This window comes from Dermacentor variabilis, chromosome 8 (assembly GCF_050947875.1).
Source record: "Dermacentor variabilis isolate Ectoservices chromosome 8, ASM5094787v1, whole genome shotgun sequence".
Lineage (NCBI taxonomy): Eukaryota > Metazoa > Arthropoda > Arachnida > Ixodida > Ixodidae > Dermacentor > Dermacentor variabilis.
The window spans coordinates 31,492,721-31,564,168 of NC_134575.1; the positions used below are offsets into that span (position 1 = coordinate 31,492,721).

A 71,448-nucleotide genomic window follows, 5' to 3' on the forward strand; every position below is an offset into this window, starting at 1 on the left:
TGCTACGCTGCAAGACGGTGGTTTCACTTATACAGCTCATCTCATTCTTTTTAATATGGCAAGTTTGCTTTATCTCCTTGCAAGAATATACCCGCTGTTGCCCAGACTTCGAAAGCTAGATAGCATTGACTCACAGAAATAGGACCGGCAATGTGCTGGTAAATGCAATAAGGCATACTCTTGGCAGATCGCTGATGGAGCGCATATCAATTTCTCGGTTCTTGGACATATATCTATGCGCGTCTACCCGCGTACCTATAATTCATCTCTGTATCTAACTTTAGCAATTGACGAATGCTAAAATGACCTCAGAAGGATAGGTAGCAGGTGCTGTCATTGGCTATGATTTTTTTTATTTATTTTTTTTCGAGCTCGCGACGAGCCATTTGCCGAAACTGCCTCATGCGAAAGAGTACTTTTAGCAGAGCGAGATGTCTGATACGCCATCACCGTGGGTGCGCCAACAAGGCTCCATCTGCGCAGACGGCGATGTTACAGCGCACGCGCAGGCGTTGTCACAGGGCCGCGTATCGCCGTAATAGAAGGCGCAAAGGCAAGACGTTATGTCTTGCTCCTCCCGACGGGGTCGGCGTTCTGATGCAACACGTTTGCGAAAGAATTAACACAACAATATTTGCAAAGTATTTCATATAAGGGCACTCAAACTGAATGTTTCGAAAAGCTTAGTCGAAGTAATTTTTTTTTTTAATTTTAGGCAGAGAAAAAAACAAATGTGAGATTTCGTGCCTGCTTCGTTTTGGGCACGTTCTCTAGCAGCGTTTGTTCACTGCAATACGCGCCTATAGGCGAGGCAGGAAACTTGTGCACTGACCACGCTTTTCTCATTATGGCCTTGTAGAAAGTGCTTCAAAACGACATGCCTATAATCAGTTGGCCACGTCGAACTCCTGTGTCGATGACTAGAAATGAGAATTATGGGAGAAGTTCGTTCTTCCACAAGCGAAGACCGAGCATATACACTTGCGACAGCAGAAATGTTATAAAAAAAAAGCGGGAACAATCACGGACTACCGCAAGCAGGCAAGGACTATACGCGAACAGACTTATTAAACTGCGTTATGGCGTTTCAAGTTTCCCTTGTATATTCGTAATGGAGCCCTTGTTCTTGAACAACCGTTCTGGAATACCAATTGCACGTGGCGCTTCACTGTGGTTCAAAAAATATGTGCTTCTGTTAGCTTTTCCGTCTTATTCGTCTTTCGGTTCGTGCTGAGGGTACCTATTCTCTGTAACGGTTTCTTTTATTTTTGTTATCTTTATTACCCTGCTTATCGCTAACAAGTACAACGTCGCCGCATTGGAGGAGGTGTCTGCATCCAGTGCTAGCGAGAGAGAGGGAGAGAGAGAGGGTGTCACCGTCGACGAAGTGTTTCGCGATGGTGCGAAATCGCCTCACTATAACGTCGGAATATTGCGCGACTTCACGCGACTGACCGGCATCGTCGTTAAATAATCATCGTGCGTCACCTGCCGATGGCAGTAGCAAGCAAGCTGCCTGGCCTGAACAGCCACATGCTGGGGCGTGCCGAGCCTGCACCCGAGGTCCCGCCATCTGAAATGCTTTTCCCGTCGCCAAGCTGGAGAACTCCGCGGAAGTCAAATGGAAGCAGTCCAACTGTTCGTACGTCCTCCTTCAGCCAAACAGAGAGGTCTCGAGCTTTACCGCGCTTAAGTTTAGTTGCAATAAATTTGTTTTTCTCGGGTTCATTTTTTTTGTTAGAATGTTCGTACCCCACCAAAACAGCTGTCGACGTCTTTTTCGTGCACTTTTCGAGGCGCCTGTCGCAGCTGGCGTCGTATGCTACCTGCATTCGCTAGATCTTGACATGAGATGGAAAGTATTTCCACGGTAGATAGGAGACCTCTGTCATTGTCTGGGAACGAACGCTGCATTTACATTTACAAGGCTGCATTCGTGCAGCCTTGGGCAGTCTTACAATCAGTGTTGTGACAACTATGGCGCTACATAAGAAACAATCCAGGGTATCCTACTGAAACGTATGTTCAATGCAGCGACACTTTCTGAAAGTCAAATGAACAAAATTTGTCATGCACCGTTATAAAGCAACTAGCACATTACGTGCTAAGCCTGGCGGTCCTTTCCAGTCAGCCTCGTGCGTTAGTCTTCTTTGGTTACCTTCGAAATGTAGGCTATAGTTTGACACGCCCTTAGGAAATGCTTTAGTCTCACAAAACTATTCCAACTTTCCTTGTCCCTTGTTGTGTTTTTGCCTTGTTTGTCTCTTTCTCGCTTTCTCCCTGCTATGGGCTTATCACATCCGTTTCCCCATGCATAGTCACCTATATGATGTTGTGGGGGAAGGATCAGACATAAGGGAAAATATAACCACGCAAGCGTCGCGTCGGAGGGGATATCTATAGCAGAAGGAGAGTTGGGAGGGGGGAAGAAGTGTCCAGGATAATGGAAAAACGAGTCTGGCGCAAGAGCTGTTGACGCCGCATGCATGTTCTTTGCAATCTACTGTGCTTTATCGCGTGTCATGGCATTAAAAGCATCAGAGCTGTGTCCACACATTGTATTCGCAGTGAAGGGTAACACTGAAAGGAAGGTTACATAAGCCTAGGAAATACTTTTGCAGTGCAACGAACCTTTGCTGACTTGCTTCAGCTGGGTAATGACATTCGTGTAATGATTGTACGCGTGTACATGGGTGATCAGTAATGAACATGAGCCTGAACCTCAATGGCGTCAACGTGTGGTCGTATTTATGCCCACCTGAACTGGCGCCATAGAGTGACTGGCTTTGTCTTTTACTAAACAACGCAATGAAACGACAAGCGGCACCAAAATATTTTTTCCTCTCAACAAAATATCGGCCTTCGAAAGCATAACTGCTTTATTGAAGCGGAGTACACTTTGCCGACTACTCCGGGGTTTCGTGTAGCCACTCGGATCCGTTTCTCGCCGAGTCAGCTGACCCCTCAAGGAAGTTGCGTCACCCGCGGTTCACGGGCGAGATGGATGTATGGAGTGAGGTTAAGGCAGAGAATACAGAAGAAAGCCCACACTGTGGAAGAGCGTGACATTTGCACTGGTGTCGTGTACAGGGTAAAATAATTTACACCCTTTAAAATGAATAAGGGTGTAAATCGGTATATAACTCCCACTCTTACACCCTTTCGTGTGTAAGGGTGCGAATTGTAGAATATTAACCTAAGGACCTGCTAGAGCTAGCGAACAGGCCTATAGCTGTCAGTATAAGGCCACGGCTACCTGGAATGTGGCGGGCACCCACCTTCAGGCATTAACAGCCTGGTCTACGCAGTAAAGGTTGTTGTTGTTGTTGTTGTTGTTGTTGTTGTCGTCGTCGTCGTCGTCGTCATCGTCGTCGTCGTCGTCACGCGTGTGCCTCTAAAGTTTATTCACTCACTCAAGAAACCTTCGTTGTTGCTGCTGTTGTTGTATTCACGCGTGTGGCTCCTACCCACAAAGAGGGATTGCCCAAGAAATGGGTGGATTACTCCAAATTATTACGGAGCAAAAATTTCCGAATATCTATGTAATTTTACGGTGGATTACAACGAGTGGGTTGGACGTCTCCTTCCGTCACCCAATTATTTATGCCTTTCCCTCTAAGTGGGTACATGCCAGGGTTAATGGCCACTATCATTAGCATCAGTCAGAACTCTTCAAAAGCCGTTGGAGCACCGCGTTCGACAACAGCCTCCCTTACTCTCGCGTCGGGTTTCCGGACGCCCGACCATCGCCTGCGTGGAACCATGGCCCGATTTTTCGTCCTGCGGTCTCGTTCGCCCTCCGTGATATCGCTGAGGTGAGCGGCGCTTATTTCTTGCTCGCCGATTGCTGTACCGAAAGATTGTGGCTCAGTTGTTCCCAGTATTCGAGGCTCATTGCACTGAAGTGACTCGCGCCGGCCATGCTGATGACGTCATCAGCCTGCCCCTCGAGCGGTAATATACCAGTTAGAAGCGCTTGACATCGTTTCTTTTAGAGCTATCGGTACCGTTTCGAACCGTTGCCGGGGTATCGGGAAACGTTCGTTTTTTTCTTTTTCAACCAATTTAATGGGTTTTAGTTTGCTTCATGTCACTTCGCATCGATGTTACGCAAGCTCGTGGACCTGACTGCCGGACCAGAATCGTCGTCTGTTCCCGTGCCTCGAAACCTGCGACGCTGTAATGCTACTCTCTTACTTCACGTGCATTTCATCTCCTCGATATCTCGCTCTGTTACGTCACATGCAGGGAGCCGTCACTCTCACCTTTCGCTTCGTCGCTCGGGCAACATCAGTCTTTTCGTTACTTGAACAGCACCTCAAGCGTAAACCGTTTCTCTGTCCTTACTACTTCCGATGAAGTGCATAGGGATACGATAAGTATTTCCTATTCACCTCTTGTTATTGACTGATCTTTCATAAAAGCTTTCTCGTTTCTTTTTTCGAAAATTCAGCGGCGAGATGCGCCCGTTAGCCGATTTGCATTCGTGCTCCGACGAACTCATATCGTGCTGACCCAAATACGCAAGTGATGGCACAAAGTATTCGAAGGTTTGCGAATCTCACGCTTACCCCTCAATAATAACACGGCATTTAAATTTAAGGATGTAGTTTATTTATTTATTTATTTATTTATTTATTTATATAAATTTATTTATTTATGTGAACGACTGCGCACAAGCAGGAGGGTCATACAAAGCAATACACGCATACATATATACGATGACGCGTACAGTTGACACTAGCAACAAACAAGTACAACTATTTTCCAAGTTTCAAACAGTTAGAATTCACAATGAAGGGAATAATGTTACACGAACAGGCACAAAATCAGCGCGAACTACAAATTAAACAGCGGAATTGAGCGACCAAGAATTATAGGTTCAAAAAATTTCTATCGGCTATTCTTCAGCGGCAAAAAAAAGGTGCGTTTGTTTGTGCCAGACCAAACGCACATTTTTGCGGAGTCTGGTTGAGAAATCGCCAGTAATTTTTTAGACACAGAGATTGAATCAACTATTTCGGAGAAATTAGCTTTCTTTATTATCTTAATTGTGAATATGCCAATTTGGGAGCTGTAAACAATCATAGGAGAGGTGAAACAATTCTGTTTCCAGTAAAGTCCACATCCTGTGTTTGACGTTGTTTCTCTATTTTTTCATTTTTTTCCGTAGAAAAAAACTTATGCTCAGCATTGAAAAAAAAAATACCGCGTGACTTATGTAACCGCGCACGCCCGCACGATAGCAGCCCCATGAAACAGTCTCAGAAGGCAAGCAAGCTCCGAGATTTCAAGCGGGCATCTCGGAGGTCATCGTTTAACTCCGCTTTTCATCGTCACCGACTTTTTTTTGACGTCGGTACGCCGTAATCGCCTGGACATACTTGCGCTTCGTGGAAAAGAGACGCATGCTGTTATCGTCGTATTTCTTCCTGCTAATTAAGCTAGAAATCGCTTCCCCTCGACCCCCCCCCCCTTTGCGACCGTTTCCTCTAACATCCACACTGGTGCATTCCCGTCTAGTAGCGTTACACTCGTCATTTCTCGTTCCATCGCTCGTTGCGTGGTCCCTAGTTTCTTGTCAAGCTTCTTTATTAATCTCTCAGTGTCTTCGCCATTTGCAAGTACCTGTAGAATGCAATGGAACATAGTGTCTTGTATGGACCCAAATCTATGCGTGTCGCCACGCACGTACAGACACCCTCGCGCATTCCCGTGCAGATCACTCAATGACCCTATGTACCAGCGGTACCAGGTCAAAGCCCGCCGCCACTGGAAGGAGATCTTCGCCTCGTTCATCCTCCTCGCGTGCTTCCTCATGGTCCTGATGTTCATCGCGGGATGGAACAAGAACATGGTACGGAAGCCGTTAAGGCCCGAAGCTGGGCTAGCTGGAACTTAAGCATTTGGGACGCTTCCAGCGCTTAGGGTGCACATGGAACACACCGGAAGAAGAAAAGAAACTATCGGACAGAAATGACAGCGTCCTTACTGGCATGATGCATTTCCTTGTTCTTTTCCGGAATATTTCTGCCACGTAAGATAGAAGAGGAACGCATGACAAGAAAGACTGACAACAGGACAGCAAGGAAAGCGGCCTGCTGTCTTTTGTAGCATGTCTGAATTGTCCCCCTTTATTTGTAATATCTACAATTTGATTCAATGTAACAGTAATATCCCCCTATCCTTTCTCTTGCATCATTGTCTGTTTGCTTCATGTGCTCTTTCAAGACATGTGTAATTTCAAGCCATTTACAGCGCTTGAAGGTTCCCTGCAACCCTTGCTTTGAAACCACCGTATCTGCTCTAGATCTATTCTCAATATTTCAAAAAAGATCAAAGTACAAAAAGAATTATGATAATGTGCAGAAACCCAAGTTATCGGTCATGGAAATTTCAAATTAACAGCAAAAATAGAGTTCCCACAACTCAGACTTTTCGCGGCTTCGCATGTGCTGTAGCCCTGGCCACGAAGAGACCTACAGCGGCCGCTGTTACTTCTTCCACCCTCATACTTCTGTATGGTCTTGCCGATTGTTTATCAGCAAAGACGGACTACACGGTATATTACATTATGTAGAGCTTTCAAGCTTGCAAGTTTCGAGAACATTTGCGGTCACAAGAACGGCCTGAGTACGAGAGAATCATTCATTCATTCATTCTCTGATTTATTGGTAATCTTTGACGTCATGTGGACGTAGTCATATTTGGGACTCTTGGGGAAATATGACGGCACCCTCGACAAATCGCACTTGTGCCCACCGGGGCGATTTGTCGAGGATGTCATAAGAAGTGGAAGTACAGCCCTTCATTTTGCTTCCACCATAAATAACCCCTTTTCCGGGACAGGAACACACAGTTTTCATAGAATACTTCCCACGAAGTCCGAACTGTGTCAGCTTTGCTATGCAGTGTTGCTTAAAGCATGCACGCAATACAAGAGACATTAGAGACGTGTCGTTGGGCTAGTCGGTTTGTAGGCACTTTTCTTCAAGAGTGGTAAATAAATCATACTAACAAATGACACTGATGAATGATACAATGCAGTAGGGACGTATGCAATGTCCCTATAAACACCGCTCATGCATTCTTGCGGCTGCACCGTATCCTTGCCACCTAAACTGCTCATGACGACATGAATAACGGCCTTATAGGTCCATTGGCTGGATTTGTGAAGACGTCAAGAACAACCATTGCTTTATCGAAGGCAAGAAGAACAGCTTCAATGCTAACATTATTCATATTACTTCTGGTGCTTAAATATCACAAAATACCACTGCGTCCAAGGTCTAGACATAAAACGTAGACCAACGCAGCGCAAGGATTTTGTCAAGGCTTAGTTGTCCTCTACAAAAGTCCGCGTCTACGGGCTACAGCGCGTCCTTGTTTTGCGTTCACTTTGTTTATACCAAGATTCATCTGAACGCAAGCTGACCCATCGTCCATCTTCGTTCTGTGAATTTGGCCGTTCCAAGACACGCGTTTGCGCGTTCGCCGTTGTTCAAGTTGCGCAAAGCGTGCTTAGCAAGCCACGTTGGCCGCTAAAGAAAAACGAAACTGCAACGCCGCTATGCAGTTGTCGACTACAAAGGAGGCGACCGCGATGTAAAATGCACTGCATTTTTACAACAATACGCGCAGTTTGGGCTGCATCGGACTACTCGCCTCTCTCTCTCTCTCTGATGCGGCGAACTCCCTTTCATACACAGGAGGCAACGCTACGAAGGCTAGAATTACATAGAATTACTTCTAGAAGATTGATGCTTAGGCAGCTCTCCCAACTTTGCAAGCCACTAAAGAACACAATTAGGTAATCGCAGGTAATCTTGGAGGCTTTTAAAAGGCTCGCTTCCAGCTGATTCTGTTCTAGCCGAATGCCTATACACTAAGAACTTTGCATAAATTTCCGAGAGTTTTGTGTTTTCTTATCTTTTTTTCTTGCAGACATCCGATGTCAAATCGTTCCGGGGCCCTCGCCAAAGGGGCCCCTTCGGTCTTCCCAAGACGGCCTCTGCTGAGGACGAAGAACTGGCAAGTAGAACTTTGTCTAAGGGAGGAAAGAAATCCTTGCTGGTGTTACCCTATAGGAGGCATTCGCGCGAGGAAGCGCAATATGGCCTTTCTTCCTTTCCTTTCCTTTCCCTGGGCTGTAGCGCACGATCAGAGGTCGGGGGAGGGCTCCTCCACGAGAGACCAGTTGTTGTGCGGCACATTGCCCAACTTCTTTCTCCCGAAAACAAGAATATCCAACGAGCTTTTATTCTTGTGATTCGTGTTGTAACACACATATCTCGCTTGCGTACACTCGTAATCTAACTCCACAAATAAGCTCCACTGACTCGGCGGAACTATTTGAAGGATATTACGAATAGTTTCCACTTGGTAGAAGCTTCAGGAAAAATTCGCTGTTAGTAAAAGTAGCTGCAGGAAGTTCGACCACCGTGGAAACAGTCTATAGTCAGGGACGTTTGTTCCAGCCAGGTCGCACTTAGGTTCCAATTGGTAGGTTAGACCTACATGTGGAACGCAATTACGACTGTATCAGAGGAAACACTGACGCCATACTTGAGCACAACTTACTTTGACTACGCAGGCAAAGCTACGCAAACGAAGCGCACGAGTCAGAGCATAAATAGTTTGCTCTTTAAGAAGTGAGTACAGAGTAAGATTCACTATAACTGGTTTAAATACTGACGGAAAAAATTCTACGCTATATTAGCGTTTGCCTTCGTCTTCGCCGGACACGCAATGATGCCGAAATATCGTGCGCGTTGAAAAAAACGAGAGTCTCAGTAGGGAGACTGTAAACGAAGTACCGCCTTTAAGAGCGATTTAGTGTCTATAACTGACAGTTTTACACCCTTACGTCTGCAAAAGTGTGAGTTATGTGCCGACTTGCGCCCGTAACGGAGCACATCAGATTACAGTGTACGGCTGCGTTCGCCCCTACCGCCTTAAACCATGAATTGGGCGTCATTCTTTGTGGGCGAAACGCCTGCTGTAAAATATTGTGCCACTGACCTTACGTCTCTTCCATTCAGTGTCAACCGTCACGATTTTCTGTGTCACTAAGTACGGCTCGCCACCACGGAAACGTTCGTCACAAAAAGAGGCTCATCCCAAAGTACCAGCCTTGTTTATTACTATAATTTAATTTTTTGGTCTCAAAAGAAGCGACACCAAACCTGCAGCGGGTGATATATTACGTCTTGTCGTCTGCTGTTAAATTTGATCTTTTACGATACGAAACGAGGAAAGCTATCGCGAATCTTTTTTCCTAAAGGCGTTGCCTTGCGGCCACAATGCCTCCGTAGCCAGGAAAACCGAAAACGAGAGCGATATCAGTCATATCCTGAATACTTGACGTTTTGATAAGAGTGCAGAAGCTCCGTTATCGTAGATCTGCTTGCTCAGCCACTCAAAATCGTCCGCGAGTAGGTACAGCGACTACGTACTCGCCATAGACGTCATCTCCGTGACAAAAGCAAGACATTTTCTAAACATGCACAGTTCTTTGTACAAATGAACAAATGAATGACGGAGTAAATACGCTAACTCTAAGCAATGTTTCAGAGTATTCGAGGCCATAGTTTGGCAGGAAGAAATGATTTTAGATGCATCCCTTGTTTACGCAGCACTAAATAGAAAGAGTTTTGGGAGTAAACCTAGTATAATAATTGATAAGCTGAACATATGCGTCGCAGACAACAGAGGAAGTGGGCCAAAGGCCGCTGGCCCGGAGTGCCACGGAGGCGCCGCAAGACGACGTGCAGCCTAGAGTAAGGACACACGTGGGTATGATGACACCGGCTGTCGACGCTGTGACTGAGCCTGCACTGGGGACATCGGCTGAACAGGGGGATCAGCACCAGGAGCAAGGAGGTGAGGCAGACAGACACAGACATGCATAGACAGACAGAGACGCATGGATGATGACATTTATATAGGCAGATAAGACATTGAGACGGAAGATCTACACCGAGACAAAACAAAGGTACAGATGGATAGCCATAGATATACATATGCGCACAGGTGTATAAAGAGATGGACAATCCGACTCATAGATACCTAGGTAGTTAGCTCAGACGATCGGACTGACGGACAGACAGACGAATAGACATAGATAAGACAGACGGATAGGCATAGATAAGGCAGACGGATAGACATAGATAAGACAGACATACGGATAGACATAGACAAGACAGACAGACGGATAGACATAGATAAGACAGACGGATAGCCATAGACAAGACAGACGGATAGCCATAGACAAGACAGACAGGCGGATAGACATAGATAAGACAGACAGACGGATAGACATAGATAAGACAGACAGACGGATAGACATAGACAAGACAGACAGACGGATAGACATAGACAAGACAGACAGACGGATAGACATAGACAAGACAGACAGACGGATAGACATAGATAAGACAGACGGATAGCCATAGACAAGACAGACGGATAGCCATAGACAAGACAGACAGGCGGATAGACATAGACAAGACAGACAGACGGACAGACATAGACAAGACAGACAGACGGATAGACATAGACAAGACAGAGAGACAGACAGATATTACCCATTTATATCGGAGCTGGCCGGCGCGAAGAAACTGATGTCGCCTTGCTGCAAGAAGAAATTAATGTGTCCCAAATTTGACCTAAACATGTCCCATGAAGCCCACCCCAACCTGTTCCAGGCGGCCAAATGTACGCTGCGCCTCGTGCGGCGGTCACCGATGGGGGTGAAGCCGCGTGCAACACTTCCCTGTGCCGCCACATGAAGGACTGGTTCGACGCAACGGTCGGCAGCCAGGCGGACCCGTGCAAGGAGTGGAACACGTTCGTGTGCCAAGCGTCAGTCGCGTTCCCCAGCTTCGACTCCAGCCCAGCCAAGGTCTGTGGTGCGCGCCGTGCAGCGCAAGTCGGTGCCTTTCTGTGTTGTGACCATACGTACCACTCAGAAACTGTAGCTTATGCAACCATAATCTCTACCGGGAAGCGCTTGCGGCGAACGCTAGACGCGAAGGCGATCTTTCTGGTTCTTTTTATTCCTTTTCCCCGCACGGCCGCTGACGCCGCTGTCGCGGATGGGCGGAGGCGAGCGCCATCTGGTGGTGCTGCAAGGAACCCAACGGCCCGCGCCTTCCGCTATGATTGGTTGAATTGTCTGTCGACGGAGACGAAGAAATCCCGGGAGGCTAGTCATAGAGTTTCGCTGTAAAATGGCATATTGTGGAGACTGTCCTTCATAATGCGGTGGACTTAAAAAGGTTGTGGTGTTGATTGTGATGACGATAATGATGCTAGTGATGATCGTTAAGTAGAGGAAGAGACATCTATGCATCATTATCAGTTCATGTCTACAGACTTCGAAATCTATTATCGTAAGAGTAAATTGGTGTGCCCTATTCGCAGCATGTGGCAACCACCGAGGAAAACAGAACAGACGACCCTACCGTCGCACAGAAGCATGCAACCAGTGAAGCAGACGGCCAGGAACTCATGATGTCCTGCCTGAAATACGCGCGGAATCTGGCAGAGGGAGTGCAGGATGTGCTGTCTTTCTTGGAGCAGTTCAACCTGGACCTGCGCCGCATGGTTGACGATCCCACAGATGATCCCGTGCAGCGCATGATGCAACTTTCTCTTGAATATGGCGTCGACACACCGGTGTCCTTTTCGCGGAAGTACGACGTTACCGCAGAAGCATCAGCGCCTTTCACTGTTCAAGTAAGGTTTAGTTTTTTTTTAGTAGAAAGGATTCGCCGGCAATGTAAAATAATATTTCAAAAAATCAACACATCAAAATTACCCTTGGATGCCTTACTTGAATAACTGCAAACATAAATTCTATCTAGGACACTCCATTAGTCCGTGTGGAGGCTTTTCCGTTCATTTGCTGCTAAAGTGAAACAAATTTTTTATTCTATGTAAACTTTCACCACAGCCAAGCGCCATAGCCAGCCCAGTAATTAAACAGTTAGCTACTGAATCTTAGTTAATTAGCGAACGGGCTGCGATGACTATTCAATCATGTAGTGTCCGCCGTACTGAAAGAACGAAGAGTGAAGAAAACATAATAACATCCCTTAAATCCTTGTTTTATTTGTTTTTATTTTACTAGGTCACCCTGTACCTGACAAACTACACAACTTATTTTTAGCCTGTTGCAATAATACATTTAGAAGTGCTTTGTTAATATCAATGGCATAGTAAACAGTTTGAGGAAGTATGATCCAAACGTAAATAGTCGGTGAACAGAAGCGTTTTGGAACGAATTTTTTTAATGGGCTTCGAAGCATGTTTATGAGCATGTCTGGTCATTCGTGCATAATAGGTTCGAAATATAACATTCTGATGTTGGTGATAATCTTAATCAACATAGCGATTGGTCCTGCCACGTGTACCCGCCTCCACTGATGACCATCCTCAATGAGGCATAATCGTCATGCATACGGCAAGCGACTTCCTTTAAACTTTTCTCTCTCAATTATACTTGCAGAACTCATAATTGCTTGGCAAGACATAGTCTGCATGGAAGGAAACAAAGGTCAAGATTATTCTCAGAAATACGAGTCCCAGTAATCCATGACTATATAATTTGATGGCTCGCTGCCACAAATATACACTTCACCTCGCTCATATTTAGCGAATGTCCACGCGTCGCATCATGCCGAGGCAAGGCCGACGTGCGTACCTTGGGAGTTTCCGGCCTAATGCATATCGCTTGCATAGGAGGGGCCCATAAAAATTATCCCCTCGATTGTGTTCATACTTCACAGCGTTACGGTCACAATGAGGAGGTCCGCAGAACCATATTCTGACTCCAAGACCTTGATTTGTCTGGCGTGGGAAACGCCTTCGATATGCTGCCAAAAACTCGACTGAAGTTTTTTTCTTTATTTTTCTGTCTCTTATAATACAGACCCAGAGAATATAAATTATTGACTTCGGTAATAAGATAGCGTCAGAAAGCCTCAATCCGTTCGAAATACGAAAAAAAATGTAGAGCTAGTATAGTCTGTGGAGTTCTTACCCGTCCTGTTGGGGCAAAGGAACGACAACACAGTAGTGCAAACAATCACAAGGGCATTTCTTGCACCTTTCATAGACTAATGCCTGCTAGACGAGTTTCTATCCAGAAAACATGCCGATGGGCGCGCGACACATCACCAGACTCACCAGACCAGATAACGAGCGGATATGTTCGCCCCATGCTGGACACCAACGCCTGGTCGTTCGCGCGTACATTCACGCGAACGGTGGCGCGTTCGAATGATGTTCATTCCGAGGTAGGCCTCACGAGACGGTCTCGCATAAGCACGGATCGGCGCACGCGCAGAACGTCCGCGCCGCTTGCTGTACCCGAGCCAAAGAGGAAGAGCCTTCTCCTTTCTGCGCCCAAGTCACCCCGCCGTTAGGTGGCGTTAGCAGAGCCGCACTCGCGCCGTCTCTCGCAATGCGCTTCAACCAGGCCGACTGCCGCTGGCACCGAGCCACTCGGCGAAGCCGGATTGCAGGAGACGGGAGCTATGCGGGAAAACAACATATCAGGGGACGCGTGAGAGTCGCGCACCCCCACGGGTCCTGCACTCGAATACCGTCGCTTATTCGTCCTCACCAGATCACCTTGAACCCCGAAGTGAACGAATTCGTCAACGCGCTGCACTCGCTAGAAGAGGACGATGCCGACGACTTCTACCAGTTCCTCCTCGCGCACTACGCTCTGGTGGACGACGCGAACGTGACGGAGCAGCTCATGGATGCGGACGAAGAGAGTGAGTGTGCGCATCGCGTTTCTCAGTCTCCAGTGCTTATGGGCGGCGAGGTGGAAACACTACTTGCTCGCAACCGATATCCGCAATGAGATGAGGCATGCGTAATGCTGCAGCAAATGCCCGGAGACCACTCAGCACATATGACCCGCCATATGCGATTAAAAAGTTACCAACGAAACTGGTGCCGCAAAGGCAGCACAAGTTTTCCACATTTTCTAATATCGTACTAACGGGCAACGAGAATAGGCACCCAGCCGTTCATTGAATGTTGGTCGACAGTGCCCTGAAGTGTCACCGTACCTATGGCGTGTTATTTGAAGCGGCCAGAAGTCATGCTGCTACTTTAAATAAAAACTAAAGACTACATGCGCTCACAATGACGGAGAGATGGCTTAATGCATCAGTCAAGTTGTGCAATGCTTCTTGTGCAACAATGTCAGTGTTACAAGGAAACACTTCAGGTAGAGTCGAGTTAGAAAATCAGCTGTTCCCAGCGCGCGCCGTCTCTACCGTCAATGTGGGTGGTTACCGTTTTCGCATGTTATATGGGGGGGGGGGGCCTTCGACAGAGTTAATTGTGCGGTTTTACGGGCCAAACGCCACGATCTGATTATGAGGCACGCCGTAGTGGGGGACTGCGAATTAATTTTGACCAATTGGGGTCCTTTAACGTGCACCTAAATCTAAGTACACGAATGCTCTTGTACTTCGTCCCCGCCCCCCTCGAAATGCGGCCGCCGTGGCCAGGATTTGAACCGACGGCCTCGTGCTTAGCAGCGCAGCACCAAAGTCACTAAACAATCACTGCGGGTCTTCGACAGGGTCATAATGTTAGGGATACTTCTTTTTTTTTTTTTTTTGCGGAACTCGCCCACGGCTAAGTCTACTTTTTTCGAGGACACACCGTTCCTCTTACATCGCGTTTGCTGGGTCCCCGAGTGACCTTTAAACAGTATTTCGCACTTAATTAGCAAGAAAGAGGAAGAGTAACGCTGCATGCAGCGCAGCATCAAAATTACACTGCACAAGGCGGATCCAAAGAGCCTTCTCTCTGGAAGTAGTTGCTGCACCATACAATTTCACTGCTCATAATTTTTTTTTCAATCAGTAGCTTTATCGTCCACCGCTTCTTTCGTTTATTGTCTTTGGAGTTGTATGATGCAGGCTTATCTTTTTCCCATGTACTACTTCAGTGCAGTTCTGGGAGATATCATTAGTGAGCATTGTGGCAAATTCCGCGCTCGGTTAGCTTTCGCCCGTTGGTCGTTGACCATCATTCCGAACAGCGATGAGACGACGAGGGAAACCGAGCTTGCCCGGGAACCCTGTCGCCACCCAACAGCTTCGCCAGCGTAACTGGGATGTGCAAATGTCAGATTTACAGTGTTTGCATAACATGGCACTGTATAGCACACTTATTTGGCAGAACCATAAGTATGTGATAGCCAGAAGAATACTACTAATGCGGTCGCATGTCGGTTCGCGAACTCCGTGCCTGTTGAAGTGTTCGTCAATCGCTACTGCTTTCCTCTACGATTTGCCTACACAGTATTGCTCTGAAAAGATGCGCGATTTCATTTACGCGCTCAACGCTGGTTAAGCTTGCTTTTATTTCCTTGCGTCCTACAGCGCCGAAGCGCGTATATTTGCAGGGTGCCGTAAACGTACTGTAATTGCGCGCGTGCATGTTACAAATGCCCAGCACCTATTGCAGCTTCGCCACCTTTCGTCGCTCTCATTTATGCAGCAGTATTGCAAGTAAACGGATAACAAGGCATGACCTGCAACATGTGCATTATGCAACAGGAATGGAAAACGTGCGACATATTTAACTTACCGTCTCACACACAAGAAATGGCACGTGAAAGAAACTGTAGAGACTGACTACCGTTCAATTTTTACTACCTCCGGTTCTTTAAGGAGCCCCTCCCCAGGCCCCATAGCAAATTTTGCTTATACGCTGTAAGTTGTTACGTGCCTTCTCGGGAGCGTTCTGCCGCAAAAAGTATTCAAATCGGCTCATTAATAGCCGAGATAGACATAATTTAATGCCGCAGACCCATAATTTAATGCCTCAAACCTAACCTCCGCAAACCAAATACCTTCCCTGCGCGCTCCCATACCCGACCTCGAGGATCACGTGACGCATGCGTCACAGGCCCCGCCTTCATTTTTTTCCTGTTTTTTTCTTTCTTTTTTGCAGCACTGCGCATTAGCGCTGACGGCGTTGCGCGCGACCTCTTTCTATTGTCTCGTTTCGCCCAGCACCGATTTTGCGCGCTGCGCACAAGGACACATAACAAACGGTATAATTCAGTGCTACACGAATACTGAGGCATAGCAAGCGGATCGCAGCGCATGATCACGTGCTGGAACACGGTAGAAAATGGCATAGTTTTGGTACCTGCGCACGTGACTGCATGACCGTGGGAGCAAGCAGACGAAGCGGAAGCACATCTCCCTTGCTTCGGTGCGAAGTAAAGCAAAAAAAAAAAAAAACACGCAGACATTTCGTTTGTGTGTTTTTATTATTTCTGTGAACTTCAATTCATCAATTCAAGCAACAGATCGCACAGATAATAGATGTTGCCTTCAATATTTCTCGAAGTCACATGTCAACACGAGCGACGTCACAAGCACGTAGACGCAGGGACACTGCTACGTCACCGTCCGGCTTGGAGCACGGTCGCCGCGAGGAAAAGGAAAACCGGCGTTCGGTTTGAAATTTCAGACCTTTCCGCGGCGCGTAGCGATGTAACACTTTGCAGACACGATCGTTATCACGCAAGGTATGTTCTGCGCTTGTCAGCTCAAAACGGCCAGAACTGGGGAGGTGGTAACCCACACCCAAAACTCGGGTACGCGAGCACTTTTGCGTTCTAAATTCGTTGTAAAGGCAGTCTCTCCGGCCCTGTGTTCAACCTCGCGCCCAGCAGCACGACGCCATAACCACACAGCCATAGCGACGGGTCAATGCTTGCGCCCTTTCATAACGTTCTCTGTTCTCTGTTCGCTGAATCCAGTCGCACAGTTCGTGAACAAGACAGCAGCAGCAGGCTCCGGGCAACCATTCAGAATGAGCCTCGCAGGCCTCGCCAACTCCACGGGCATCTCGACAGGTGTGTTTATGCGGTGACACCTCGGCTCACCCTACGCTATAGGAGCCGCGTTCGGAATCGCTCAGTCTGACCTCTCGCTTTATTTTTATTTTTTTAATGAATCGCTTCACTGTACGACTTCTTCATACCACGCCCAAGTCCCAGGGAAGGCACTACGTCAGGGTGACGTCACGACTTCGAAAATAAGTATTTTTTTTCTATGTTCGGGCCCTATTCGAGCGCCGAAAACGGTTTCCTAAACTTGTTGAGTCGTTGACTCGTTGGTCCCTTTAGTACGGATATCGAGCCTTCGACAATGAGAAATTAACCAGACCCGAGTAGATGCAGTCGAAATTTGTGACATCACGGCGGGAAAGTGCGATAACATCAGAACGATGTCACTACACGTATCTTTCATGTAGTTTTCCTTTTTTGGCTTAACAAGTCTTTTTCTCGAGGTAAGTGTGGTGTCTCAGCAAATTTATAAGCGTTTCTTACAAATATCGATTAACTTACCATACCCCTTTAAAACATATTTAACAATACCAGCGGCATGCAGACACGCTGTTGTCATAGTGTTCGTGCGTACTTCTCGCGTCGTCGTCGTCTTGTTCGAGTTTACATTAGTGTACCAAGATGGCGTGTACCCACAATCCCCCACCGAAACCTCACACCTTTAACGCTCCATCCACCAGATTGATCAGCAGTGGTCGAACAAGGGATGTAGATGCATTCAACGTGTCGACAAGTGTGCTTATATTTGTCGAAACGCCTTGCTTCACGTTGGCTAAGACTACCTTACCTGTTTCACCGCTTTTGATCACTTCAAGCGTCTATCTCTCTGAACTTGTGTATACTTGGTCATTTTTTAAGCAGTGGCTATTCTCGCTGTACTCGCCTTCTATTGGCTCTCGGAAGATTAGCTTATGTTAGGGCCCACCTGCAGGCTCTCGGAAACACCTGCAGGAAGTATTTTCCCGACAATTTGTCATGTGACTTCCGAGCGCCAATAGGAGGTGAGTGCCGGCAGAAATTCGTTTCAGAATCTCTCCCGGCCGGCAAGAGATAGACGCAGCCTGTTTAATACGTGCTATGGCCTATTACGTACTATGGTATGGCAGGCAGCTCTTAGGCTGGAGTGGCTACACATAGCTATCGGAGTTGGTGCACCTACTTAGCCACAATTCTTGTTCAGCAAAAGCAATCTAATAGCGAAACTATGTAACAGAATAAAAAATAGAAATAAGGATGCTATCGGCACGCGCGTAACAAAGACAGAGCTCAACGACACACCTTGCCCTCAGGGCAACGAAAAATGAAATAAAAGCACAACACCTACAGCTTATAAAGAAAAATAAACACTCAGATCATGTGAAAACAAGGTACCAAGTTCGCTCAGAAAAGGAAGTCGTTGCACTCTCAAACACCTCGGCAGGGGCACATGGTTCCACTTCCGAAAAAGCTAGCGCTTATGAAGAACGCGTTTTTAAAAAGAGCATTCGTTCTGCATGAGTGTAATCACCGACTCTGATTTCCTGGTTCGTGCTGCAGTCCGGTGGCGGTGGCTGTTTTCTCGGTTCGGCCTTTCCAAGCAAGGCGTCAACGAGCACGTGACCGCGGATGAGCCGGCGCTAGCCCTGGTGGCCTACCTGTCGCGCCCCGAAGAGAGGCTGGCCATGCGACGCGTACTCGCCTGGAACGTCCTCCGCTACCTGGTCGGACCCAAGGCGGACGTCGTGGCGGCGCTGAACCGGACCCGGGCTGCAGAAGACGTGCCGGACAAGGACGCAGCCATGGTGTGGGCGGTAGGCCAATACTGCAGGGCAAAAGTTCAAGTTCTCGGGAGCTGTCGACTAACACGCCGCTCTCACTTGAGTCACTATATAGTAAACGCTGGGAGCGCACGCACATTTCCACGCACTGTCAGTGGTGGTGCCATGCAGGGAGTCCTTATTTTTTGCTCCGCTGTACCGTAGACCAGAAGCCTCAAGTTACTCTACCGCGTACGTTTGGAATAAACGCACTTAACCTCGAACCCCGTGACCGTCCGTCGGGGCGGCCTGTACACGCGGATGCCGTCGGTAGAGTTCGACGACGGAGGCAGCTGACGATAAAGCCATCGCACGCGACGACTTTCGACAAGCACACGATAAGAACAGTCCGAGCGTTTGTCGATGTCGTTCTTTCCGCAAATGATGGATGCCACGCACGAGCGCTGCGAATTCTTACCCATAAGACCAGTATTAGCACCTTTGCACCGTTTCTGCGAGGCGGGTATCTTTTGCCGTGACCTGCGGGAACTGGCTTTTAAGAACGGAAGAACAACAGCGATAACGATCAGACTGTTATTATCGCATGCTTGCCGTCAGTGTTCGCCAGCTGCGGCTTTGTAATTCTAGCTGCCCCGTTGGCCCCAGTCGTGAAGCATGCAGCCCAGTGCGCGGGCTCCGCCGACAACTGGCCGAGTGGTTCAAGATGAAGTGCTCGAGCTCGAAACGGGTGTGCGCGAGTAAAATATTCTGGTCAGTAGACCATACGTTTTTTTCATGCCATTGCGAGCGGGAACTGTGGCGCTATCGTGTCTACGAGAGGTGCGAGCAGGGCTGTTCAGCCAGCACGGTAATGATGGGTATAGCACGTGGATGTGCCTGAACTTCGTTCTTCCGCCTTTAGATGGCTTCGTGACTTTGCAAAGTCATCAGATTTAAGAAAGCACTGCCTTATAAATAATTAAATCAACGTTATTAAAGCTGTCCTACGGCAGAAGTCGATCACAGGACCTCGAGAGCAAGGAAGCCCGGTATTGCCATCACGTCATTTATACAGCCCCATCGACAAGCTGAAGCAATGCAATTTTTAGTAGCGATTCTGCGTGCTTGCGCAGTCTTATTACCCTCTACATTTAAAGAAAATTATAACTTTCTTTGAAATGTAGGCCAATGTAGGCTCATATAAAGCGTAATAAACGAAGCCACGAGAACGTCTGAAGCCCCAAGCAGGAAGATCAGACAAACCCATCTACTACCCGTCATTCCCATGGTGTCTGAACGATCGCAGCGCCAGAGTTCCCTCTTGTAATTGTAGGAAGCTCTATGTTACAGATGGCTAGCACTGACGTCATCATAGCCGCCATGCATGTGCACCGGCTCGGTGAGAAGCTGGGTCCGTGACGTCACATTGAAAGCTATAGATACTCAACAAATTATATATATATATATATATAAAGGTGCAAGGATATATATATATATATATATATATATATATATATCCTTGCACCTTTGCCACCCGTGGTATTCGTGACACGTCACTTTTGGTCACGCATACTTGTACCTTTTTCGCATGACCTCGCAGTAACCGCAATTTCCCCTGTTTGCGTTTCAGTGGGTTTGTGTTTAGTTCTTAGTTCAACCTTGAGCAGACTGCCAAGGCTTTTAGCCCCTATCCCTACGTTGTGGAAGCGCCTACCCTCAGCTCTGCAACTACGCCTGTAGAATCCAAAGGCAACAGATTCGTGTGGCCGCGGGGTATTTTCTCAACGCAGTTCATCAATTGGCTGCGTAAAATAGGGCTCTTGTCTTCAAAAGATTTGTGTTTACCTATTCGCTGTCTACCTGACATATATTAAGAAAGCGGAAACCCACAGCCACAAACAGCTGAAACAAAAACAAAACAAAAAGAACAAGCGGACAAGGAACAGATACTGACTTTTGTCGCTTCGTTTCTTTCCCGACGGGTGCGTGTGTGTTTGTGTTGTTTTCGCCTGCTTTGTCGAGCATATGACCGTTTTATTCGCCGGCGCTGCGGTGTTCTGCACCCAGATTTCAGATCAATGGAGAGCTGCACCGCGAACCGCATCTTCTCCGCCGCATGTACGGGATCCCGCTTGGTCGTTATACATCAACTGACTCCACTTCTTACGTAGCCAGAATGGCAGGTCGCAGTGCGGTCGCCGGTTTCGCTGTGCCACAAAGGCACAAATTTGCGGGCAGTAAAACCCACGAGTGCTTTAAATAATGCCTCAGAGGATCGAGTCAATACTTATCCAACGGACGTTCTCTTTATAGCCAACGTCGGAGACCAAGTGTCGGCGACTGGTGAACAGACTGAGCGGCGTGCCGCACAGGGTCCTCGACTTATTCGACGGTGAGCTGCAGGCAATCTCGTATATTTAGCAAAATACAACGCCTCGCAGCCGGTGAGGTGCGGTTAATGCTACTCCGCATGCCTAAAGACACGCTATAGACAAATGCTAAGAGATAGGTCACTGCTGTAGGGTAACCAAAGAGTCAATCTCAAGAAGGCTATACATACGCAAAATCTAGGCGCACATTTGGCGCTGTCACTGTGAATATGCAGTACCGGTTTGCTTGATGGAACATGCCCTTCTCTAAGTCTTTCTTTCTTTCTTATTGTACTCGGCCACTGATAATACAGCGTTTAATTATTATGCATTCCAGCGTGAAAAAAGCGCAGTTTTGCTAATGTTATTTCCGTGTGGAAGAATTGTCGGTTGTAATCAGCGCAATCACTTATTCTATCAAGGATATCACTGTATCAGTTCTCGTCGCCTCTGCTGTCCACCGTGGAAGCTGAACATAAACCAACTAGCCCAAGTTAGTTTTGAATACTTCTACAAAATCTTTCATAATAGTTGTCCTAATTTGCACGTAAGCTAAAAAACTAAATCCCATTGGTCCGCTTCAGATGCCCTGGCAGATTAAGTCTGCAGTACTTCTACATCTGCTCTTCGTGGCGCATTACGAATATGCAAATGGTGCACTTCAATTATTTTGGAAGTTAAGTTAGCAATATTAAACAATATTCTTGGAAGTTATGAGATCCTACATCAAAATTATGCTTCCTTCAATCGGTAAAATTCAAAATTCTCTTTCAAACGCAAAATTTTTTATTAAAATCCGCTTAGCAGTTTTCTAGGGAAATAATTTAAGCGTTTGTGTTAAATGTATTTAAGTGGAGAAATCAAAGTAGGCCACGAAGCGCACCTTCCTCTTCGTCCACGAAGTTTCTAGCTCATTGAAACCTGTTGTCTTTGGCCAGCGACCCTGGATAGTAGTAAGTTCACTATTCCAATTATAGAGGACTGTTCCCACGAAATGCTCTACCGTATGATGTGAGCAAGAATTACAAGGGCAACCAAGGAGGTCTCCTTTTTGTTGCAATCGTATATGTTAGTCGCAACAAACCCGTCATCCACTTTGTTGGGTCACTGAGCAAGTGTGCCGTAGACCAAGCGCTGGGGGCGTCAGCTAACGCTACTCATTGCCATGGCGACCGCAGTGAAACATCCTTTTAGTCGCAGGCGTCAGGCATACAATACGCAGGCATGCTTTACGAAAGCATACGTTACGCAAGCATACATTACTCTAGCATACAATACCAAGAAACGGGTCAAGAAACCTTTGCGTGCTACCGAGTGGCACCAAGGCTGCCAAATTTGATTTCACTGTCTGTTGACCTTATGTGGTTACAGAGGTTGCGAAGTGCTTTGTGGACACGAGTCCTACTTTCAGCTTTCTTAATGTGTCTAACAGACCAAAGTCGGACAAAAGTCATCTCTCTTTGGAAAGCTTACAAGTGCAATAGCAGCAATTCCTCCTCTAAACTGACGAATTCGAGCATAAGGACAAGCACTTCTTAAAGGTCAACTGCAACGAAACTTTACCTTGGGTTCAATGGGTGATAAATGAGCCGTATAAACTACGGAAGCAATCTTTGCAAACTGCAGCTCAATATTAGTGTAATTCTGTCTGTCGCTGCCTCCAAATAACGCCTAAGCAGGTGACGCATGTATCTGGTTGTCTGTGGATATGACGTCGGATGACGTCGTATAGCCACGGGCGGCACCCAATCTCAGAGGTCACGCCTGTAGGAGCCGCGAGTTCCGAGTCATGCGTCACTTCCGGCGAGTGATAATCACGGCATTATTTTTGCAGCCCTAGTAACACAAATCAAATATTGCGATTCTTTCCTTAAGCATTCACTCGTATTTCAAGAACGAAAGTTTAAACAGATGCTGTTCTACATCTATACTACCTTAAACTGGGTGTTATTATGCGGGCAATAATTTTGTAGCCAGTTCGCCGATAAAATCTGACATTTACTAAGCATGCCGTCCGTGCGCAGGCAAGGCCGCAGTGCCCGCAGCGGCCATCTCAGCTGTGACCGGCCTCATGTCACAGCTCCAGGATGCTGTGGCTTCCATCTTCAAAGGCGGCGCGACGAACGGCAGTCCCATCGCGGCAGGAGCGGACTCAACACTTTTTCCAACCGCCAACGCTGCGTCGCAAGCGGCGCTGTTTCCGGATTCTAGACGACGAGACCTGGCTGACCCCAAGCATCTTTTCGTGGCGCTGGCAGCCGCGACAAAGGTTGTTCTCTCTTCAGAGCATTTATGGGGGGGGGGGGGGGGGGAGATACCCGCGGTGTCTGTACGTCCGTGGCTCCGTCCATTCGTAACCGGCTGTTGGTCAGGACACGCCGCAACCTGAACACCATGAGTTTCGAAACCACTACGCCACCTGTGCACGGCAGTGGGAATCTGGGACGGGAAACGTAGACTGATGCTGCGTATAGTCCTGTACAGTCTGATGCAAATCGTTTTCTGTCGAGCGCACGACACGAGAACAAAATATCACAGCCCGTGCGGTATCCTTTGGCGCAATGGCCTCTCCCGGCCCGCAATTTGGTTTTCCACTATTTCGCACCACTATTTGGTTTTCTGCGGCACATTTATACAGGCTGCACGCAGTGGCTCGGGTTACCTTGCTTGCATAAGTAGCAGCGGTTAAGGCTGCCGCTTTTATCGCCAGAGCGTACCGCATCTCCCTACGTTAAGGCTCCTTTCGCATACTGGTTTTGACCACGTGATCGCAGGTTCGACACCCGTACACATTCTGATCAGATTTGAACGAGGAAGTGCTCGTGTAGTTCGAGTTCGTCATTGTTGCGATAGCAATTAGATGGACACTCCAAGCGCATTTCTGCCGTCGTCGTCGTCACCGCCGCCATGACGCTTCGTATGAAGTCCAAGCACGATAACACTGTCACCGTGCGCTGATACTGTATGAGGGAGTGAACCCTGCGAGGGTCACCCGACGATCGCGGCTCAATCTCTCGTGCGCCAGGGAGGAAAGCGGGACAAAAGCGGGCCTTCTTCCGTCGCGCGCGAGGCACCAGGAGAGGGCGCTCTACTTAGGCGGCTGCTGCGTACGGCGCGGCCGTCGTTCTGCCTTGAAACTGCTTCGTGACTTTACAATTCACAGAACAAAATGCATCGCTACAATTACTACAATTTGCAATTACTATGCATCATCGTCGAAACTTACTTCTTTTATTGCGTATACAAAAATCCGATTGCTTTAAAATTCATGTGGATACAGCGTAATAAATAACTCCGCAAGAACAAATGCATGTTATTACCCATCACTCCCAAGATAGCTGAATGATCGCTCCACCAGAGTTACCTCTAGTATTAACGCGACAGCGTTAAGGAGCTCGTGTCGCAGAAAAGCCGATGTCGTTGGCGTCGGTGGCGTTGACCGTGAGCGAAAAATGGTGGAAGGCAATTCATAAATAAAACAACTTGCAGAGCCATCTTGCGGCAAACGCAGAAGACCCCCTCCTCGCGATGTACGGCGCTGCCGCGACAGATGGCGCGCCACTCGCCCGCTTCTCCCCTTCGTCTCGTTTGAGCGCATTTGGGCCGCGCGGGGACCGGTGCGAGGATGCCCCAATACTCTTGCGTTCAATAACTTTTCTCGCTCTCTCCCCTTCTAACTTCCAGCGTGCGTCACTCGAACCCTCGTGTTTAGGCGACGCGGCTCCTCTTTCCGCTCACAGCGCGATTCTTAGGTGCAGCGTCCGATGCGGGATGCCTCTGACGTGGTCGCTGCGCCGTAGCGCGTCTAGTGGGAAAGCGTCCCCTGCAATGTGCCGTGCCGATGCCTCCTTTACTAGGTGTCCGCCACGTTGCTCGCTATCCCATTGTAGCGGCGGTTCCCTTAGTTCAGCATAAATTCCGTGAGGCGGCGCTTGTTGCCTTTTCAACTTCCGGCGGATGTAGCATTGGCGGCTGAATGCATCCGCCGGCGCGTTATATGCGCGGGCGTCTGTTAGCGAGCGTTATCGCGGGCCTCCGAGACGGTGACAGATGCCATTGTAATCTTAGAGGCCGCAGCGCGTGACCTAAGTTGCAGGCGTTCGCCATGAGAGGCGCTCGTTGCCTTTTCGCGGAGGATAGAAAAGGGAGAGGGCTCGGAACCGAGATTACCGGACAACGCGGCAGGCATCTAGTAAAGGAGGCACTGACCGTGCTGCTGGCGACGAGTCATGCGTCTGCGTGGTGCTCCCAAGCGAGATAGAGGACGATCCCATCAAGGAGTTAGCCCCATGATCGCGTCCGCCTTCATGGCGCGTCGCGGCCCGGCTGTCCGTGCCGATCACGACGTTTGGTTCGCGTAGATCGTTTCTTCCTCCGAGACACCGAGTTGTTTGGTTCGTTCCACTTGCTCAGGCGCACGTTCCGTCTTTGTGTGACTCAAGAGCATGCCGTGCGAACGAGTGGGCGGTGCGAAAGGGGTGGGATAACGCTATCGCGTTCCTTTCTTAAAGGCGAAGCTTAAGCGACCTCCAAGTTTTTTTTCTGTAAGCCTTACCCAATGACCGCAATTGTCTTGCAGAGCACGACCGGAACCATGCTGCAGGTACCCGTGGGGCCAGGAGACAGCTTCCCCCAGCGCTGGCTGCGTGGCCTACGCGCCTGGCACGGGCTCCCGCCGCTGGCGCAGGCGCTGCTTCCGGCGATGACGTCAGCTGTCAGCGTGGACTCGCCGGCCGCCTTCTTCCGGCCACCATTCTACGTTCCTGGAGCACCGCCCGAGTACAACCTCGCCGCGCTGGGTCAGGTGCGAGTACAGCCAATTTTTTTACGATAGCAATTATATGGTCCTTCCACACGAATTTCCACCGTAGCCGTCGGCGTCGCCGAGATGTTTCGTAAAAAATCCAAATGCCATAACACCGCGGCTGCGCGCCGTACGCTGTAGGTGCGAGCTAAAGCTTGCTAGGATAGGCCGAGAAGGATGTTGTCTTCATGCGGCGGTGTCTTCTCGCGCTCGGAAGGGAGGGAGGCGGGGAGTGTACGCACCATTTTCTCACGCGCGCAAGGGAGGGAGCGGGAAAATGTGCACTCGCTAGGCCGGTGGAGGTGGGGGGGGGAGGTTCTGCGCCTGTTCTCCTCTATTCTAGCTGCGGTGGCTGAGCGCGGCCGCGCGCGTCCTCTCTTGGAGGCAGTGTGCGCTGGGTTCGAAGGCTCGCCGACGTACGCTGTGTTCTCGCACGCCTCGTTCGCGTGCAGGCGCCAAGGGCAATTCGCTCGCCGCTGCTGCCTCTCTTCCTCACGCTAGTGCTCTGACAGCGAGTGTCCGCGGCCATCGTGTGAGGTGTGCTCGCGTTTGTCCGCGCGTGCGTGACAACGTGCTCGATTCAGTTAGTAAGCGAAGGTTTGCAGAAGTTCAGTGAGCTGATAAGACGACGAAGCTTGCTTCGTATGTTTGCCTAATAATTTGCTATCGCAATCAATGCTTCGCCTTTCGGGAGAAACTGCCACTTTGTTTATTAATACAGTTGTTAAATTTTACTCTCTGTTTGCAATAAACTTCTTGGGATCACGTATTTTTTCGCAACGTTGGCTATTAAGAAAAGTAGCGCTTCTTAACAAAACGTGTGGCTAGGCTAGTTGGCTCACGTTATAAAGTAAAATTAAAAGAGCGCAAAGAAAGACGTGGGCACTAATAATCGAATCTTTTCGCTGTCTGTTTCGAACTCTTATTTTATTTTTGTGCACTTCTTGATTGTCTAAGCGCACGGCAGACGCTCAATAAGAGAGTCGGCACAAAAAGAAAGACGGCAGACGCTAGAATCAGCTGCTATGATTGAGAGGCTCGCACAGAGACGGCCTCATAAGGACTCAAATAATAGTCGAGTAACTTTGACAAAGTGGCATGAAAACGTAGCTCGAGGGGATTATTCGGATAAACTCCAATAAGATTGGCGAATACTGCACTACTTTTCATCTTATAAGGGAACATTATCTTTGATGATTCCAGCAAAACTTACTGCACAATACAGAGAAAAGTTCAAGCGATCAATTCTGCAGTGTTGTAAAAGTGTACTTTTTTATTGTCAATGTTTGACAACAACTTCCGTGTGGACCAAAGGGCGTAGTGTTTCGTATTCAAATGGGAAGCAAATATGTACTTCACGGTGATTTCGTCGTGCTGTCGCACGCTTGCTACATTTTCTCGCATACGAAATTGTCGCTGTCGTGTGCGTGTGCGCGTGAGTGCGATAAAGCATCTAGCAGTGTATTCCTTTAAATACGTGTCTATTTCTGTACTCGCTTCTCGCTTTAACCATCTGTAGTTAGTAATCGTTTTGTCTGTTCATCAACTTGTGTGTACGTGTACATGCCCCCACCCTCTCATTCTTTTACTTATACCTATCTATCTGTGCATCTGTAAGTTCAGTTCCGTACACATGTCTCCTCACGAAAGTTAACGAAACTCTACACCCGGCACAACCAGGTCATCGCCAAGGCCCTGGCGCACAAGCTGGTTGAGCGGCGCCGCTTCGATCCAGCCGTCGGAGGGCGCTGGCGAAGCTTCTGGCAAAGCCGCGACACCAGCGCCGCCAACGACAGCACTTACTGCCTGCATGCCGGCCACAACAAGGCGAGTCCTACATGCAGCCCGGCTCGGATTGAAGCATTCGAAGCCCGAGGCAATTATTACGTCACGGAATGTGACAATACCTTTCTTGTAAAGGAAGTGCAGAAATCATCGAGAATGATTATCAATCTAAGTGAAGAGCAGAACTCTTCGCCCTAAAGCAATTGGTTTTATTTATTTTTTTAATGATGCGGTTGAGTGCGCATATTTTTTCGCAGTGAGATTATTTAGGCAGTGTTCGTTGTTTCATTGCCTAATCCGGTCGGAAACGGAGCTGTTATCCAGCAAATCTGTAGCGGCACTATAGGTGGCTTCACGTACAAGCCGATACGTCGTACGCACGCTACCTCCAAAGGCGCGAGTGCCGGCATTAAAGGGGACGGCCGTCCTCCTCGCCACCCAACAAGGGGAGAGGGCGGTGGCAGAATGGGAGGGCTGTCTTTCCTGAACGCTCCGCCATAGCCTCGAAACCTTTTTGCACACCCCAAAGCTCACTCGCGCCACAGCGCATGCGTATCAAAGAACTACGACAGCTGGCGTTCGGCGACGAGTGCACTCCCCAACTTATTAGCGCGAGAATGCAAGCACTTTGCGTAGGCATCTTTAATCAGCGTTGAAATTTCGACCACCAACTGCCGCCTCCACGAAAACGCGCGAAAGTGCCACAGGAAGCTATTGTTAACTGAATGCCTGCGTAATGGTTTCAAAGTACCTCCCAGCATGTCTTGCGTTGTTAGACATCATGAGGCTACACAGCGCCACCAATTCAGCTGATCAGGCAGCGTAGTTGGGGAAAAGGGCACTGCTCCTCGGCCTCACCATAATACGAAGGGGTTAGTAATGCCCGATGGATCCCTGACGTGCTGAGAAAAATAAAGAGAAACCGGAAAAACACTATGTTTATATAGGAGCGTAAGGAAGCCTAGAGAATAACCAAGACCTATACAGAGTCGACGCACTGTGGGAATCGATGTTGTGAAAAGCAATTTACGTGTGTAAGGCCAGCAACGGTGTCCGTGTCGCGAGAGACGCGTGTACGACGACAGCACGACGGCCGTTTGTGGCGAATAAACGTTGCAACCTGTTCCATTAGCACCTGCATTGTTGCTGAAGTCATCGCAATGTTTCACAGCGTCTGAAAGAGCGAGCTGCCACTGGAGAAGGATGGGGGAAAGTGACGGGGCTCTCGCTCTATAACCGTCTTGCCGCTGTGTGATGTTACACTACGTAAAGGGCGAAATTGGTAGTAATAATATCACAATTTTTGAGTAAATATATATACAGATGTTGAAACTGACACCCTCTAAGATGCAGAGTGTGTGCAGAGCTGGGCAGTCCAGCTTGATCGAAACGCGTGGCAGCTTCGCAGGGGACACCTTCGATCGCGATCGATCCCGATCGGGATCCGATTTCTCGGTCGCGGTTGGCTTCTTAGCTCAATCTGCGGAACGGGAAACAATGGTGCTCGAAAATCTCCATCCGAGTCCGGCTCGATCACGATCGAAAGTGGCCGTGTGGCACCGGTATAGATTAATCATTTTAGGAATACTCTGAATAAATCTTTAAGAATGATCACTACAAGTAGTAAACAAATATACATTAAATACTTTGGGGCAGCCCAAAGTTCTAACAACAAACTAAATAAACTTAGCCAAGGAACAGGATACGATTCCAACAAAAGACAGACAACAGTACAATTAACTCCACAACATTTATATAGTTTATAAATATGAACAAAAGTTTTAATAAATTATGTAACGACAAATCAAAATGTCAGCACGGAAGAATGTGGAATTTTTTACCTCACGTAACCTAGTGAAAAACAATCAAATTTTAATCTAATACAGCGGAGCACAAATGGCACGGTTCCTTTCTCCAAATTAGCATAAACGCGCGTTTCAGCAAATTTCTCTACGTAATGAAGAGGGGAGACTTTCTCCTTAGTAAATTTAAAGTTACCCAAAAGATAGTTTCTATATATCAAAGGGGAAAATAAAATTTTGTGCACGCTTACGCTTCGCCTTTAAGAGCAGAACGCGACAGCATTCAAAGATCCCTGAGTGCTTGTCACGTTTCCTGGCAACTGCAGCTTATGTAAGCGTAACGTTCACGGGGAAACCATAGGGAAACGCTGGCGGCGAGCACTATAAACGAAGGCGAGCTTTGTGGTTCTTTTTTCATGGGGTGCAAAAAATAGAAGGCGCCGCGCCGCACTTACCAAGACAGACCTCAAACGACAGCAGGAAAACGCCGGAGCGTTAAGGGGGGTTTGTTTTTGAGTTTCCGCGTAACAGAATGGCGTTTTATCGTATATTCAAGTTACAGACCGACGCTATCATGTCTGTAAGTTGTGTGTAAGTCGTATTTTACGATTCTTCTTACGCATTTTACTTTAAGAAATTCAATTAGTTCATTAGCTCCTTGGCGCTACAGGGAGGGCCTTTGTGGTAGGGTATGCGTGGTTCGGAACGATTATTCTCGGAACGATGGTCGACGCTGAACGCTAATAAAATAAAAAAGAATATAAGTAGCCTAAGAAAATCTGTGTGGGCAGTCACACAGTCGGCCAAACCGCCCTTTTCGCACGCAGTGTCAATCTCACATGCAGATACCTAGAACGTCACACTGCGCACAGGGTCAGCTAGCCCCAATTCTTCGCACAATAATCTCTGGTGATCATTTAGGGAGGGAAACTGTTATTCGGCGCCGGAGAACGACATTTGGCAACAGCGGTGACCTCACGAAAAAGGACGTTCTTTGAATCTTTCTCCGGCATTGCATATCGCTAAATTCGTTTAGTGAATCTTTAGCGATTCTTTCGGGAGTTAATCTCTTATGACAGTGATGTTTATTGGCATCCCCTCTGAAACGCAGCGGGGACAAACAGTCACTTGGCCTGCTTGATTCAGTGAGGTTTTACTACGTCTATCGCTATCTAGCCTCTTGCTTATATGATCTCGAGCCTAACTTTCGTATTTAAACCTCTCTCACTATATTGCGCCATTGTATACGCTTAGAATCACTCCGTTTCTATCCATCATATATTTGTGTGCTTTTTTTTCACCAATACTCCAATCGTCTCTTGCTTATCTCGACTGCTGACACCTTAACACATCCATCTTCTCTGAATCCCAACGCTTCTATAAAACGAACACTGCCCACGGGTATCACTGGGCGAGAGAAATATATCTTGGAATTCAATTGCGATATGTCAAGTCCTTACCGGGCTTATTCTTTTTTTCTTCAGCACGTGCATGCCGCATCCCGCGGCGCTTATTTGCTCCGATGTTTTTGTGCTCAGGAAGTAACTGAGCATGTGTTGGCGGGCTAGTTGGTTAAGCATAATTACAAAGACGGCGCCTAAGTGCTGTCTCGTGTCCCCCTTCTTCGTGTGTTGTTTTATTCGGCGCCGTCTTTGTAATCGTGCTCAGGAAGCTGGCTCGGGCATGCAATAGCGAAGCGCACCCCCTTTGCATTGTCAAACAGATTTTCCCTCGTGATTTCTTTCTTGCCGGTTCTGTAAATCTCGATGAATATTTGTTGTTGTTGTTGTTGTTCTTGTTGTTCTTGTTCTTCTTGCTGTTTATGTTCTTGTTCTTGTTGTTCTTTTTGTTGTTCTTGCTCCTCTTCTTGTTCCTCTTGTTCATGAACTTGTTGTTCATGTTTTTGTTGTTGTTGTTGTTGTTGTTGTTGTTTACATCCTTTCTATCCGATTTACCATCTGTTTCTGTAACTTTCATATTTTTTATGACCCCCCCCCCGATTGTTTCATTCATCTGTTATTCAATGCCGCAGAACGACACCTGGCGGCAACGGAGAATGAACGAGAGCGAGCTCGCTGACGGGGCTCGCCTCGACGAGCTCCTGGGTTCCGGGATAGCCTACTTGGCCTTCCAGAGAACCCGACTCGCCACCACCGCCGGGAGTGGTGGTCGTTCGACGACGACGACGGAGCTGCTGCCGGGGGTGAATCTCTCGAGCAGGCAGCTCTTCTTCATAATGCACTGCGCGCTGGGCTGCGCCATGGGAGGACAGCGAAGCCCGGCCGAGCTCAAGCAGCGATGCATGGTCGTGTACCAGGCGCGAAGGCGCTTCGTCGACCGACACTGCGGGCAGCTCGCCGAGAAGGGAAGCGGTCCGAACGATTGCCGCTACATATAGGCTGCTATTAAAGGACAATCGAGAGCTGAGCTGCGCTTGTACCTTGTGCTCTCGACTCAAACCGTAGGATGCGTAACGTTTCCCAACAAAAAAATAGGCAATTACAACCGCAATTAAAACTTAAATGTGGAAATTTACTGATCGGGCCAGCCCATGCAGTACACTCGTGCGTAAACTCGTGCGTGAAAGACACTGAAGCTGTGAAAACAATCTGTATCCAAGATTACCCGCCCTGGTTGCTCAGTGGCTATGGTGTTGGGCTGCTGAGCATGGATGTCGCGGGATCGAATCCTGGCCATGGCGGCCGCATTTCGATGGGGGCGAAAACACCCGTGTACTTAGATTTAGGTACGCGTTAAAGAACCCCAGGTGGTCTAAATTTTCGGATTCGTCCTCTACGGCGTGCCTCATAATCAGAAGGTGATTTTGGCACCTAAAACCCCATAAATAAATTTTTTATCCAAAATTTCTTTTGGAATCGCTTCCCGGTACTGATGCAATATCTTCGTTACACCCGAACATCTTCAGTTCATTCACTACATCCGAGCTAAAGAAGACAGACTGTGAGACAACACTCGTATCGTAGCTACAGAGAAGCACTTGACAACATGGTGTAATCATGAATTTTAGTTCGTCCATACTGACACTAACACAAGTGAACCCATCATGTGGCACACTTATAACACGAGTACTCTCGAACTTTTTTAAATCGCGAGATGAAACTCGCAGTTCTTCAGCAGTTGGCAGTGTCTGGTCGGAAAACCTGCTTCCGGCGCCCTAAACGAATTCACATCAAGGAGAATTGTTGAAGCCTACTGATTCTGCTTTATTTTTTTTTTAAAGTGAAGTTGCTAGCGCAGTTGTTGAAGTTACTGTCAGTGAAGTCGTTAGTGAAGTAGAAGTGCTGGAAAAACGTCATCGCATGTTTTCGAGGTATCTTGAAAGAAATGCAGTATTCACCAAGTGTTTAAACAATGGGGTGAGCCGGGGGGGGGGGGGTGTTGATTGATGCATGGGATGGGTTATGCACTGGCACGTTATGAAATGTGTGGGTTAATTAAGGGCTGTGTAAAAACAACATACAAAACCTCGTTTTCTGCTTCTTTGGAGGCGTTACATGACAAGCTTATAATATGTTCCCGCTGCGTTGAGAAAACCAAAAGCTGCAGCAATGTGGCATCCACAATTTACATTTACAGTGTTACATTTACAATTTTACGTTTACATTACATTTACAACGACTCGTGGCCTCGTCATCGGGAGCACGGACCGAAAGTTTGAATCATGTAGCTCAATTATGTGATTTAAATGCAATTACTAAATACTCAATTTCTTCTTATTATCATGCGGCATTCGAGACGCGTAGTTGGCTTTCTCGGCATGTTTGGGGAACTAAACGAGGCAAGTTGTTTTTGTTGCGTCAGGGTGTCGAACCAAAAACTCTTTTTGGTTCGGGTTCGAGTTCAATCTTCTGGGTTCGGTTCTGGTTCTGCACCGAAGCCAAAATGTTAACCGTTCGAACCGTTTCGGAGTTTCCTGAACCAGTTCCTTCCGGTTAAAAGTCCCAAAAAATAAACATTCACACTCTTCCGGCTGAAATACGTGTGATGCTTTCAGAGAAGCACACAAGTTCCCTTTGCTACTAGCTGTGCAAGGCTATTGCAGACTCATTTCTTTGGAACGGGCGTAACTTCTACAGAAAATATATCGCAAAAATGATGTTCCATGTGCAGCTGTAACTAGGGGTCTGAATATACACATTCATTGGGCTTTGTGGCACTCTGTGCGCCTATGCAATGTTTTTGCCGCCGTGTCCCTTCCTTCATATTTTCTCCTTCATTGGATGCTTGAAGTTTTCCGCGCTCGTTGTCCGTAGTGTACAAAATGAAGTACAATGTGCAATCTACTATTAACTACCTATGCAATACGTTTCCTTTATTCTTTAGGAGAGAAGGCAGTTAGCTCTAAAAGAACATGTATTATCCCAGTAAAACGAGCAACTTGACGAGTCGATACATATTCATGGACCAGAGCAGAACACGAAAACAAGACAGGAAGACAGAGGCGAGTGCACACGTGATCGACTCACAAATAGGTGCATACCATGCTTGCACCCGTCAGCTGAGCAAGAGAGTAGTGCGCTTGTACAGAGGTGCGTTTTGAACTGAGAGGTCGGAAATGTTCGCAGCCGAACGGATGATGCATATCGTATAAAATGATGATCTGAACTCGAGGTACATAGTAACGCATTTTGAAAAGCGAGAAAAAGGACAAAAAGTTTTCAAAAGGAGCAAACGATTTCCGGTTTAGTTCGGAGGTAGTGAAAGTTTTCAGTAAAGCTCCAATATGTTCGAATAAAAAAATAACGCCGAGGATTTTCTTGTCCGCATCTGAAGGTGACGCCATGTAAAATAGCGGTGGCGTTGAGAATTCCCGTGGAAGTATTGGCGTGGTTGTCGAGGCAGTGCAGGAGACAGGATTTTTCTGTGCTGACGGTGCTTTTTTTTTTCTTCTTTTCACTGCGCGACCGGGAGGTAATATTGTGTACCTCGCGTGTCCTTGTTCCTTGATGTGAGCTTTTGGCAAGTGGAGTGACACCCACCGAGGCCCCTTCAGCGTATTCCTGTGCCCACATACAAGGGAGGTTTAAAATTCATACGAGGGAGATTTAAAAGTTTGTGAATCATAATATTTCACAGTAGGAGTTTTATGGTGAGCCTCTGAGGACTTCCAATCGAAGACGTGGCTGACTCCTAGACGGCGACAGAGCGGTCAATCGTAGTGCGATGTGCAAGGAAAAGCGGGAAAAAATTCTTTTTGCGAAGGGTATGATGTCTAAAAAAGTCTACTGCAGTCTCTGTGGGGTGGCAAACATTGTCGGAAGCACCTTTAAAATGCAGGTAGGTGAGCAATGCTTGTAAACTTTCGCCTTTAATTTCATCGAGTGTTCTTACGGAGCGCGAACGTAAGACGGGGAGATCGCGCTTCCTACAATGCGAAAGCTTATAGCTTAAGATGAAGTAGAATACCGGTGTATAGGAAGTAATATCGACTGCAACTTAAAAAGTTGTTCGAAAATCTTGCCATAAATAAAGTTCATTGCAATACTTGGGTATGATGATACTGAATTGCGTGGTCGGTTAGGTTTCGCGCTGTAAATATTTCGAATTTTTCGGCCACCAAATAGGTAGGCGCATAAATATCAATGAGCAATCAATAAATATTTGAAGGAAATATGTCGGGTATTTTGAAAGAAAGTTTTTCTGATGGGAAGAGTGAGCCCGTCGAACACCTGAGCAGAGCGCAGTCACTCATTCCAAATACTGTAAAAATTAAAATCCGTAACAATGTCTACCTTGGTGTTATAGGAAAGCATGTATGAACCAGAAACCACATTGAAAATTACCGTTTAATATATGATGCCTTACTCATTACACATTCATCCACGGCCACAGTCGTCATCCTATGAACAGTTCTTTAAAGATATCCTTGTTTCACATCCTGGCCACTGAACATTTCTTTTCCACGATATTAGAATTGTTCGGGACCCAAAATTGTTCAATTTCGTAGACTACATGGGAGAGACAATCAGCTGCGCAACCATAAGGAATTGCACGGTAGCGGAGGGGGAAGAGGTCGCCATAGCGCTTGCAGCGACCGAAGGCTACAGAAGTAACAGATCACTAACCATATTAGCAGACTCCAAAGCTGCATGCAGGCATTACATGCAGGCGAGAGTCTGTAAAGAGGCCCTGCGAATCCTCCTCGGAGCAGGAACCCTCGGAAATAAAGTGAAACACAAACTTTTCTGGATACCGGCCCATACCGGGATAGAAGGGAACGTGAGAGCAGACAGTCTAGTTCGCGAGATCACGTACCGAGCTGGACAGATAGAGCCTCTCGAGAACCCTACGACGGTGGAGCCGACGTGTGCGGAAATATTAAACTACTATATAGGGCAGAGAATCAAATATCTTCCGCCACACACACTACTTACACAACAGGAAGCAGCCGACTGGAGAAGGCTACAAACCGGAACTTTCTTTAATCTACACATACTAAGTAAAATGTACCCGACACAATACAGAAACTCCTGCCCATGGTGCGGAGAAATACCAACTCTTTACCACATAACATGGGAATGTAAGCATAACTACACATTCCATAAACATAAAACACCCGAGTGCGGAGCAATGGAAGGGCCTGCTCACCAGCAGCGAGCTCACCGCCCAAAGGGCAATGGTGCAGCACGCGTGCGAAGTGGCCAGGCTCAGTGGAGCCCTGGAATAGGGGCACACCCGTGCTGAAGAGCCAGGCAGCAAGCGCAAGACGGCTCATCGCTAAACCCCTTGATAGAATCAACAAAGCTTTTTTCTCTCTCTCTCTCTCTCAATTTCGTTGGGTCTCGGAGAGCTTCTTTGGGTACTGTACTTTGGGTACTGCGCACTGTTGGGTACAAGGAAGTCGACAACAAATTTCAAAGTTCACACAGCCTCTGCCGGATTGTAGTAAGGTGTAGGCATTGCGTGTCGGAGCCGAGTGTGAAGACCGTCGCCAGTGGATAAATTATGTACAGAAGTATCTCTGTCCCGTGCCACCTTTTGTTTTCGTTAGGCTTGTTAGCGCTAGTGACCAAACTTTTGGGGAGGAACTGCTTTGAGAACAGGTCCGACCGCAAGTTGAGCCCAAAGTCGCTGTTCTTTTTTTTTTTTTTTTTGCTGAAATTTCCCGATAATCCACGTGTTGCTGCCCTTATGATAGTCAATGACGTCTCTTGAGGCGATTAGTCGTGTCTTGGTGACTGTTACCGGAACGTTGTTATGTCGACAACATTCCCATGGATCGCCCCAGAGGCCTGAAAGGCTTTCTTAACTGCCCTCATATTCGGGGCGTACTGTCTATACATATTAGCACCCACTAATGGGCACGAAACACTTATATCTTGCACGGCGAGAAACAGTATAGTATAGCAGCGCACTGTGCAATTGACGGTTTAAAATTTGCCAGCATCGCCGTTTGTGCCACCACCTCACACTAGACTAAACCACCGCTCGACGAAAAACAAAAAAAAAAACGCTCGTGTAGCGTGCATTGGCAGCACGTTAAAGAAGCCCAGGTGCCCAAAATTACTCCGGAGTCCTCCCACTACAGAGTACCCCATGATCGCATCGGCGTTTCGGCGCGTAAAACAGGGAAACTTAGTTGGCAATCAAGTTTTGCGGGATGCTCCTGAGAACCACGCTCCGCAACGCTTTGAAGTTATCTCGCGAGTTAGATAACAGGGAGAAAGAGATTAGCAGGGCATCAAAACTGCACAACACAGATAGCTGCAGAAACAATTTATGCATGACTGCAAATTATCAAAACATCCCATTTTTGAACGCCGCGTTTTTGCGACAACGTGAACACCTATAGCACACGTGTTGACGAAGGGAGTAGGCTGTTCACTTTTTAATCTATGTCATTTTGGTCTTGCCTAATTTTACTGCTCTAAGTTTTGTATTTTCTTTTTCTGTCCTTTTATGTGACTTCTGCGCAATAGCCACCATGAGCTAACGAAAAATAACAGTCCTGAGTTGGCGCGTCATCTTATCGGTGTCACATTCTTGTTAACTTGTCCTTCGTTAAGCAACCAAGGAACGCTTAAGCGCGATGTACCGCCGGCTACAGCCCTGCCAAGCGCCAATATATTGCGGCGTTTTGCATGCACCCGACAGAAGCGGGTCCAGTCCGTTTGTCGGGATGGAATTGGCCTGTCCAGCTCGTGCAAAAGCCACCCGATCGGCCTCAACGTACGTCGGGTCGGGCTGAGTCGGCCCGACGGCATGGGGTCGACCCAGTTCGACCCGCCTCCAACGCGCATGTAAACGCTTCCTGGTCGGGCTGCAGCCGGCGCCGAGACTTGAGCGGAAGCAGTGTGACGTCGCGATTTGCGCACTGTGCCGGCAAGAACCCAACCTAATCATAACGACATGACCCATGAAACTAAAGCTGTTGCAGACGACTGCGGGAACCGGAAGTCACGTTCGGACGCACTGATGTCTCGGTACGATGATGCGTGCCGTCGTTGTTGGCCACTTGTCACAACCGAGTTCGTGTAAATGCGCGCGTGGTCGCGTCAGGTCCGATCAGCCCGATTCCTAGAGTGTCGGGTTCACGTACACTCAACAGCAAAATATTGCGGGATGCGCGAGCGCGTGGCAAAGCGACCCTCCTCCCCTTCTAGAGGTGAACCCCTGGTGTCGAGATCGACGCCTGCACGCATGCGCGTCCCTACGAGACTGCAAGCCCGCATCTTTCCGCGCTTCCTCCTCGTGCGCCGGCGATATCCGAATGTAGTCGCGAGGTATCCCTCTTGCGATATGCGCTGTGGCGGCTTCGACGGGCGAAACTGCGTGAAACGTGTTTAGAAGCGTGAACTCGCGAGCGCCACTGCGGCCGCTTTTTGTCGAGTCACGAGCGCTGATGCATATAGGGCCGGCCCGGTGGCGAACGCAACAAGTCATTTTTTTTTTCTGGGCTGCACCTTTTCGTGACCAATCTTCGTTGTTTCTTTCCTTTTACGAACGGTGCGTTCTACCGCAGAAGAGCGTGGCAGAAGACGCGCTCTATAGAAGGAGACCGGCAAGAAGAAAATGGACAATTTTTGATTTCCGTTGTGTGAACGAAGTTCTGCCCGTCGAAGCTGCCAAGGCGCATATCGCAAGAGGGCTACCTCGCGGCTACATTCGGATATCGCCGGGGCACGCAAAGAGGAAGTGCGGAAACATGCACGCTTGCAGTCTCGGAGCGACGCGCACACCTGCCGGCGTCGGTCTCGACACCAGGGGTCACCGCTAGAAGGGGAGGAGGGTCGATTTGCCATGCGCTCGCACATCCCGCAATCTATTGCTGTCGACTATACGTGCAGACTATAAGGCTATATCGCTTCAAGCTGGCTCCGCGGTGTTCTGCAACCACACAGGCATTGCTTCGGTAAAACCTTATCACGAGAAGTGCATCATATCCGCGAGTTCATGCGTCGACAACATAATTCTGTGAACAAGCAGGAATACGGAAGAAGGCAATACGAGTGAACAACAACTTTCTCCCTTCTGCAGCTATTCTTCGCTGCTCGCCGATTGCAAGAATAATTTTTGCCGAGTAAAAGTGGGAAAACTCGTTAGCGCAACTTCCGGATAACGCATGCCTTTGCGAATCTCGCTGACATATTTCCTTTGCATGCGTTCGGGGTGACGACAGCGCCACCGCACACGCGTGACGTCAGGTTGCTCGATCGTAGAGGATCACGTGTGCGACAGACATCTGTCAAAAGTAGTGTGTCACGCTCGGTTAGCGCTATAGCCATTCCCCGTTCGTTGGCCTCCCCAATCGAGCCTCAATAATTCAACGAGTCTGAACCGCTCCACTAATGCGACCAGTCACAGCAACAACGAAACAATGGTGAGACTACGTGCAAACCAAGGGGCGTCTTCTCTGGCCGAGCAGCTGAAAGCTAGGAAATCGGTGGGGGCCATCCGCAAACTGGACCTCACAAATTGCATTCTTATCGAACCCAACGAATTGCTTCTGCACATCAGCAAATGTGCGGGACTGGTATCCTTGCGATGCGTTGCCTGCCCCCTCCGGCCGAGCGACATGCTTGGTTTAATGCTGCAACGGCTTCCGCGTTTGAAGGAAGTCGAGTTCTCCCTCGTGGCTGAGACGGACGTGGGGTTGGAAATAAGCCACGTGCACAACACCGCGTCGCAAGTGCCAGGCACACTGGCTGTCAGTCTCCGCCGCATGTACGCCGAAGTGAGCGGCGACCTGAACTTCAAGCTCCTCTCTGCGCTCCTGCGCTACTGCCCGAAGCTGGGCGAGCTGCATGTTCATTTCGTGCGCGGAACCTTCTGGAACGCGCTCCGGGAGTGTAACGACATCCTCAAACAGTGTGCCAATTTGGAAACATTCGCGTTCTCTTCTGAGGTGCCAGCCTCCATTCAACGCCTGCCGTCGACACCGTTGGATTTCACGAGCTGCGCAGCCGTCTGCGCCAACGTCACCTACAGGAGGTCCAGCAACATGTGGAACTGTGTTCTACTCCGAGATCTCGCTGTCGGGTACACAAATCCCCTCCATTAGCCGCAACAGCTGGTCCTGGTTGCCGTCCACCACGCAGAAGGCATCACGGCTGAATGGATTCGCGCGGCCACCCTTGCTCACTTCTGGGCGAACGTGAGCCAACTCTGTCTTCTGCTACTTCCGGCACAACCCTCCGAGGGTGTTCACGCGACGGCGGGCGCCGTGTGCCGCGACAGTCTTCGCGACCTCATCTCGACCAAGCTCCGCCAGGTCGTGGAGCTTAACATAAGCGCGTTCCACTTCGGCCCCGGCCTCGACTTGACGGCATTTCTACAGGACGGCTCGCTGGAGCATCTGCAATCCCTCTCTGCGAGCCCTTGCGGGCTTCGCCGCCCGTCAGCTCTGCGCCGTCTAGCGCAGAACTGCCCCGACTTCCAAGAACTCGACGTGCGCATCGATAGGCGGGGCAGCTTTGTTCGGTGCGCCGTCTGCGAGGGTGAGTTCTTCCTCAATCCCGAAGACATGCCGGAAATGTACGACGGCGCCCCCCTGCTTCACAATTCGCTTGCCAGGCTGACTCTTAGTGACGTACATGACCGTATCTCCCTTTGGTTCATCAAGACCTGTCCAGCGGTTTCGGTGCGGCTGTCAGACTGCCTCAATCCGTCGCACCCGGACTACCCGTCACTGGGTCGGCTGCTCGCCAGAAACAGCTCGCTGAGTTGTCTCGTGCTTCGGCACGATGACCTGCCCCTCGGCGAGGTGTGTCTGTTGGTGAGTCGCGTTTGAGCTACAGGCTTTCAATGCCACGAGCATATTTGAGGATGGTTCCGTACTCTAAATGTGTCGACGGCGCAGGAACTCAAATTTCCTCGTTTTTTTTATTTGCTCAGCGAGTTAGGTACGGCACGAAAGACATGAAAAATGGTGGAGGGACAGGTAGGACAGAGCGCAGACTACCATGTGTTGATTAGGCGGCTGTAGGGGCTTGCTGGTACGGCATATCTTGTTTTGTTGTAGCGAAAGCTGAACAAGGACAACAGAAAGGCACATCTGACACACACAGCTCTGTGTGTCCGTTGCGTGTTTCTGTTGTCCTTGTTCAGCTTGCGCTACAACGAACTAAGATATATCAAATGGTTTATTGCACGACACGACTGGAAGTAAATACACAGGTAAATTAATCGCTAGCCCCACCAGGAAATGCGCAAACATCTAGAGTAGTTTTGCCACCACCTTGGCATGAAATAAGCACAATTTCCTTTCGGTAGTGAAAAAATGAACCGGGTTCTGCGCGCTGCATTAAATGTTCAGAATGAACCAACTAATCCGCAACAATGTACTTCTGCATTATGTTCACTGCAGTTGCGTATCTTTCGTGAGATAAATGCTCAAGGTAACTATGGCGAGGAAAGCAAACGTCGCCTTGAAGAAAAGTCGACTTGTCGAAACGTTAAAAAAAATATACTGTGGCGAGGAAAGCATACGTCACCTTGAAGAAAAGTGCACTTGTCGAAACGTTAAAAAAGGCTCCTGCATTCACCATGTTCACGTTTTGCTCAAGGTAACTATATAGTTACACTAGCAGACACTGTCGCCCTCTAACGGCTGATGAGCGAGAGACAGAGCTAAACATTTATTTTCTGAAACGGTAATCCATAACGGCAGAAGAAACGGGATAAAAACTGTTTTCCATAGCTAGCTGTTTCGCTCAGAAAAGGCAACCGATCCCAACCATAAGTTCCTGCCGTGACACACAGCTGATTTGCTCCATTGAAATTCTTTAGGGTCTTTAGCACAGTGTCTGACAGCTTAATTTCTCTTTATAAAATTTTCCCCACACCAGGACATCGAAAGGGTAGATAAGGGCAACTGAAATTGCTTCGGGAAGATGTCCTAGGCTCTGCCCCTACACTGATGCACTTAATTGCATCCTTGGGCTGAAACAGCGCAAGATAACGCAACCGGAAAACGGGACAGACACCTGTCGTGTTATTTCGTGATGTTTGTGCTAAAGACGTGAGCTAACCAGCCCAAATGCGTGTGCTGTAAAATTAGTTGCGCCCTTAAAAACAGCTGTAAGACCATAAAAGTCTAACTCCCAGCCTTGCAACATTTTTTTTTTTTTGCGTAAGAGTGTGAGTTAAACACACATTTACGCCTTTCATAAATTTCTGAGGTGTAAATTATTCAAGATAATTTTCCGCGGACATCGTTTCGCTCCAGGAAAACATCTGCCGCATCGCCAGCCTGCAGTACCTGTGCCTTCTGTCAGCGGCGCCATTAATGGACAATGACGCCGCGTTTTCCGTGCTGGCGTTCGCTGCCAGCTTGAGTCCTCAAAGTGTGTACACGTTCACTACCGCAGCTGTCCCGGCGGCACCGAGAAGCGGATCACGTGGATGCAGCGGTGGCGCTTTCCAAGCTGTGGCGACCTGGTTCGAGACGGTCCCTGCTTCCTCTATTGTTCGACGGCTACGTTCATAGGACTCGCCAAGCCGCTTAATCGTGACTTGAAACCGATCATGTAGATGGAGGAACAGCCGGCACGTAATAAAATGTATTAAGTACGCGTGAAAGGGCCTACAGTACTAAAGCTTATGATTTGGCTTTTTTTTCATTCCTATCTTCGAATATGTATGCCTTATCCTTTGTTTATTTTTCTTTCTTCACTCAGTGTCTCAACCCACGCTAAAGGGGTCCTGCGACGCTTTTTGAGACCGTTAAGAGGAGGCTTTAGCTCGGGTGCACCTGTATAAATACATGTAAACGGAGAATTCGTCTTTCCAGGCAACCACTGCCCCAAATTCGGCGAGGCTTGTTGGATTTAAAAGAAAACTTAAAATCTAGTGATTGTTGGCTTCCAAATTTCCTATTTCGGTCAATGTTCTATTTAAAATTGACAGAAATCGAAAATTTTCAGAAAACGGATCCACCAAGTTTACAACTGTAACTCAGCAAAGAAAAACGATCACAATTCTATGAATTGCACCTAAAAGTACACTTAAATCGGACAAAATTGCTATGTTACACGTGACTCTCACAAGATTCAGCAATATGAAAATATAGCTTTTGCAGGAGCCTTGTACACAACGTAAGAATTTCACGTGATATATAAATATACATATCGAATTTCTGCGCTTTGAATGACCTCACGGACGCCGTTTACAGAACCGCGATATCTGTTTTTGCTGAAGAGCTATTAATTCGTAGACTTCGTACGTCTAAATTTTTCAGACTTAACTTTTCAAAATCTTTTTATCAAAATTCAGACACTAAATCGAAATTCCACTTCCAACAGTGACTAGAATTTAGCTTTCTCTCTCAAACGCATTGAATTTCATTCAAATTGTTCTAGGGGTTATCTCAGAAAAGCGTTTCTGAGTTCTACATGTATTTGAACAGGCCGCTTCGGAGTTGGGCCCGAGCTAAAGCTTCCGCTTAAATAAATCGTGCGAGAACCGAGACAACCCTTCTGAAACGCATGAGCCAAATATTGCTCACTTTCATGCAGCGGGGACCGCACAATGGGGCGTGACGACCTCCCCAGGCGGCGCTGCGGAAACGCCGGTCAACACAAAACCCCTCTCTCTCGAAAGGTAGCGTCAACCACTTCCCTCCTCCTCCACTCCCACTCGCGATAGTTGCGCCCTCGACAGTGGCGCCGCCTATGCTGGCCCTGCTGTAGAAGACCACGGCTAACGCGATACAGGAGGAAATCCGCAGAAATGTTATTTCGAGCCCTGCGGAGTAGTTTTTTGAGCGAGGTTTCGCTTCGTCACAATGTAACTGGTCTTATTAATGTCGTGTTGGAATCGCGCAAAAAAAAATTGAGAAAATGACCGTTATTTAAGGCATAATGCGCCCGCACGTTGAGAGTTCGTGTTGCTGAAACACACCGCGTGCACACGGTGTGCTCTAACACGCGCGCAATTACCTCAGTTCCAGTTTATGACTGCGTGAAAGTATGTGTACGTGGTTTCGTAAGTTAATTTACGTACCTGCAGGACACTTTTGTTCGGCCGGCCCGTGAGAGATTCCAACTGTCTGGGCACAGCAACGCCTAGCAACAGGGCGACTTCTGCTCCGCGCCTTTTAAACATATGTATCGCTCATCCAAAGATTGTGACGGCCATCAGAAACGTTTTCACACGTAGACGATATTGAACAGCGTACCAGCACATGGAATCGTTTTTATTCATTTATAACAGTGCAAGTGCTTGGAAATTTGATAGCAAGAACGAACTTGATGCGACAACTGAACGAAGGTTCCGAGAATAACTATCCCTCCCCCCTCATTAGCACCAACAACACTTTTCTTGAAGTGACCCTTTTATATCTGTATACTACGTGTGTCTCTAATCGTTTGCGTTGTAAGTTTTCGCAGAGAAGCAGTGTTGCTTTCTCTGGAACGTTCAAGGTACGCAAGACAGAGAAAAAATTTGATTCTTGCGCTTTACGTACCAGAACCACTACATGATTATAGGCGCGCCGTAATGGGGGACTCCAAATTAATTTTGACTTGCTGGTGTTCTTTAATGTTTCCGCAATAGACGGGACACGGGTGTCCTTGCATATCGCCCCCATCGGAATGCGGCCGCCAAATATTGCCCGGTTTCATGCATCGGGGTATCTACAATGGGGCGTAACGGCCTGTCCAGGTGGCGCTTCGGAAACGTCGGTCGACAGAGCCCTCTGTGCTGCGCTTGTCGGTTCTGTGAAGTACAACAATGCAAAACACGGCCTCCAAGATCGGATGGCACATCTCGGAGGCCATGTGCGAAGCCGTGGGGGTAATTATTATTATTTACTATTTGTTTTGAACACATTTACACAGTTAACAGGAAAGGGAAAGCGAGGAGCAGGCTGGCAACTGCAACCGGAAGGGGCACAACGCCTGGCTACTCTTCTGAAGGGAGGTGACAGCAACACAGAACTCGAAGATAGGAAGGAGGGGAGGAAAGAGGAAAGGAGGAGCAACAGGACAAATCTAAAGACTAAAGTAGAACACAGTACAGATCACACACAGTAGGGCCGGTCACTGAAGCTCACGCTACTACAGAATGTTTAATGTTCACGCTACAAACGTGAACCTAAGTTAGTTAAATGCAGTAGAAAAGGAAGCAAATTTGTATACCCAGTGTGAACACTGCGCATCAGAGGTTCTGCAGTGTACTCCGCCAAAGACCAGGGTTCGTCGAGTAAGTTTTTATCTATTTCGGAGACAGGTACGATTTTTTCCTGGGACGTTATTTAAAAAAAACCGTTAAAAACAACTTTACATGTACCCCGCAGCCGATTCAATTCTTAGCCACAGTACCGGAACACTAAAAATTTTGTGTGTGTAGCGAATGTTCGAAATTTGTACGTGCCGTCACGGACGCAGCTTCTCGCCGTGCTGGACCTGAACGTGGCGGCTAGACCGACATCAGCATAAGTAATCATGTACGATTCGAACAGTCCTTGCTATTCGGATCGTCTTCGATTCTAGAATTCACTATTCCAAGTTGTCGAACACTACACTCTAAAGACAGCTGCCCCCTTTGCCGTGTGTATTTGCCACTCAACAATAACCGTCATGTCTTACCCGCAATTCCTTTCTTTAAAGCTAACAGCCCGGTACGTTCAAGTAATGCACCGCAGGTGCGTTATCAGCATGACAGAGCATTATCCATACGACGGTAGCGAGCGCTGATTTTTCAATTAAAAAAAACGTAAGCAAGACGGATGACGATTATCCTTATGTGGAAATATAGACGTGAAATGCTGCAACTGTTTTTAGAGTGTATATGTAAAAGGGGGCCACTGCTGCTCTTACAGTCTACATGCAGAAAGAGGGATTCAAGCGGACACCCTTCTGAACGATTCTGATGCAATGAAAACTTGGTCGTGTCACAAACAATTCAGTTCCTGAAGGAACACATGAAGGAAGTGACTAGCACAATAGTTACCAGTCGTACAGTAAGAACGGCTTACCTTAGGAAGATTACAAATTGTAACTTAGAAGTATGACGGTATGGGCTAGTTGGTTTACCATAAGACTGTGTGGTGCAGCGCGAAGCGGGACAAGCGACACAGAAGAACGAGGACAGCGCGAAGCGGGACAAGGGACACAGAACAACGACAACGCCGCGAAGCGGGAAACGGAACCCAGAAGAATGATGATCCTGCGAAGAGGGTCAAGGGACTCAAAATAACGAGGACAGCGCGAAGCAGGAAAAGGTACATAGCAGAACGAGGACAGTGCGAAGCGGGAAAAGGGACACAGAAGAACGAGGACACTGCGAAGAGGGACAAGGGATCAGAAGGAGAGCGCGAAACGGGACACAGAACAACGACAACGCCGCGAAGCGGGAAACGGAACCCAGAAGAATGATGATCCCGCGAAGAGGGTCAAGGGACTCAAAATAACGAGGACAGCGCGAAGCAGGAAAAGGTACATAGCAGAACGAGGACAGTGCGAAGCGGGAAAAGGGACACAGAAGAACGAGGACAGCCCGAAGCGGGAACAGACACAGAAGAACGAAGGCAGCGCGAAGCTGTACAAAAAGAAAACAAAAAGACCAGGACAGCGCGAAGTGGGACAAGGGACACAGACGAACGAGCATAGCGCGCAGCGGGACAAGGAACACAGACGAACGAGCAAAGTGCGAAGCTAGACAAGGGACAACGAAGAATGAGGACAGCGCGTAGCGGGACAAGTGACGGGGAAGAAAGAGAAGAGCGCGAAGCGGGACAAGAAACACAGAATAACGAGGACAGCGCGAAACGGGACAAGGGAGATAGAAAAACGAAGACAACACGAAGATTCACAAGGGACAGAAAAGAACGAGAGCAGCACGAACCGGGACAACTGACACAGAAGATCGAGGAAATCGCGCAGCGGGACAAGGGACACAGACGAACGAAGACAGCGCGAAGCGGGACAAGGGACACAGAAGAACGAGGACATCGCGAAGCGGGTACATGAACACAAAAGAACGAGGACCGCGCGAAGCGGGACAAGGAACACTGAAGAACGAGGACAGCTTGAAGGGGGACAAGGGACACAGAAGAACGAGAGTAGCGCGAACCGGGACAAGTGACACAGAAGAACGAGGACAGCGCGAAGCGGGACAAGGGGCACAGAAGCGCTTGTCCACAAGCGCTTGTCCTCGTTCTTCTTCTCTCTCTCTCTCTCTCTCTCTCTATATATATATATATATATATATATATATATATATATCGCGCGTTATAGCTAACACGGAGAAAGAGATTAGTAAAATATTTAAAATGCGCCACACAGATAGACACCCATACGCTTTATCCATGAATATGAATTCTTAAAACGTTGAATTTTCGATCACCACGCTTGTGCGAAATCCTAAACTTCCATAGCACACCTGTTGACGAAGGGAGCGATATGTTCACTTTTTAATCTGTGTCGCTTTGCTTCTGTCTAATATTGTTGCCCTCAGTTTCTTTTTTATTATTATTCTTGTTACTTCTGTACAATAGCCACCATGCTCTAACGAAAAATATTAGTGGTGAGTTGTCGCATCACCATATCGCTGCCACATTGCCATTAACTTGTCCGTTGTTAAGCAGCGAAACAGCGCGCTTTAGCACGACACACAGCCGGCTGTACCTTCTGTCAGAGCGCTAATATCGGGGAGTTTTGCAATTCACCTTGCGTTTTGCATGAATTCCAATGAAGCGGGTCGAGTCGGCCTGTCGAGTTGGAATTGCCCGGTCGATTTCACGCAAACGCTACCCGGTCGGGCTGAACAAGCATCGAATCGGGTCAGTCGGCCCGACTGCACGGTGTCGACCCACTTGTAAACATTTGCAGCAAGCATGTAAACGCTGCCTGCTCGGGGCTACAGCCCTGATCAGTCACGATTTATGCGCTGTGCAGCGGAAGGGCTATCATTACAAGGCCAAGACGAGCACCCATCCTAATCATAACGACATGAACCACGAAGTAGAGCTGTTGCAGGTGGCTGCGCGAACCGGAAGTCCAGTTGGAACGCGCTGATGTCTCGGCACGATGCTGCATGCCATCGTTCTTCAAGACTTGTCAGAAGCAAGGTCATGTAAAAGTGCGGCCGGTCACGTCAGACTCGGTCAGCCCGCTTTTCTGACTGCTGGGTTCACGTAAGTGTAGCCTACAAGGTTAGAGGCCATATCGCTTGAAGCTGGATCCGGCGTACTGCAGCCACACATGCATTGCTTAGATAAAACCTTATCTCGTGTAGCGTATCATATCCAAAGGTTCATGCATCTATAACTCTATGCTGTCAACAAGCAGGCACACGGAAGAGGGTGTAACGAGCGAAGAACTTTGTCACTTCTGCTGCTCTTCGTCGCTGTTCGCGGATTTGAAGAATTATCTTTGCCGAGTAAAGGTGGAAAACTCGTTCGCGCACTTTCCGGGTAACGCCCGCCTTCGCGAATCTCGCTGACATAATTCCTTTCCATGCGTTGGGAGGGACGACAGCGCCACCGCACCCACGTGACTTCACGCTGCTCGCTCGTAGTAAATCACGTGTGCCACAAACATCTGTCAGAAGTAGTGCGTAACGCTAGCTTAGCCCCTTCGCCTTTGCCCGTTGCTTGGGCCGCCCCCCTAGAGCCTCTATAATTCGACGAGTGCGAACAGCTCCCCTAATGAGACACGTCACAGGAACTCAGAAATAATGGTGAGACTGCGTGCCAACCAAGGGCTATCTTCTCTGGCCGAGCAGCTGAAAGCTACGAAAGCGGTGAGCAACATCCGCGAACTGGACCTTACAAATTGCATTCTTATCGAACCCAACGAATTGCCTCTGCACATAGGCAATTGTAGGGGACTCCAATCCTTGCGGTGCGTCGCCTGCCCGCTCCTGCCGAGCGCCCTGCTCAGTTTAATGTTGGAACGGCTTCCGTATCTGAAGGAAGTTGAGTTCTCCCTCCTGGCTGATAAGGACGTGGACTCGGAAATAAGGTACGTGCACCACACCGCGTCGCAACTGCCAGGCGCCCTGGCTCGCAATCTCCGCCGCATGTACGTCGAAGTGAGCGGCGACGTGAACTTCAAGCTCCTCTCGGTGTTCCTGCGCTACTGCCCGAACATCGACGACCTGCGTGTTCATTTCGTGCGCGGAAGCTTCATGAGCGCTATCCGGGAATGTAACGCCATCCTCAAACAGGGCGTCAATTTGGAAACATTCTCATTCTCTTCCGATGTGCCAGCCTCCAATCAACGCCTGCCTTCCGGACCGTTGGATTTCACGAGCTGGGCAGCCGTCTGCGGCAACGTCACCTACCGGAGGTCGAGCAACATGTGTAACTGTGTTCTTCTAAGAGATCTCGCTGTCGGCTGCGTTGGTCCCACCATTCTGCCACAACAGCTGGTCTTGGTTATCGTCCACCACGCAGAAGGCATCACGGCTGAATGGATTCGCGCGGCCACCCTTGGACACTTCTGGGCGAACGTGAGCCAACTTTGTATTCTGCTATTTCCGGCACAGCCCTCCTGTGGTGTTTACGCGACGGCGGGCGCCATGTGCCGCGACAGTCTTCGCGACCTCGTCTCGACCAAGCTCCGGCAGGTCGTCGAGCTTAACATAAGCGCCTTTCACTTCGGCCCCGACCTCGACTTGACGGCACTGCTCCAGGACGGCTCGCTGAAGCATCTGCAATCCCTCTCAGCGACCCCTTGCGGGCTTCGGCGCCCGTCAGCTCTGCGCCGTCTGGCGCAGAACTGCACCAAATTCAAAGAACTGGACGTGCGCATCGATAGGCGCGGCAGCTTTGTTCGGTGCGCCGTCTGCGAGGGTGAGTTCTACCTCGATCCCAAAGACATTCCGGCAATGTACGACGGCTCCCCCGTGTTTCACAATGCGCTTGCCAGGCTGACTCTGAGTGACGTGCATGGCCGTATCTCCCTTTGGTTCATCGAGACCTGTCGAGCGGTTACGGTGCGGCTGTCAGACTGCCCTAATCCCTCGCACCCAGACTACCCATCTCTGGGTCAGCTGCTCGCCAGAAACAGCTCGCTTAATTGTCTAGTGCTTCGGCACGATGCCCTGCCCTTCGGCGAGGCATGTCTGCTGGTGAGTCGGGTTTGAGCTACGAGCTTTATGTACCACAAGTATATTTAATGATAGTTCCGTACTCTAGACGTGTCAGCGGCGCCGGAACTGAAATGTTCTCGTTCATCAATTTCCTAAGCGAATTAGGTACTGCGCAAAATACATGAAAAATTGTGGAGAGAGAGGTAGGACAGACCGAAGACCACTAGATGTCGATGAGGATAGCTATAGTGGCTTCATGGTACGGCATATCTTATGTTGTAGTAGCGCAAGCTAATGAGGGACAACAGAAAGGCACATTTGACACACAGCGCTGTGTGTGAAATGTGCCTTTCTATTGTCCTTGTTCAGCTTCCCCTACAACGAAATAAGATATACCAATTGTTTTATTACATGAAACGACAGGAAGCGAGCATATAGGCAAAATAATCACTAGCACCACCCGGAAATGCAGAAACGTCTACAATCGTTTTGCCACCACTGTGACACGAGGTGCACATATTTATTTTCAGAAGCGAAAAAAAAAAAGAATTTGCATGGTGCGTTACATGTCCATTATCAAAAACTAATCAGCAAGAAAATACTTCTGCATTTTCTATACTGCGGTTCCGTATCTATCTTGAGATAATAACGAAAGGTAGATATAATATTACGCTAGCAGACACTGTCGCCCTCTAACGACAGGAGAGAGTCACTGAGAACAGGCAACCGATCCCAACCATAAGTTCCTGCAGTAACACACAACCGATTTGCTCACTTCAAATTCCTTCGGTGTTTAGCACAATCTCCGACAGCCTAATTTCTCTTTATCAGGTTTACCGGAAACAAGGAAATCGAATGGTTAGATAGGGGCAACTGAAATTGCTTCGGGAAGACGCCCTACACTCTAAGAACAGTTTACACCCTTTGGATTGCCCCTTCTGCCACACAAAAATAATCGTCATCTGCCTTGATGCGCTTCCTTTCTTTATCGCTGCAAGCCCGGAACTTTCCAGTGACGAACGGCACGCGCGTTATCAGAAGGGGCACTCCAAAGGGTGTAAACTGTTCTATGCTGATAACGTGCGTGCCATTCGTTACTGGAAAGTTCTGGGCTCGCAGCGATAAAGAAAGGAAACGCATAAAGGCAGATGACGATTACTTTTGTGTGGCAGAAGGGGCAAGCCAAAGGGTGTAAACTGTTCTTAGAGTGTAGGCTGTGGCCCGCCCCTTGTGCACTCGCATGTTACATCGCTTCTGGAACTGTAACAGCGCACAACACGACGGGGAAAACAAGGACAGACGTCTTGTTATTTCTTTATCTTTCTGCTCAGGTCGTGAGTTAACCAGTGCAAATGCGCGCAGTGTAAACTAATTTGCACCCTTAAAAAAAGGACTAACAATGTGGATGTCTATAACTCACACCCTTGCATCGTTTCATTTTTCGACATAAGAGTGCGAGTTCAAGAAATTACGCTCTTGAATTCCTGAAGGTCTAAATTATTTAAGAATGTAATGTCATTTCCCGCGGGCGTCGTTCCGTTCCAGGAAAACATCTCACGCATCGCCAGTCTTCAGTACCTGTGCCTTCTGTCGGCGGCGCCATTACTGGACAATGCAGCCAAGGTGTCCGTGCTGACGTTCAGTGCCCGCCTGTGGCCTCGCATAAAGTGTGTACACGTTCACTACCGAAACTCTGTCGGCGGCACCGAGAAGCGAATCACTTGGTTGAGGAAGTTTCGCGCTCCGAGCGGTGGCGTCCTGGTTCCAGGCGGTCCCTGCTTCCTCTGTTGCTCGACGGCTACGTTCATAGGACTCGCCAAGCCGCTTAATCGTGACTGTCAACAGATCGTGTAGATGAATGCAAGGGCGACACGCAATAAAAAGTCTTAGATAAGAGTAACAATGCCTACAATGATACAGTTTATCATTTGCTTTTTTCATTCGTATCTTCGAATGTGTATGTCATAACGCTCGTTTATCTTTCTTTCTTCCCTGAGTGTTTGAACGTGCGCTAAGGGGCCCTGCGAAACTAATTGAGCCCATTAAATAAATAGCGCTATACACGGGACATAGCTTCCCGACGGCAAGAGCCACATATTGCCCCCTTTCATGCAACGGGGAACTTGCAATGGGTCGTGATGGCCTGCCCAGGTGACGCTGCGCAAATGCAGGTCAAAAGGGCCCTCCGTGCCGCGCTGGTCGGTTTCGGGTCGTACGAAGGCGCAAAACACGACCTCCGAGATCGGTGATGCATCTCGGAGGCCATGCACGAAAACCTAGCGGCGAATGCAATAGAGCAGGAAGCAAAGCGGTGCGACCAGTGCGAACACTGTGTTCGAGAGATTGCGCAGTGTACTCGGCCGAAGAGTAGAGTTGGTCGAGTACGTTTTTATCCATTGCTAAGACACGCACATTCCTTTCCAGGGATGTTCTTCAAAAACACTTTTTAAAATAACTTTCCATATACACCGTAGCGTATTGAATTCTTAGCCGCAGAAGTGGAACACTGAAAATTTGGAGTGTGCATGCGACTATTCGAAATTTGCGCGTGCCGTCACGCACGCAGCTTCTCTCCACACTGGTCCTCCAACGTGGCCAAAGCTATACGAAGACGGCAGTTCAGGCCATCATGTACGAATAAAATGGTCCTTGCTATTCATATCGTATTCGACTCTAGAATTCACTATTCGAAGTTGTCGAACACTATATGCATAAGGGGACCCCCGTTGCTCTTGAAGTCAACAGGGACAAAGGCAGATTCAAGCGGACGCTCTTCTGAACCATTCCGGTGCAGGAGAACCGCGGTGGTTGCGCAAACAAGCGGTTGTCCTCGTGCTTCGTTGTCCCTTTCCCCGCTTCGTGCTACACCACACACTCTCCGAGAAATTTCTTGTCTCGATATGGACAAAGCAATTTATTATATGCTCAATCTCACCATTGTTGGACACTTTCATTACATTATGCGGTAGTGTAGCATTGCCCTCAGCTCCTCTGTAATGAGCACTATAGTCTACTAAACGCATCTGGTAATGTGATATTCCCTTTTTTTTACATTACTGTTATTACCATCGTGGTCCAGACGTGATCGCATACTTTCCTTTGCGTCACACAAGCTTCTCCTTTACAATTTTTCTCAGGTGACGGGACCGCAAGGTATCATAGTCAAAACATATATCAAACAACGTAAACAAGCTTTTCTTTGTCAGGCCCCACAAAAATTTAACCTACCGCTGTCGTTGAAAAGAAAAGTGCACAACCATTGCACTGTACAGGTGCTAACATATGGCGCAGAAACTTGGAGGTTAACAAAAAAGTTCCAGAAGAAATTAAGGACCGCGAATCGCGACCCAACGAAAAATGTTGGACGAAACGTTAAGAGACAGGAAGAAAGCGGTGTGGATCACAGAGCGAACGGGGATAACCGATATTCTAGTTCGCATTAAGAGAAAAAAAATGGAGCAGGGCAGTCCATTTAAGGCATAGGGCTGATAACCGGTTGATGATTAGCGTTTATGCGCCATGTAGGATATTATATAGGGGTCTTAAGGTGTACATTCATTGGGATCGGTTGGCGCAAAGCAGTGATAGTTGATTGCTTCCGGACGCGCCTTCAACCTGCTGGAGAACCAGTTAGAATGACGATGGAGACAATAGTTATTATCCATGTATGTTCTAGTTAAACGTGCAGTCATTTCGTTAGAAGCGTACGTAGCCGATTTCATTTTTGAAAGGTCGGCTCAGCGAAGGTAACGGTCGCTAAGCTTCCCATGCGCAGGTTGCAAAAGCTATACACCGAGGGCAAATTCAAGAATAGTCATTTAATGATATAGACAAGGCTTCGACGAAAATTCCTCTGGTCAGGCATTGAAGTGAAAAAGGGTTTGCAGTCACTGACCAAGTCCAACGAAAAGAAAGACGTTTCGGAACCCCTACGGGTTCCTTGTTCACAATGAGGCGGACAAGACGAGTAGTAGCATCTTAAAGGCTAAGTTTGTGACGTAATGACTGATTGAAGATGATTGGCATGCTTCCTGCTGCTCGGTTCATGGTCCCAGTTGTCAATTAGATGAAGGATGACTCAAGAAGAAGCCGCGTTGTCAGGTTTCGTTCTTTGGCTAAAATTACCGCGTTGTCACAATCAATGTGCTGTGTGGACGTATGTGCATGGTCGGCAAGCGCACTAGAAATGATATCGTCATTTCTGACGTCACGCTGGTGCTCCTTGAATCGCCGTGTGAACTTTCCAGTTTCGCAGATATAAAGACCTGGCTCCAACAGCCGCAAGGAGTCCGGTAGACAAACCCTGCAAAGTTGATACCTCGTAGGCAGTCTTTAACCTCCGCAAGCATATTCCGGAGCTTGGAGTTTGGCGCGTGCCCAAAGCGCAAGTTGTACCTGGCAAACACGCAGGACAAAGCTTCGCTTATCCCGCAAACATACAGAATGCCTGCGCTGACGGAAAAAATCTTCGGATTAGCTGTCGCCGGCTGAAAAACCTTCTTTTCAAGTCTTGACACAAAATGATCGGGGTAGCCATTTTTGTAAAGTTCCCGCCGTAACATCTCGAGCTCGGATTGCAGGCGGTCTTTCTACGTGCATATCCGCGTAGCACGCGTCAACAGTGGCGAAGCAACCGATTTCTTGTGAGCCACGGGATGATTAGAACTGAAATCAAAGTACCGGCCTGTGTGCGTAGACTTGCGGTATACGGTGAACGACAGCTCGCGGCCTTTACGAAGGACAAAGACGTCAAGGAACGGCAGGCCGTCGTCTTTTTCGATTTCCACAGTAACCTGTACCTTCAGGAGCACTACGTTGAGGTCATGTAGAAGCCTGTGGACGTCTTCTATTCGTAAGACGCAAAAGGAGTCGGCCACGTAGCGGTAGAACACCTCGGTGGAAACCCGACGAGAACTCTGGCTTCGAGGGCCTCCATGACCAGGTTAGCGGTAGTTTCGGATATGGACGCGCCCATAGGAGTCCCTTCTGTCTGCCTGTATATCCTGAAGCGGTAGCAAATATATGTGTTGCTTACGCAAAATTTCAGCAACGTGCAGAGGTGCTCAACGTCAAAGGGCGTGCGTTCGGCGAGAGCATGGTCGTTCTTTAAAACTTCTTCGCATGTGCTGACGGCCATATCGAGACGCACACTAGTGAAGTAGGCTACGACGTCGGACGACATCATAACGTCCTCAACGTCCACTTGTAAGTTGCCGAGCTTTTGAACAAAGCCCGAAGAATTCGTCACGTGTGTCCCAGGTTTGCCAGCTAAGGAGCTCAGTACTCCAAACAAATATCCTGATAAGTTCTACAGCGTAGACCTGGTAAAGTCCACTATGGGTCGCAAGGGGACGCCAACCTTGAGGACCTTGGGCAGACCGTAAATGGAAGGGACTGAGCCGTTGGTGCAGAGCATGTGGTAGTAATACTTTCTCCGGAGGTGCGTACTTGAAAAGGCTGGCCAGAAGTTTTTGCAGTTTCCTTAGTACCCTATTTGTGGGGTTGAAAGACAAAGGAGCGTAAGTTTTCTTGTCTCCCAAAAAGACCAAAATTTTTCGGACCAAATATCGTCGTTTCCGCGCAGGCTCATTATGGCTTGCCTTTCGGATGCAGGTAGCCCGGTTTCTTTCCTCCGTCTTGAGAGTATCCCAATCACATGAGCAGACAAGCACGTTCCCAACCTATTTCTTTTGGATCGGTTGGAGCGGATGTGAGCTCTGCTGGAGGGACCGGCATTGCACACGCCGTCTTTTTTGCCGCTGTCGTTTGCACGATACGTGAAAATCTGCTACATGGGAGCCCTCAGCTGTCTGCCCCCAGAACGCTTTGTTTTACCGAGCCAGTGAAAACGAGGTTTATTTCAAAACGGACTGCGCGGAACAAGACCCAGGAATGGGCGCCAGTCGGCATCAGGTATCAACATGCATGTGTAACCCCCAGAAACCCCGTTCAAACATCTTTTTGGGCGACGGTGCGTACTCTCGGACACGTAGTTCGCCTAGCATGTTTTTGCCGCATGTTACCCTTCCACCATATTTTATCCTTCTTTGGATTCTAGAATATTCCCCCACTCGTTATCCATACCGTATAAAATCAAGTGCTATACTTAATCCATTGTTAAAACGTATGCATTACGTGTTCACTTTAAGGAGAGAAGACACTTAGATATAAGAGAACCTATATTATCTTAGTAAAAGTGGCTGCTTGACTACGTTTTGTACATAATTCATGGCTCACAACAGAGCACAAAAAGAATGCATGACGAGAGAGACGAATACGGCTGAACAACTCACGACCAGATTCATTTCGCGCCAGTTGATTGGAATTGACCAGTAATGTACTAGGAGTGTGCGTTGCGCGTAGGTGAGTTTCGAACTGAGAGGTCTGAAATGCTGGGAACCAAATGGCTGTTACCTATCATATAAAACGTTCACGTCAACTAATAAAACATAGTAACACATTTTGAAAGGCGAAATAAATAGAAGGAAACATTTTTGAAAAAGGAGCAGCCAATTTCTCATTTTATCCGGAGGCAGTTCGGGTTTTCAATAAAGTTTTATTTTGAATACGAAAAATAAAACAGAGAATTTTTTTGTTAGCATTTAAAGGTGGCGCCATTTAAGAATGGCGCTGGCGTTGCTAATTCACGTGGAAGTATTGGCATGGTTGTTGGGGGGAGTGCAGGAGGTATCATTGTTCTGAACTGACAGTGACTTGTTTTTTCATGACTCGCCCAGGCAAGGGGATGATATCGAATGTCTCGCCTGCCCTTGTTCCTTGATGTGAGCTGTTGGCAACGGAAATGGCAGCCACCGTGACCGTCGGCGCTTTCCTGTGCCGCCAAACAGAGGAGATTTAAAACTGCTTGAATAAGGCTGTTTCATAGTAGGAGATTTGTGGTGAGCCTTTGGGGACATCCAAACGAAGTCGCAGCTGGCGCTATAGATGGTAGTGCGGTAAGGTATGGTATGGTATAGTATGGTATAGTGTGGTATGGTATGGTATGGTATGGTATGGTATGGTATAGTAAAGCTCTATTCTGGTCCTTCGGAACGCGCGTCAGCACGTAGCGGGCCGCTCCCACATCGGTACAGAAAGGCCGAGCATCTCTGCAGGGTCACGGGCCCGATGGACAGCTGATAGCGGTGCTTCAAGATAGGGGCTGCTTAGGGCAGCCTCCCATTTCGACGACGTGACGCCGTCGCCGTCGCCGTCGCGTAAAGCGGGGAATCGCCAAAGCATGTGTTCTAAGTTAGCAACATCTGGGCATAGCTCGCAAATGCTGGTCGATTGTACGGCTAGATAGATTCTGTGTAACGGTGCGGGGTTAGGGTGTGCCTCGACCTGGAGCAACCTGAGCGTTAAAGCGTGTGGTCTGCCTAGTTTCCTTTGTGGCAGAAGATATCGTCTCCGTCCCATGTAAAAATGTTTGGTAAGTTCGTTATAGGAGGAAGGAGGGTTCCGATTGTCCATAACCTCAGCGCCACTCCACCCGGTAGCTGCGGGGTCGAAGACTCCTTGCGCAGCTGTGCGGGCTCACTTATTGAGGTTTCGCGGGTTGCCTTTGTGTCTGCCCCATGTGTGCGGCAACCAGATGATCGTGTGCGGCTTGATGTCCTTGTTCCGCAGAATCCACCGGACCTGCTCCAAAACAGTGCCACTGGCGAGCACTCGGACAGCCATCCTCGCGTCCCTGTAAATCGTGGCCTTTCTGCGGTCCAGCAGGGTAAGGGCTATCGCCACCTGCTCCGCCACCTCGGCCGACTTCGTTCGAACCGTCGTAGAGGTCGTGATTCTCCCATCAAGATCGATGCCCACCGCTACGAGACCCTTCCCGTCGGGCTACCGGGAAGCATCAACAAAACAGCCATCACGAGCCCGTTTGTGAGCCTCGACCAGGAGAGCCTTGGCCCTAGCTCGTCTCCAACCCACGTTATGTTCAGGATGAACGTTCCGTTGAATTGGAGCGATGACTATGCGTTTCCACTCTTCCCGAGGGAGACTGCAAAAGCGAGACTCGATTTCCGCCGGAGGAACGACCAGATCCTACTGGGCCCTCTTTTGCTCCTCCTCAACCTCTTCCAGCGTGTTGTGCATGCCGAGACGCATCAGTTTCTCCAAGCTTGTGTACTTGTGGAGCCCGAGGGCCCTCTTGATAGTCTTCCTGACCAACGTATTGAGCTTGTCCCTCTACGACCTTTGCCAATCGTGTATGGCCACCACGTAGGTAAAATGATACATCACAAAGGAGTGCGCCAGTCTTAGAAGATTGTCCTCTCCAAGACCCTGCTGCCGCTTGGCAACTTTCAGTAAGAGTCTGATGGCATTATCCGATGTCTTGGCTAGTTTAGACACCGTCAGTTGATTGCAGCAGTTCGATTCGGTCATCATTCCCAGCACCCGAAGGGAGTCCACCCTAGAGATGATACCGCCCTCACTTGTTTGTAGAGCGATTTCGACGTCCTCTACCGGCTTCCAACCCTTCGGTCTGGGCCCCCTTCGTCTGGGTCTGTAAAAGAGAAGTTCTGCTTTCCGCGGTGAACACCGAAGACCGGTCCGGCTTTAGATATGCTACCATGATCTCGATGGCAACAAAACTTCCAACCGTACGTCACTGCCTTCGGTACGCCGAATGGTGACATCGTCCGCATATATTGTGTTAGTATTGAGGTCGACTTCGGATTCTCGCCTCGACAGAACGATCAAGGGAGGGTTAAAGAGGGTTCGGTATATGACAGACCCCTGTGGCGTCCCTCTGCGACCCAGCCTAACCGAGTCCGAAACGCGGTCCCCCGCCCTGAGAATGGCTTCTCTGTCCGCAAAGAATGATCTGGTGTAGTCGTGGAAGTGTTTGCCTAAACGAGGCTAGAGATTTGGTTCAAGACAAAGGAATGAGAATGTTATCAAAGGCCTTCTCCAGGTCTAATCCGAGTATGGCTCTCATGTCCCTTGTGTTACGGTCAATCACTTTATCTTTGTACAGCTTCATGGCGCCCTTCGTTGACAGTCTAGGCCGAAAGCCTGGACTGCCAACCGGCAAAACTGGTAAAAGCTTTTTTGACGTGAGATCTGTAAAAGAGAAAGAGAGAGGAAAGGCAGGCAGGTTAACTAGAGGCAAGGTTCCAGTTTGCTAACCTGAGCCAGGGTGGGGAATATAGGGGTTCTAAAGACGAAAAGAGCGAGAGAAGAAAAGAAAGGAACAAGAAAAGAGAAAAGAAGGAAGCAGGTAAAAGAAAAGGCGCTCGCACTGGCCGGTTGATCTCAAGAAACACAGCTGCACTTGCACGGCCTTCTGATGCAACGTCAAGTCGCGTCGATGTTTCAGAATTCTTTCTTTCGACAGATGCGGGTCTTCGAACGGGTTCCGCAAGACGGAAAGCGATTTTCTCTGCACACTGTACTGCAGGCACTGGCAAAGAAGATGATGAATCGTTTCCGCGTCGCCAAAATCTCCACATGCTGCGGTGTCAGCCATCCCTATGCGGAACGCGTTGGCATTGGTAAGCGCGACGCCCACCCATAGCCTACACAAAAGGGTCGCGTCTCTTCGGGGAAGTCTTGGTGGAAGTCAGAGGCTTAAGGTTCCATCCAGGGTGTATAAACGGGTGTGCATCCGTATGGTTCATTCCAGTCTGATGTAGTGCACTGGCGTGCAAGTAGGCGGATCATCCTCGCAGCATCAGTCTTAGACAGCAGGATCGATAGGCGGTCGTTTTCTGAATGAGCTGAACGAGCAGCTTGACGGGCACGTTCATTGCCGATGATACTACAGTGACTTGGCTTCAGTGAAAAATTATTTCATTTCCTTTCTCAGTGGAGGTGGTGTATGGCTTCTATAATTTTAAATACCAATTGTTCAGTAAAGCTGACAATAAACGAGGTAATGCCGTCATCGAGTGGAAGAAAATCGACAATTTATGTGTTGGTTCATCATTAATAAAGTGTAGTGCGACTCCAAGCGCTTCGGGTTCTGCTGCCGTCGACGTTGTCAAGTGAGATGTCTTCAAATTGATAGTGGTGGCTTTTGCTGGAATGACGACAGCTGTGGCAAAGCTCTTCGGCAGCACGAATTCGTTAGTGTATATGTGGGTGTTATATCGCTACCTCTCATTTAATAGGCGTAAGGTTAGCTGTTTAGGATCAGGTGATGGCATTTTTTTCCGAATGCCAGGTAATGCCAGGTTGATGTTTGGTTAAATGAGGCACCAAGGAGGAATCGAAGGTCTCGCGGCAGGGGTGAAGCAAATGGTATTATAGCCTCACGATGTGCGGGTAGTGTTCAGCAGAACAAGGCCCATGGTCTCTCCTCACCTAGAGAGGTTAGATGGTGGCAGAAAGTGCGGGCAAGGTGCTTTAGGCACTCGCTTAGCGCTTCAACTGTGACGTAAGTCTTGATGAAATGCTCTCTAGTTGTTGCAATTGCTGCCGCCGTTGATGTACTTCGAGGAAGACGTGCACAAATCTTGAGCCCCTCTGCCTGAACGCTTTGTATAGCGTGTAGGTTTGTTTTACTTGCACTAATAAAAACTGGCAAGCTGTACCGCAAAACGTCGAGAAAATGTACCCGATATAGTTGCATCGTACCGCTTGTGTACGTTCCTCTGGTGTTTCCAGCGAAGAACTTGAGAACGTGACAGATACCTGTCAACCAATCCCTAACCTACTTCAGTGTCTGTGGAGTGGCAAACTCTACCCCAATCACTTTTCAAAATGAAAGGGTTGAGTAGTGCGAGTAACTTTCTTTAATTTTATCGAGAGTTTTTACGGAGCGCGTACCTAACACGAAGGGCCCGCTCTTTTCACGGCGTGAAACCACATAGTTCTGAGGATAGAGTATACGAAGTAATATCGATGGGAACCTAAACGTTGTTCTAAAATGTTGCCATAAGTGAAATTCATTGCAGTAGTTTGGTATGATGACACTGAAATGCGTGGTCGGTAAGGTTTTGCAATGTAAATATTGCGACCTTTTCGACCACCAAATAGGGAAGCCCCCCCCCCAAAGGTTAAAACAATAAATAAATATTTGAAGGGAATACGTCGGATATATTGAAATAAAGTTTTTTTTTTCACATGAGAAGAGTGAGCCCGTCAAATCCCTGAGCAGTGCGCTTTCACTCATTCCCAATAAGATCAAAAATAATTTCCATAATTATTTGTACGTTGTTTTTTTTCAGATAACCACGTATAAAGCAGAAACCCTTGTGCAAGCTGCCGTTGAATATTTGTTGCCTTCCTACCTACACAGTCGTCATTTTATGAATAATTGTTTTAAAATATTCTTCTTTCACGCATCGGCAATTGAACATTACTATTCCACGCTATTAGGATTGTTCGGGACCCTTTAACAATTTTGATCGGTCTGAGAGAGCGTCTAAAGTGCTTTCTTGGGTTCAAGGATGTCTACGACGAATATGAAACTTCATAAGTCGTTAGTCAGATTGTGGTAAGAGGTAGGCTTCACTTGCTGTAGCCAAGTGTGATGATCGCTGCCAGCGTATTGATCGTCTTCGGGAATTTTGGGGGTTCAAAGCATAATGGAGTGTACAATGCAGTAGTTGTGAAACCACCATCTAGATGTGGATGTGGTGGAAGTTGTTACGTGGTGGGGTGTTTTCTGAATGAGGTTTGCAATGGGAGGCATAACATGTTTTGCTTAGCCGAAGTCCTGAGGATTACCGACGGCTGGTAGACAAGCCTGGACCACCGGGAATTGGGTGGCCAACCACCTACGGGCATCAACAGTTTGCTCACCGAAAATTAATTTTACTCAATAACTGCTAATGATGTGCAAATCAACTTGGAGAAGGATGCTTTATGAAGGTCAGTGTGCCTTTTGTAATGGCAAAAGTGTTGTAGAATTTTTTTTAGAAATCTCCGAGTAATTATTCTGTTGTGGTTGGCAAATTTTTTGCCTGCGCATTGCCCTCATGTATTTTCATTGAATTCCGCGTCGACAAGTAATATCAATCCCACCTGATTGTCGTAAATGAGTTTTTGCGAGCGTTATTCAAGTATAAATATATAGAATTATTTTAACAAGCTCTAGAGCTTCTTTTGACTATGAAGGTAAATTTGTTAAACCACTTGGAAGCAATTAGAATAAGAGATTCCAGAACTCATCGCGACGCAAGTTTTCTAAGGCGTTTCTGTTGAGACTTTGCTTTCTTTTTACAGAAAAAGGAGAACTGGATGGTTTTCATGGCCATAGTTACGGAATCGCTAACGAACCACTCGCAGCCATAAGCCATAAGAAGCTAGAGCAAGTGAGGTAAGAGAGGTTATAACGCGGCATTAGTTTAGCTGTGACAACCGTGCCATTCAAATACAGATGTAACCCGCCGTGGTTGCTCAGTGGCTATGGTGTTGGGCTGCTGAGCACGAGGTCGCGGGATCGAATCCCGGCCACGGCGGCCGCATTTCGATGGGGGCGAAATGCGAAAACACCCGTGTGCTTAGATTTAGGTGCACGTTAAAGAACCCCAGGTGGTCAAAATTTCCGGAGTCCTCCACTGCGGCGTGCCTCATAATCAGAAAGTGGTTTTGGCACGTAAAACCCCAAATATTATTATTATTATTAAATACAGATGTAGGAATCGAGGGAATCGAGACGCAAAAGACCGTTCGTGCACCATGAATTGGTCGCACGTTAATGAAACTCAGGTTGTCAAAATTATTCCGGAGCCCTCCCACAACAGGGTAGCTCATGATTTTATCGCGGTTCCGGCGCGTAAAAGAACGAAATTCATTTTTATATACTGAATTTTGCGGCATGTTCACGAGAGCCACGGTCAGGAAGGCTGTGAAAATATATCGCGAGTTAGATAACACGGAAGAAGAGATTAGTGAGGCAGCAAAACTGCACCACACAGATAGATGCAAAAACGCTCCACTCATGACTGTAAATTCCTAAAACATAACATTTTTGAACCCCGCGCTTATGCGAAAAAATTAACATCTATAGCACACGTGTTCACGAACGGAGCGAGCTGTTCCCTTTTCAACCTCTGTCATTTTGTTTTTGTATAATTTTCCTGCTCTCAGTTATCTGTTCTTTTTCTATGTTTTTCGTGGCTTCCGTACAATACCCACCATGCGCTAACAAAAAAATAACAGTTCTGAGTTGGCGCAGCTCCTTGTGGGTGTCATATTGTTGTTAATTCGGCCTTTGTTAAGCAACCAAGCAGCGCGCTTAAGCGCGATGTACCGCCGGCTATAGCCCCCGCCAAGCGCTAATACAGCGGGGCGTTTTGCATGCACCCGACCGAAGCGGGTCCAGTCGGCTTGTCGGTGCGCAATTGGCCTGTCTAGCTCGTGCAAACGTTGCCCGGTCGGCCTGAACGAGCGTCGAATAGGGCTGAGTCGGCCTGACTCCACGGTGTCGACCCAGTTCGACCCCGACCGGTCGGGCTACAGCCGGCGCTGAGACTTGCGCGGAAGCAGTGTGACGTCACAAGCAACCAAGCTAATCATAACGACATGACCCATCAAACAGAAGCTGTTGCAGACGGCTCCGGGAACCGGAAGTCCAGTTCCTTCGCGCTGATGTCTCGGCACAATGCTGCGTGCAGTCTTTGTTCACGACTTGGCAGAACCGAGGTAACGTAAAGGCAGGCACGGTGGCGTCTGGCTCGATGAGCCCGATTTCTGACTGACGGGTTCACGTACGTACGTGCAGCCGATAAGGTTGGAGGCTATATCGCTTCAGGTGGCTCCGGTGTTCTGCAGCCACACGTGCATTGCTTCGGTCAAAGCTTATCTCGTGTAGCGTATCATATCAACGAGTTCATATGCATCTAAGTTTATGCTGTGAATAAGCAGACAAAGAAAAGAGGGCGAAGCGAGCGCCTAAAAACTTTGTGACTTCTGCTGCTATTCATCGCTGCTCGCCGATTTCAAGGATTATCTTTGCCGAGTAAAGGTGGAAAACTGGTTCCCGCGCCTTCCGGGTAACACGCGCCTTCGCGAATGTCGCTGACATATTTCCTTTCCATGCGTTGGGAGTGACGACAGCGCCTACGAACCCGCGTGACGTCACGTTGCTTGCTCGTAGTGTATCACGTGTGCCACGAACATCTGTCAAAAGTAGCGCGTAACGCTCGGTTAGCCCAGTCGCCAATACCCATTCGTTGGGCCTCGCCACTAGAGCCTCGAATTCAACTAGTGTGAAAACTTCCCTAACGAGACACGTCCCTGGAACACCGAAATGAGGCTCAGACTGCTCCCCCGCCTAGGGTTAATTTCTCTGCAGGATCTCATAAACACTATGAAGCGGGCGGGGCCCATCCATGAATTGGATCTCACCAACTGCATTCTTGTCGAACCCGAGCAACTGCCTCCGTACATCGCCAGATGTACGGGACTTCAATGCTTGCGGTGCGTCGCCTGCCCGCTCCGTCCGAGCGCCCTGCTCGGTTTAATGCTAAAATCGCTTCAGCGTCTGAAGGAAGTTGAGTTCTCCCTCGTGGCTGATACGGACGTGGAATCTGAAATAAGGCAGGTGCACCACGCCGCGTCGCAAATGCCAGGCGCCCAGGCTCTCAATCTCCGCCGCATGTACGCCGAAGTGAGCGGCTACCTGAACGTCAAGCTCCTCTCGGCGCTCCTGAGCTACTGCCCGAAGGTGGACGAGCTGCGTGTTCATTTCGTGCACGGAACCTTCTTCAACGCGCTTGTGGAGTGCAACTTCATCCTCGAACAGTGCGTCAATTTGGAAACATTCACGTTCTCTTCCGAAGTGTCACCCCCCATTCAACGCTTGCCGTCCACGCCGTTGAACTTCAGGAGCTGCGCGGCCGTCTGCGGCAACGTCACCTACCAGAGGTCGACCAACTCGTGGAACTGTTTTCGTCTCGAAGACCTCGCTGTCGGCAGCGCTCATCCCCTCATTCTGCCGCAGCAGCTGGTCCTGGTTGCCGTCCACCATGCAGAAGGCACCACGGCGCAATGGATTCGCCTGGCCAGCCTTGGACACTTCTGGACGAACGTGCGCCAACTCTGTCTTCTGCTATTTCCGGCACATCCCTGCGCTCCTGTTTACGCGACGGCGGACGCCGCGTACCGCGAGAGTCTTCGCGACTTCATCTCCTCCAAGCTCCAGCAAATCGTCGAGCTTAACATAAGTGCGTTCCACTTCGGCCCCGACCTCGACTTGACGGAACTGCTCCAGGACGGCTCACTGGAGCATCTGCAATCCCTCTCCGCGACCCCTTGCGGGCTTCGCCGCCCGTCAGCTCTGCGCCGTCTGGCGCAAAACTGCCCCGAATTCAAAGAACTGGACGTGCGCATCGATAGGCGGGGCAACTTTGTTCGGTGCGCCGTCTGCGAAGGTGAGTGCTTCTTCAATCCCGAAGACATGCTGGAAATGCAAGACTGTGCCCCCGTGTTTCACAATGCGCTCGCCAGGCTGAGTCTGAGTGACGTGAATGGCCGTATCTCCCTTTGGTTCATCGTGACCTGCGCAGCGGTTTCGGTGCGGCTGTCAGACTGCCCTAATCCCTCGCACCCAGACTACCCGTCTCTGGGCCAGCTGCTCGCCAGAAACAGCTCGCTGAGTTGTCTCGTGCTTCGGCACGATGCCCTGCCCCTCGGCGAGGCGTGTCTGCTGGTGAGTCGGATTTGCGCTGCGGGTATATTCAAGGATAGTTCCGTACTCGTGTCGACGGTGGCGGTACTGAAATTTACTCGTTCATTCATTTGGGTGGGGGGGGGGGAGCAGGGGGCTCAGCGAGTTAGGTACTGCGCAAAATACATGAAAAATTATGGAGGGAGAGGTAGGACCGAACGCGCACTACCATCTGTGGATGAGGATAGCTATAGTGGCTTGTTCGTACGGCATATCTTATATTGTAGTAGCGCAAGCTCATCAAGGACAACCGGCATATTTGACACACGCATCGCTGTGTGTGTCAAATGTGCTTTTCTGTGGTCCTTGTTCAGCTTGCGCAGAACGAAATAAGATATACCAATTGTTTTGTTGCATGAAACGATTGGAAGTCAGTATAAAGGCAAAGTAATCGCTGGCACCGACCGGAAATGCGGAAAGATCCACAATCATTTTGCCACCACTGTGACACGAGATGCGCACACTTTGCTTTCAGAGGCGGAAAAAAGAAAAAAAAAATATCCGCGGTGCGTTACTTCAGTATGAAAAAACTAATCCGCAACAAAGTACTTCTGCATTTCGCATACTGCGGTTGCCTATATTTCTTGAGACAAATGCGCACGGCAAGCATATAATTACGCTAGCAGAGACTGTCGCCCTCTCACGGCAGGAGAGAGAGAGAGACAAAGCTAAACTTTTATTGTCTGAAATGGTAATCCTTAACTGCAGAGGAAACGAAAAAAAAACTTCTTCCCGGAGCTAGCCGTTTCGCTCACAGCAGGTCACGGATCGCAACAATAAGTGCCTGCGTTAACCCACAACCGATTTGCTGCCTTCACATTATTTCGGTGCATAGCACAATTTCTGACAGCCTCATTTCTCTTAAGGTTTACCGTAGACAGCCAAATCGAAGGGTTGGATAGGGGCAACTGAAATTGCTTCGGGAAGACGTACTAGGCTCCGCCCCTTCCCTGGTCCAGTCACATGTTGCATCGTTCCTTGAGCTGAAACAGCGCAAAATAACACGACGGGAAAGAACGAATAGACACATTTCCTGTTATTTTGTGATATTTCTGCTCAGGTCATGAACTAACCAGGGCAAATGCGTGCACTGTAAATTAATTTGCACCCTTAAAAAAGGACTAAGTATGTAACTGTCTATAACTCACACCCTTGCATCTTTCTTCGGCGTAAAAGTGCGAGTTCACGAAATTACACCCTTCAATTCTTGAAGGCCTAAATTGAAGAATATAACGTAACTTCCTGCGGGCGTCGTTCCGTTCCAGGAAAACATCTCCCGCATCGGCCGCCTGCAGTACCTCTGCCTTCTGTCGGCGGTGCCATTACTGGACAATGCCGCCGAGGTGTCCGTGCTGACGTTCAGTGCCCGCCTGCAACCTCACATAAAGTGTGTACACGTTCACTACCGAACCTCTGTCGGCGGCACCGAAAAGCGAATCACTTGGATGAAGCAGCTTCGCGCTCCAGGCGGTGGCGTCCTGGTTTCAGACGGTCCCTGCTTCCTCTATTGTTCGACGGCTACGTTCATAGGACTCGCCAAGCCGCTGAATCGGGACTTCGAACAGATCGTGTAGATGAATGCAAGGGCGAGACGTAATAAAGTGTCTTAGATAAGCCTAAGTGTGCCTACAATGATACGGCCTATCATTTGCTTTTTTCACTCGTATCTTCGAATGTGTATGCCTTAACGCTTGTTCATTTTTCTTTCTAACCTGACTGTATGAATTTACGCTAAGGGGCCCTGCAAAACTTATTCAGCCCGTTAAATAAATGGCGCTAAACGCGAGACAATGCTTCCGGACCGCAAGAGCCACATATTGCTCCCTTTCATCGAGTAGGGAACTTGCAATGGGTCGTGACGGCCTGCCCAGGTGGCGCTGCGGAAACGCCGGTCAACAGAGCCTTCCGTGCCGCGCTTGTCGGTTTCGGGTAGTACGAGAGCGCAAAGCACGACCTCCGAGATCGGGCGGCACGTCTCGGAGGCCATGCACAAAAGCCTAGTGGTGAACGCAATAGAACAGGAAGCAGAGCCGTGTGCCCAGTGCGAACAAAGTGTTCGAGAGATCGCGCAGTGTACTCGGCCGAAGACTATAGAGTTGGTCGAGTACGTTTTTATCCATTTCTGAGACACGCACACTCCTTTCCAGGGACGTCTTTCAAAAAAACACTTTAAGAACTTTTCATATACACCGCAGCGAATCGAATTCTTAGCTGCAGAACCGGAACACTGAAAATTCGGAGTGTGCATGCACTGTTCGAAACTTGTACGTGCTGTCACCCACGCAGCATCCCGCCATGCTGTTCTTCAAACGCGGCCATAGCTAGGGCGACGGCAGTCCAAGCCATCAATACGAATCGAATCGTCCTTGCTATTCGGATCATATTCGACTCTACAATTCACTTTTCGAAGTTGTTGAAATCATATGACTAAGGGGACCCCTGCTGCTCTTGCAGTCTAATGGATGAAAGACATATTAAAGCGTACACCCTTCTGAACCATTCTGGTGCAGGAGAATCGCGGTCGTTGCGCGAAGATCCCGTTCCTGGACGAACACACGGAGGTCACTACCAGAATTGTTATTCAACGCTGTTGTTCCCAGCCGTTGAATAAGAATTGCTTGCCTTAGGAAACCCCCAAATTGTAACTTATGGTGATTGTTAGCGCTAGTTGGTTTTCCATGAGATTGTGTGCTGCTGCGCGAAGCGGGACGAGCGAGACCGAAGAAAGAGGACAAGCGCATGTCCTCGTTCTTCGTTGTCCCTTGTCCCGCTTTGCGCTATGCCACGCACTCTTCTACAAATTGGTCCTACAAAGCAATTTATTTATATGCACAATGTCACCATTGTTTCGCATCTTCAGAACGATGTGCGGTGATGTAGCATTGCCCTCAGCTCCAATTTAATGAGCACTATACTCTGCTAGATGTAATATTCCCTTTTGTTACATTACTGCCATTATCCTGGTGGTCTAGACTTGATCGCATACTTTCCTATGCGCCACATAACTTTCTCATTTACAATTTTCTCGGGTGACGTGATCCCATGTCACTAAGTTAACAACATGTATCAAATAACTTAAAGAAGCACTCTGTTGTCAGACACCACAAATATTTAACTTTACGCTGTCGTTGAAAAGAAAAGTGCGCAACCGTTGCCTTCTTCAGGTGCTAACATATGGGCCAAAAACTTGCAGGGAAACAAAGGCGCTTGAGAACAAGGACCGCGCGAAAAGCGACAAAACGAAAAATATTAGGCGCAACGTTAAGAGACAGGAAAAGAGCGGTGTGGATCAGAGATCAAACGCGGATCGCCGATATTCTGGTTGGCATTAAGAGAAAAAAAGAAGTCAGCTGAGCAGTCCATGTAATGGGTAGTGCAAATAACCGTTGGACCACATTCATTGGAGTCGGTTGACGCAAAGCTGTGGTAGTTGGTAGCTTTGGGAAGCGCCTTAAACCTGCTGGGGGATCAGTTAGATTGACGATGGAGCTAATAAATATTATTCATGTAGCTTCTAGTTTAATGTGCTGTCATCTCGTTGCAAACGTACGTTAGCAATTTCATTTTTGATAGGTCGGCTCAGCGAGGGTATCGTTCGCTAAGCTTCGGACGGGCACGTTGCAAATGTAGTACCCTGAAGAAAAATACATGAATAATCATTTAATGATCAGGCAAGCGCGTTCGCGGCCTATTTCTTTTGATTCTGTTGGGGAGAATGTGAGCTCTGCTGGAAGTACTGACGGTGCACACGTCATCTTTTTGCCGCTGTCGTTTGCACGATACGCGAAAATCTGCTACATGGGAGCCCTCAGCTGTCTGCGCCCGGAACCGCTCGATTCGCAGAGCCAGTACAAACGAGGTATATATATATACATATATATATATATATATATATATATATATATATGTATATATATATATATATATATGTACCAGAAAGAACGCAGTTATGGTTCCGGGTAAATATTCACAGTGAAGTAGACGCGCGTATGAAGCGGTTTATTGACGTTTCGGCCGGGGTCCGGCCTTCATAAGAATACATTGCATGGTGTCAGTACAGTTAATATACATGTGCTTATCAACCAAATGAAGATACGTTTACATGAAAAACGAATAAAATGGGCGAACAAAATGCATCCGAATCGTTCAAAGGATAGCTGACGCTTGTATAGACCGATGGCGATTGCAAACATATAATCTAAAATACAAAGCATAAGAAAGCACCGAAATGAATTGCAAAAAACCAATCGCCACGTGACAACAAAACGTCAGTATGTGCTCAATTTCGTTCGCCCATTTTATTCGTTTTTCATGTAAACGTATCTTCATTTGGTTGATAAGCACATGTATATTAACTGTACTGACACCATGCAATGTATTCTGATGAAGGCCTGACCCCGGCCGAAACGTCAATAAACTGCTTCATACGCGCATCTACTTCACTGTATATATATATATATATATATATATATATATATATATATATATATATATATTTCCTGGCGACGATGAGCACTCTCGGACCTGTAGTTCGCCTATGCAAAGTTTTGGCCGCACGTTACCCTTCCTCCATATTTTCACCTTCATTGGATGCTCGAAGTTTCCCGCACTCGTTATCCATACTGTACAACATCAAGTGCGATACTTAATCCACTGTTCATTCCCTATAGATTGCGTGTTCACTTCAAGGATAGAAGGCACTTACATCTAAGACAAGCTCTATTATCTCATTCAAATGGGTTGCTGGACTACTTTGTAGATAATTCATGGCTCACAACAGAGCACAAAAGGATGCATGACGAGATAGTCGACTACGGGTGATCGACTCACGACCAGAGTCATTTAGCACCAGTTAAGTGGAATGCACCAATAAGGTACTAGGAGTGTGCGCTGTATGCAGGGAGTTTTGAACTGGGAGGTCGGAAATTTTGGTAACCAAACGGGAGACGTCTATCATATAAAAGGTTGATGTCAACTGATAAAACACAGTAACACATTTTGAAAAGCGAAAAAAATAGGAGCAAACAGTATTGAAAAAGATGTAACCAATTTCTGATTTTGTCCGGAGGCAGTTTGGGTTTTCAGTAAAGGTTAATTTTGGAAAACAAAAAATAACGCCGTGGAGTTTTTTGTTGGCATATGAAGGTGGCACCATTTAGGAATGGCGCTGGCGTCACGAATTCACGTGGAAGTATGGCATGGTTGTTGGGGGGAGTGCAGGACGCATGATTTTTCTGAGCTGACAACGATTTTTTTTATTGACTCGCCCAGGGGAGGGGATGACGTCGAGAGCCTCGCCTGCCCTTGTTCCTTGATGATAGCTTTTGCCAACAAAAATGACAACCATCGTCGCCCTCGGCGCTTTCCTTTGCCGCCAAACAGAGAAGATTTAAAAGTGTGTGAATAATGATGTTTCATAGTAGGAGATTTATTCTGAGCCTTTGGGGACTTCCACTCGAAGGCGCAGCTGACGCCTCGGCGGCGCCATGGATGGTAGTGCGGTGTGGTATGGTATGGCAAAACTTTATTCTGTTCCTTACGAACGCACGTCAGGACCTAGCAGGCCGCTCTTCCATCGGTACAAAAAGGCCGAGCCTCTCTGCTGCGTCGCGGGCCCGATGTACAACTCCCAGCTGTGCTTCAACATCGGGGCTGCTTAGGGCAGCCTCCCATTTGGACGACGTGACGCCGTCGCGTAACGCGGGGAGTCGCCAGAGCATGTGTTCTAAGTTAGCAACATGTGGGCACAGCTCGCAAATGCTGGTCGATTGTATGACTGGATAGATTCTGTGCAACAGTGCGGGGTTAGGATATGCCTCGACCTGGAGTAACCTGAGCGTTAAAGCTTGTGGTCTGCCTAGTTTCCTATGTGGCGGAGCGTGTCGTCACATTCCCAAGAAAAATGTTCGGTAAGTTCCTTATATGAGG

General features: G+C 48.3%; 3 protein-coding genes across 3 annotated transcripts; all 3 read left to right on the forward strand.

Annotated features, from left to right (window-relative positions):
• Positions 1-3,704: 3,704 nt before the first annotated feature.
• On the forward strand, positions 3,705-31,794 carry LOC142591351 (uncharacterized). Its single transcript, XM_075703675.1, has 14 exons — positions 3,705-3,815; positions 5,722-5,857; positions 7,945-8,031; positions 9,705-9,882; positions 10,707-10,903; positions 11,425-11,739; positions 13,634-13,787; positions 16,811-16,906; positions 18,380-18,681; positions 20,950-21,028; positions 23,030-23,274; positions 25,585-25,809; positions 27,490-27,636; positions 31,429-31,794. The coding sequence occupies exons 1-14, from the start codon at positions 3,763-3,765 to the stop codon at positions 31,792-31,794; spliced, it is 2,580 nt and encodes an 859-aa protein (XP_075559790.1). The 5' UTR covers positions 3,705-3,762.
• Positions 31,795-40,380: 8,586 nt separating this feature from the next.
• LOC142590983 (uncharacterized) lies at positions 40,381-42,419 on the forward strand. Its single transcript, XM_075703356.1, has 2 exons — positions 40,381-40,632; positions 42,085-42,419. The coding sequence occupies exons 1-2, from the start codon at positions 40,381-40,383 to the stop codon at positions 42,343-42,345; spliced, it is 513 nt and encodes a 170-aa protein (XP_075559471.1). The 3' UTR covers positions 42,346-42,419.
• A 5,996-nt stretch (positions 42,420-48,415) lies between these two features.
• Positions 48,416-51,758, forward strand: LOC142590984 (uncharacterized). Its single transcript, XM_075703357.1, has 2 exons — positions 48,416-49,934; positions 51,441-51,758. Exons 1-2 carry the CDS (start codon positions 48,537-48,539, stop codon positions 51,747-51,749), a joined length of 1,707 nt encoding a protein of 568 aa, XP_075559472.1. The 5' UTR covers positions 48,416-48,536; the 3' UTR covers positions 51,750-51,758.
• The last annotated feature ends 19,690 nt before the right edge of the window (positions 51,759-71,448 follow it).

Excerpts from the sequence above, each read along its gene's own strand:
- LOC142590983 (XM_075703356.1), top strand. The coding sequence starts at position 40,381 with ATGCCGGAAATGTACGACGGCGCCCCCCTGCTTCACAATTCGCTTGCC. Across the intron at positions 40,633-42,084 it reads TCGGCGAGGTGTGTCTGTTG|GAAAACATCTGCCGCATCGC; the intron begins GTGAGTCGCGTT and ends GTTTCGCTCCAG.
- LOC142591351 (XM_075703675.1), top strand. The coding sequence starts at position 3,763 with ATGGCCCGATTTTTCGTCCTGCGGTCTCGTTCGCCCTCCGTGATATCG. Across the intron at positions 5,858-7,944 it reads CGGGATGGAACAAGAACATG|ACATCCGATGTCAAATCGTT; the intron begins GTACGGAAGCCG and ends TTTTTCTTGCAG. Across the intron at positions 8,032-9,704 it reads CTGCTGAGGACGAAGAACTG|ACAACAGAGGAAGTGGGCCA; the intron begins GCAAGTAGAACT and ends TATGCGTCGCAG.
- LOC142590984 (XM_075703357.1), top strand. The coding sequence starts at position 48,537 with ATGGTGAGACTGCGTGCCAACCAAGGGCTATCTTCTCTGGCCGAGCAG. Across the intron at positions 49,935-51,440 it reads TCGGCGAGGCATGTCTGCTG|GAAAACATCTCACGCATCGC; the intron begins GTGAGTCGGGTT and ends GTTCCGTTCCAG.